The sequence below is a fragment of the Rana temporaria genome, chromosome 10 (assembly GCF_905171775.1).
Source record: "Rana temporaria chromosome 10, aRanTem1.1, whole genome shotgun sequence".
Classification (NCBI taxonomy): domain Eukaryota; kingdom Metazoa; phylum Chordata; class Amphibia; order Anura; family Ranidae; genus Rana; species Rana temporaria.
Window position 1 is genome coordinate 12,231,223 of NC_053498.1, and position 72,089 is coordinate 12,303,311.

At 44.7% G+C, this 72,089-nt stretch overlaps 3 protein-coding genes across 4 annotated transcripts in view; all 3 read right to left on the minus strand.

The window, feature by feature from the left end:
* Positions 1–7,135: 7,135 nt before the first annotated feature.
* Positions 7,136–31,321, minus strand: LOC120915992. 2 transcript variants are annotated; one of them, XM_040326835.1, is made up of 5 exons: positions 31,229–31,321; positions 22,001–22,117; positions 17,348–17,494; positions 13,493–13,630; positions 7,136–7,907 (listed from the first exon to the last, which is right to left on the minus strand). In XM_040326835.1, the coding sequence occupies exons 1-5, from the start codon at positions 31,275–31,277 to the stop codon at positions 7,723–7,725; spliced, it is 636 nt and encodes a 211-aa protein (XP_040182769.1). In that variant the 5' UTR covers positions 31,278–31,321; the 3' UTR covers positions 7,136–7,722. The 2 variants fall into 2 exon arrangements, with proteins under 2 accessions (XP_040182769.1, XP_040182768.1); XM_040326834.1 differs by lacking the exon at positions 31,229–31,321 and adding an exon at positions 25,666–25,770.
* Positions 31,322–40,216: 8,895 nt separating this feature from the next.
* On the minus strand, positions 40,217–54,880 carry LOC120915993 (phospholipase A2 inhibitor subunit gamma B-like). The gene is made up of 5 exons (XM_040326836.1): positions 54,695–54,880; positions 51,842–51,961; positions 47,354–47,500; positions 42,796–42,936; positions 40,217–40,445 (listed from the first exon to the last, which is right to left on the minus strand). The coding sequence occupies exons 1-5, from the start codon at positions 54,741–54,743 to the stop codon at positions 40,246–40,248; spliced, it is 657 nt and encodes a 218-aa protein (XP_040182770.1). The 5' UTR covers positions 54,744–54,880; the 3' UTR covers positions 40,217–40,245.
* Positions 54,881–71,845: 16,965 nt separating this feature from the next.
* Positions 71,846–72,089, minus strand: part of LOC120916330 — a 19,708-nt gene continuing 19,464 nt past the window's right edge. Inside the window, exon 5 of the mRNA XM_040327237.1 lies at positions 71,846–72,089. This exon is cut by the window's right edge and continues 70 nt beyond it. Within this exon, the coding sequence (XP_040183171.1) occupies positions 71,900–72,089 (190 nt within the window). The 3' untranslated portion in view covers positions 71,846–71,899.

A 72,089-nucleotide genomic window follows, 5' to 3' on the forward strand; every position in this document is an offset into this window, starting at 1 on the left:
GCCCCGGGGGAGTGTCAGTTGGTGCGCTGAATGAGTGGTGTGCTGCGGATGTTCCGCGAGCGGAGGAAGGTGTTTCTGGTGCTGTGGAGAGCCTTAGTTAGCTGGAAGATACTAGCTAACTAAGGCTCTCCACAGCACCAGAAAGTTCAGACATCCGTAGCACACCCGGGAATGGCCGTAGCTCCTCCTCTCCTCCCCCTACCTTTCCAGGCTGCCTGCTGAGCCGCTCTATCCTCACTGCTCAATGTGCAGTGACAAGCGTTCGGGAGGTGTGGCTGTCCTAGAAGGGATCCCCCACGCTGCTCCGTCCCCTTCTCCCGCCCCTCTCTCCCTGCATGTCTGTGAAGGGGATGATTGGGCAGGAAGATTAAAGTCAAAGACTACAAGACTAAGAGAAGACACTGACTGAGAGCCCCCAGGGACCATTCAAGTAAGTGAGCACTGTGACCAGACCCCCCCTCCTTCTTCTCCCCCTCCTTCTTCTCCCCCCTCCCTTCTCCCCCCTTCCTTCTCCCTCGCCTTCCTTCTCTCCCCCACCTCCCCCTTCTCTCCCCCCTTCCTTCTCCCCTTTCCCCCCTTCCCTTCCTTCTCCCTCGCCTTCCCTCTCTCCCCCACCTCCCCCTTCTCTCCCCCATTCCTTCTCCCCCTTCCTTCTCCCTAGCCTTCCTTCTCTCACCCACCTCCCCCCTTCCTTCTCCCCTCCCTTCTCCCCCCTCCCTTCTCCCCCTCCCCTTCTTTTTCCCTCGCCTTCCCTCTCTCCCCCACCTCCCCCCTTCTCTCCCCCTTCCTTCTCTCCCCCTTCCTTCTCCCCCCTCCCCTTCCTTCACCCTCGCCCTCTTTCTCTCCCCTACCCCCCTTCTCTCCCCCTCCTTCTCCCCCCTTCTTTCTCTCCCCTCTTCCTTCTCCCTCCCTCACCTTCCTTCTCTCCCCTTCTTCCCCCCTTCCTCCCCCCGTTCCTTCCCCCCTCTCCCTCCCCTTCCTTCTCCCCCTTCCTTCTCCCTCGCCTTTCTTCTCTCCCCCACCTCCCCCTTCCCTCCCCCTCACCTTCCTTCTCCCCCTAATTCTCTCCCCCCTTTCTTTCCCCCTCCCCTTCCTTCTTCCCCTTTCCCCCACCTTCCTTCTCTCCCCTCTTCCTTCTCCCTCGCCTTCCTTCTCTCCCCCACCTCCCCCTTCCTTCTCCCCCTCCCCTTCCTTCTCCCCCTCTTCCTTCTCTCCCCTCCTTCTCCCCCTCCCCTTCCTTCTCCCCCTCCTTCTCCCCCTTCCTTCTCCCCCTCCTTTTCCCCCCTTCCTTCTGCCCCTTCCTTCTCCCCCCTTCCTTCTCCCTCGCCTTCCCTCTCTCCCCCACCTCCCCCTTCCTTCTCCCCCCTCCCCTTCCTTCTCCCTCGCCTTCTTTCTCTCCCCCACCCCCCCTTCTCTCCCCCTCCTTCTCCCCCCCATTCTTTCTCTCCCCTCTTCCTTCTCCCTCACCTTTCTTCTCTCCCCCTTCTTCCCCCGTTCCTTCCCTCCCCTTCCTTCTCCCGCTTCCTTCTCTCCCCTCTTTCTTCTCCCTTGCCGTCCTTCTCTCCCCCACCTCCCCCCTTCTCTCCCCCTCACCTTCCTTCTCCCCCTCATTCTCTCCCCCCTTTCTTTCCCCCTCCCCTTCCTTCTCCCCCTTTCTCCCCCCTTTCCTTCTCTCCCCTCTTCCTTCTCCCTCGCCTTCCTTCTCTTCCCTTCCTTCTCCCCCTTCCTTCTCCCCCTTCCTTATATTATACATACACACACACAAAGGAGTAGGACTTTAACTGGGTGTACTTGCAATCCATTACCGATTGTTTGCTGAAGTAGGTGTGCTGCAATATCGACATGACCGTCATGGCCTGCTAGCGTGTGAATGTCCTTTCATGTTCAGCTTTTTGAAGCCCTCAAGAAATTTCTCTTGTAAATATCCTTTTAGTTGATCATAATCTTAATAATGGCATGCAATGTCAAGCTGCGGTTTCCAAAGCGAGCAAAGTCCTTTCTTGTATTGAGAGAGGTATGGACTCCAGAGAGAGAGATATCATTTTGCCCCCCCTGTAAAATCATTAGTAAGACTTCATCTGGAATATGCAGTTCAGTTTTGGGCCCCAAAAAGGATATCGGAGAACTGGAGAAAGTGCAGAGAAGGGCAGCCAAACTGATAAGAGGCATGAAGGAGCTCAGCCATGAGGAAAGATTAGGAGAACTAAATCGATTCTCTCTTGAGAAGAGGAGATTAAGAGGGGATATGATCAACATGTACAAATATATAAGGGGTCCATATTGGTGTTGAGTTATTCACTTTACGGCCAACACTGAGGACAAGGGGGCACTCTTTACGTCTAGAGGAAAAGAGATTTCATCTCCAAATACGCAAAGGTTTCTCCACAGTAAAAGCTGTGAAAATGTGGAACAGACTCCCTCCAGACGTGGTTCTGGCCAGCTCAGTAGATTGCTTTAAGAAAGGCCTGGATACTTTCCTAAATGTACATAAAATAACTGAGTACTAAGATTTGTAGGTAAAGTTGATCCGGGGAAAATCCGATTGCCTCTCGGGGGATCAGAAAGGAATTTTTTCCCCTGCTGTAGCAAATTGGATCATGCTCTGCTGGGGTTTTTGGCCTTCCTCTGGATCAACTGTGGGTATGGAGTTGGGTGTATGGGATTGTACTGTGTTTTTTATTTTGTTTGTTTATTTTTTGTGGTTGAACTGGATGGACTTGTGTCTTTTTTCAACCTGACTGACTATGTAACTATGTAATCCCATACGTTTTTTGTCTCTGATTCAGTAGGATTAGAACCCTTCAGATTTGTAATTTTTCAGTCTGCGTTCCTATTGGAGACACTTTCATTCACTTCCTGTTCCCAGTGGTGCCAGCAGCTGGGAGATGTCCTTCATGAGGTTTCCAAACTTCTAGACATTTTAAATAAAAACTTGTAACCTATAACTCTGGCAAGGAAATTAGAAAAATCACCAATTCCTCATGTACAAAATACACATTTTTATTATTATTAAGTAATTACAAAGTCTTGCAATGGTCAGTTTTTTTTTTAACAAGAAATGCAATGGTCAGTTTTTACAAAATATTTTAAGCATATTTAAATTCCAAAAGTAGAAATGTCATAAATTGCAACTCATCAATTCTGGGAATTTGTAGCAGTGAGCAAGTACCAGGAGGGAAGGTAGAGAAGGAGGTCCAAGTATTCTAACCTCAGTATATGAAGCCAGTGTACCTATCAGTGATAGTAAGGTATACAAAAGGGTAATGCCCTGTACACACGATCGGATATCTGATGGAATCTAATCCGATGGATTTTTTAATCGGATATCCGATGAAGCTGACTTTCATCAGTCTTGCCTACACACCATCGGTTAAAAATCTGATCGTGCCCAACGCGGTGACGTAAAACACTATGACGTGCTGAGAAAAATTAAGTTCAGCGCTTCCGAGCATGCGTCGACTTGATTCTGAGCATGCGTGGATTTTTGACCAATGGTTTTTCCCACAGACGATCGTTTTTTCTATTGTTTTTTTAACCATATGAGAATTTTAAAACAGGTTCTATTTTTTTTCACCGATGGATTAAAAACCGATGGGTCCCACACACGATCGGTTTGTCCGATGAAAACGGTCCATCGGTCCGTTTTCATCAGACGAACCAATCGTGTATACAGGGCTTTAATGTCTGTCTACATGAAAATGATGGGAAAACAAGCAACTCTGTGAACTTACACAACAAGTCACCCTATTTGATGACTTTTTTGGGCTGATATTTCACAATTTTCATTGGGAAAGGGATATTTGAGCATGCACATACATACATTTTACTAATGTTCATTAGGGTAATAAAATCTTACAAACAATGTTAAACAATTTTATTAATTGCTGGTAGAATTTAAATAGTTTCATTATAAATTGGGTAAACTATTTAAATGTATATGGATATAGAAACACTTTATTTTGCATATATTACAGGTGAAAGAACTGAATGGAATGCTACATATGTACTGTATATTGAACTGTACCTAGAGTTGACACATTAGGGAGTACTGGGGAGCTTTGTTCTGGAGGGCAGATACAACCAAGTGGCCCTTTTATAACAGCTGCATTCTCAACCATGGTTCTGTGGAACATTAGGGTTCCTCCAGATATTAATAGGAGTTAATTGATCTGTGGCCCATTGTATTGGAGCCTGCTTAGTTCCAGGATCAGTGGGCCAGATCCACAGCCAGCCGCCGTAACTTAAAAATTCCCATTTAAGTTACACTGCCGGAAAATTTCTACCTAAGTGCCCGATCCACAAAGCACTTACCTAGAAATTTTCAGCTGTGTAACTTAAATCCGGCCGGCGCAAGGCGTTCCTATTCAAATGGGGCGACAGAATTCCATCGGAGTAAAAGAGAACATGTTCTCTATGTAAACTCCAACGGGATTCCTCTGAATATCCAATGGAAAATCTCCGATGGACATACACACGGTCGGAATTTCCGATGGAAAAAGTCAGTAGGACTTTTTCCATCGGAAATTCCGATCATGTGTATGGGGCATCAGAAGCAAAAATACACATTTTTGCCTTAGGGCTCTTTAACATGAGTGGCCAGAAGGCAGTAAAAACAGGCAGATGAGTTGTGGATTTTTAACCACCTGACCACCCAGGTAAATTCTACCATCTACCTTCATAGCCATGGCAATGGTTTTAAATTGGCTTGCAGAGATTGACAGGCAGCACACCCTGCCAAATGCACGCATTCCGATCATGTGAACGAGTGTAACTATGAGCCTAACACTTGGCCAGTGAATATGGCACAGTATTTTAACACAAAATCCTCCCTTGGATTTAGAAAAAAAAGCATACCACCTGGAGGTGGTGTGATCGCCACCCAAACACTTGGCAGCTGATGCTCTACTGCTCTCTGAAAAGTCCTAGGCTGAAATGTCATCACGATTACACCAAATTTCACCATGTCGACTGTTTGGGTAAAATTTATTTTAACATTTTTGTTGTGAGGATGGACATCAATCAAGAGGATGTGCCCCTTAAAAGGCAGCTAGAGGTTAAAAGGTTAGTCAGCAGTAGTTATAAGATTAAAGTTTGGGTCGATGTAGTGTTTAACCCAACATTCACCTGTTCACAGTTTGCCACAGTTCGGACAACCTATATGGCCAGACTTAAACTGTGTGTTTGCCCTCCAAACCTCCACCTGGTGCTGCTGGAAGTCATTAATTTAGTGGTGTAAGTACTACTGCTACTAAATGAAAACTTCTCAGGCCTCGTACACACGATCGAGTTTCTCGGCAAAAACCAGCAAGGAACTTGCTGTTTTGTTTTTTTTTGCAGAGGAAACCGGTCGTGTGTACACTTTTCGACGAGGAAACTGTCGAGGATCTCATCGAGCCAAAAAGAGAGCATGTCTTCTTTTTCCTCGATGGCAATGGAGAAATTTGGCTCGCCGAGATCATCGACAGCCTAACAAGGAACTCGACGAGCAAAACGATGTGTTTCGCCCGTTGAGTTTCTCGGTCGTGTGTACGAGGCCTCACTTTTTGGCTCCTAGGACACTGTTGGCCCCCAAGGATGCTGTGTGTCCCAGCTATCTGCATCCCAGAAAAATTATGTTGGTCTTTCTAAAATCCATACCAGACCCCTATCCTAGATAGGGATCTAGTAATAATTTTAGGGGAGATACCACACAAACAAAAAACATGGCTCATGATTCCCCCTAGAAATGAATGACAGGTACTCATCAAGGATGATTATGGTATGGGTTTTAAGGGGACTGTTGGGAGTCCCCTCAAAATCCATACCAAACTTTTATATGAGCATTCAGCCTGACTGGCAAGGATAGGGAGGGGCAGGGAGCATAAACCACCCTCCTGAACCTACCGTAATCATAGGGAAGGTGCATTGCCAGGGGCGCCCTGACTCAGTATTCCCATGTTGTAAATGCACTCTGTTAAGAAGTGTATTGCATGACCAGAGGTTTGAGAACTTACTGTATATTGACATTTGATAGTTGGACTATTTGTTTATAGCGTGTCACAGGACTGAACACGTAGATTGAAGTTTACTGTTCATTTGCACATAAAAAGACACATACAGCACTATATTTATAACACAATAGGAAGTTTATTGTGGAAGCAATTCTCAAAGCACTTTATATAGCACAAGCAATTTTATGCATGTATTAATTGATATACCAGTGGAATGTGGGTAATTGTACATTTTTATATTTTGAACTTTATATATATATATATATAATAAATAAGTATTTTTTATTATATAACTGTCCATGGGCGGTTGAGATTTCTGTGTAGAAAGCACACTAATGCCGCGTACAGACGATCGGACATTCCGACAACAAATGTTCGATGGGAGCTTGTTGTCGGAAATCCCAATCATGTGTAGGCTCCATCGGACATTTTCCAAAATTTGAGAGCTTGTTCAACAAAAATCCGTTCTCGTAAATTCCGATCGTGTGTAGACAATTCCAACGCACAAAATTCCACACATGCTCTGAATCAAGTACGAGATGAAAGCGCTCGGTGGAACTAGCGTTCATAATGGAGATAGCCCATTCGTCACGCTGTAACAGACTGAAAAGCACAAGGCTGAAAAGCGCAAATCGTCTCTCACCAAACTTCTACTAAGACGACTGGTATTGAACTTCCCTTTAATAGTGCCGTCGTACTTCTTGTACGTCACCGCGTTCTTGGCGTTCGGAATCTCACACAACATTTGTGTGACCGTGTGTATGCAAGACAAGTTTAAGCCAACATACGTCGGAAAGAATTCCACGGCTTTGTTGTCGGAATGTCCGATCGTCTGTACGCGGCAGAACTGTGCACTCCCAGCACAGTGAAAGACAGGTCTTGGTCTCTAGTAATTATAGGGAATCGGTAGGATGGTATCACAATCATGTCACCAGGCTGTGAAGCCTCGTACACACGACCGAGGAACTCGACGGGCGAAACACATCGTTTTCCTCGTCGAGTTCCTTGTTAGGCTGTCGAGGAAATCGACAAGGCAAGTTTCTCCATTCCCATCGAGGAAAAAGAAGACATGCTCGCTTTTTGGCTCGACGGGATCCTCGACAGTTTCCTCGTCGAAAAATGTACACACGACCGGTTTCCTTGGGCAAAAAAAAAATCCCAGCAAGTTTCTTGCTGGTTTTTGCCGAGAAACTCGGTCGTGTGTACGAGGCCTGACAGACATTCACATGTGATCAAGCAGTCCTTTCTGCCTCCTGGGCATAAAGATCCTGTAAAAGAGGCACTGGGGCTAAGAAGGGGGTTAAGCCTGCATTTACACTTGAGCAGCGCGTAAGTAGAGCGCATTTTTTCAGGATTTTTTTTTGTAGGTGTTTTAAAGGTGTATTAAATTAGATTTACAAGTGTTTTTGCAAGTGTATCAAGCTTCAGACTTTTGTTTCCTGGCTTTGGCAAGGGGAGGAGAATAGTTTGATTGCATGACGTGCATCCTATTGAAGTCTACGGGGACCAGAAGACCTAAATATGCTAAAAACAAGCTTACTTACTTTTTTGGGTGGAGGTTGTAGAGCATAGGGTGATTGAGTGTAAAAGTGTGAAAAGAGACAATTAAAAAGAATGGGATTCTAAATTTTGAGTGCAGTCAGGCGTAGGGAAACCAAAACACTCAATGGGCGAATGGTCGCTTTTACTCCAGAATATAAAACAAAAAGATCAACTTTATTTTTATCTCAGATCAATAGAATGCCAAAAACAATGCAAGTGGCTGTATGAGTAGTAGTGGCATCACTGGCAGCCCACCACCCGAGCAGATGTATGTTTTTTCTTCACGCACACCACCTGTGTCGGTAGTCATGTTACTTTTGTAGCAGAAACCTTTAGAGGCACAACCTCGTTTTGACCTATAAACAGTATGGGATCCTGTAAGGAAAAAGGAGAATTAAAAAAATGTTGTCATTGCCTGCATTTACTCCTTAATTTGCATACACCGATCAGCAGGGCCGCCATCAGGGTTTTTTTTTTTTTTTTTTTTAGGGGTCCGGAGGTTCCCAGGGGCCCGGAGGCCCACAGGGCCCCATATGGCAACCCCCCATTTTTTTATTTATTTTTTATAAAAAAATATATTTTTTATAAAAAAAATATATTTTTTTTTATATATTTCTATTTTATTTTTCATTAAAATGGACAATTAAATGTTTTATTTTTTAGAAGTCCGGAGGTCCTTTTTTATAAAAATATATATATATTTTTTTAATATATTCTTATTTTATTTTTTATTAAAGGGACAATTTTTTTTTTAGGGGTCCGGAGGTCCCCAGAGGCCCGGAGATTTCCAGGGCCCCGGATGACAACCCCCTTTTTTTATAAAAACATATTTTTTTTATATATTTATTTTATTTATATATATATATATATATATATATATATATATATATATATATATATATATATATATATATACAGGGCTTTTTTTCAGGGGGAACTTGGAGGAACTCAGTTCCACCACCTTTGACTCAGACCCTTTGGTGCCTGCTCACCACAATCACTTGTAAACAGAGAAGTCTGGTTTTTGTTTTTGTTTACAAGTGACAGCTCTGCACTCTGTGTGTAACCCCCCCCCCCCCTGAACTCTGCACTCTGTGTGTAACCCCCCCCTGAACTCTGCACTCTGTGTGTAACCCCCCCCCCTGAACTCTGCATTCTGTGTGTAACCCCCCCCTGAACTCTGCATTCTGTGTGTAAACCCCCCCCCTGAACTCTGCATTCTGTATGTAATGCAATCCTGGTATTTAATGCCCCTTTAAGACCCTTCTACTGTTTGTGAAATCTGAACAGGGTCGTGGTTGAGTTCCCGCACCTATTTTCTGAGAAAAAAAGCTCTGTATATATATATATATATATATATATATATTTTTTTTTTTTTTATAAATGTTTCTTTTTTTTATATTTTTTATTAAAGGGCCCAGAGGTTTCCTTTTTTTATTAAAGGGCCCCAGATTGCAACCCCCCTTTTAAAAAAAAAATATATATATTTTTTTATATATTTATTTTTATTAAAGGGCCCAGATGGCTGGCTACCCCCCTTTTTTTTGTAAAGGGCCCACCCCCTGCTTCTCAAATCGCGAGAGCCCCCCCCCCCCCCCGCTTCTCAATTTCAGGTGGCAGCACCCCCCCTGGTTCTGCTCCAGGAGGGCCCATGCCTGAAGCTGTGTAAGGGGCCCCATAATTCCTGATGGTGGCCCTGCTGATCAGCAATACTATTAAATTCTCCAGATCTCAATCAAATCAAACATCTTTGGGATGTTGGAAGTACGGTCCATGGAGACCCCCACCTCACAACTTACAGGACTTAAAGAATCGACTACTGATGGCTTGGTGTAAAACAAACACAAGAAGGTTCCTCCATCTTGGTTTAGAGATTTATTAAAAAGAATACAAGACAACAAAAAAAGGCATTCACTAGTTAAAAAGTAGGTTAAGGCTTGTCATAAACCCACATCTGCCTCCATAGGATCACTGCAGGCATGTGACTGGCTGAAGCAAAGTGCTTGGTTTGATAATGGGGCACCCCTGTCTGCCCTGAAACATGTAGCCACATCCCCTCCACTTCCTGTCATCACCCAGCTGAAAGAGGTGCTGTTTGGAGCCGCAGCCATCTTGCTACTTCCGGAAGCCACTGTTGCTTTTTTTAAGATTGAAGCATGGCAGCTGTACAGCCATCAATAACTTTGCTTCAGACAGCCACATGTCTGCAGAGCTCTGCAGCCTCAAGGTGATCCCATGGAGGTCTTTATGGGTTTATGACAAGCCTTCATACACTTTTAACTAGTGAGTGCTTTTTTATTGTTGTAGCGCCCCCTTGCTTTCAGCATGGGCACTACGCTAAAGTTAATGGGGAATGGGAGTTATTTTGCTCCCATTCATAATTTGTTTGAAATTTGGGACTTCTGTCATTCCAGAAATGTCCACTGGGTCAATCTGTGGTCCAGGGATGCAATACCATCCCTGGCCAGCAGTTGGCGCCAGAGGGGTTCTGGCAGAGTAAGTTTCTCCACATTCCAATTAGAGGAGCTTTTTCCCTCGTGGGGCATGCTGGAGGGCTATATCTGTGACAGGTGTCACGTGTCGGGTAGCTCTTCTTCGCAGGGTCCCCGTTCCAGGTGCGGCATCCACCTTCAGGGTGTGCGCATCCATGGACCCCGACGACGTGGCCTACCTGGCCAAAGCTGCAGACCACATCGAACCTCGTCTGGAGGTGAGAGGGGACCCCAGTGTTTCACTGGGTTCCGAGACCTATTGAGAACATCCCAAGCTGGGATCGGGTGACCAGACCACTGACAGGTATGCTTGCTGTCATCCAGGGGCCCTTACAGAAAAGTCTACTGGGAGGATTCGCTCTGTCTTTATTCACCTAAGTCCTTTATTGAAATTGGCCTGTGGCAGAGGCCCTAGAGCCGGGTCTGTGAGGGAGGCCTGTTCCTCCCAGAAATCTAAGTGACGCCTCGGCTGCCAGGCTTGTGGCAGAGGTCTGTCCGGGGGCACTTTACCCACTCCAAGCAGAGTGTTACAAATTGGTACTCTACAGAGCAGTACTGACTGCTCCATTTAATATCCAGGCCTGATACTGCATGGTTCCTCTCTTCCTTCATCAACCTTGACCTTCCCAATTTATGTTGATGTTGGCCGTTTTTGGCCTTGAAAATAAAGCATTGGAAAACCCTTTATTCACTGCCTGGACCTTCGCTCATTGCTTCTTTTCTCACAACTACACCCCTAGACACCGCCAAGGTAACTCAGCAGGCCGATCCCAAATTCAACCAGCAGCTCCTTCGGGGGTAGCGCTACATTGTCTTTTATTCTTTTTAATAATTCGCTACACCCAGGTGGAGGTGCCCTGTTGTGTTTATTTTATATATGTGCATTAGGATCTCAAGATCTAATCTGCACCCACTTCACCTGGTGTTCCCTACCACTCTCCTGGCCCTCTTATGTGCCCCGTTAAATGCTGGTTGGGTTTTGGACAGCGCAATAGCTTATTCATTTACTGATGGCTTGGTGCCAGCTACCACAGCATACCTTCAGAGTCCTAGTGGAGCCCATGCCTTGACAGGTCAGGGCTCTTTTGGTGGCAAAACAGGGACCAGCTCAGTATTGTGGGTGGGTCATCATCATGTTATGGCTCATAAGTGTCTTTATTCTGGAAAGGAGGTTGTTATGTTTAACTTAAAAAACATTTTTTTTTTTAATGGAGTGAGGTGGGGTTACTCCCGATAGGTCTTGCTTTATAACAAATCTATTCAGCACCAAACCCTTATTTCCACTTTCTTGCTGTCAAGGGTGCACAGCTAATGATTAAACCGCAAAGTAATCAAAAAGAGATCTAGCACTCACCCCAAAGACCTTTGGAAAATGTGAGGTCTATCAGTTGATTCCTGGATCTTTCCTTCTTTAGGTCTTTATTGCTGTCCTATCTGTGTGGGTGATCACTCTCTCTAAATGACCTGCATCCCAGACCAGCAGCTAACAGGAGGAGGAGCAGCTGCTCTTCCTTGACTTTCACTTGGGACTTTTACACAGACACAGCGTAGGAGGTTACTACAATTGTGAAACTATGCAGCCAGTGTTCAGCCTTCCCTCTACCCAATGGGATGCATACAGGATATAAACTGCTAGGACTGTGGGAGGTGTAGTCCCACACAGACTGCACTTGATTGAGAGGATAGAAATAAAGGATTGCAGATCCCAGGAGACTCTGGGACAAATAGAGAGTTGTTGTTCCTCCTTTTTTTCCTGGACTGGGGAGAAATGCAGAGGTCATTAAGGGAGGACTGAGTGCACTGTCAGCTGCCGGCCGACTGCTCCCCACTGCAGCTGATAGGCAGATAAGAACAGCAACAGACAGTTTAGGACCTAGGAGAGATACACGGATGTTGGCGGAGTCTGCTGCCTTACCAAGAACAAGGATGCTGTGGGCACTCACTGGCTGCACTTCACACAGTGAGAAAAGGGAGATCATCTGCTGACACAGGAGTTAGTGAGAGGCCACTCATCAAAAGCATATTTTGACCAGATTTATTTACAAGAAACATAGCGTCAGTGTCTGTATCAGCTGTTAAAGGGACAAAGTTACCTGCAAGTAACAGATTGTTATCACCTGCATCAGTACTTAAAGAGACACTAACCTGAACACTCCAGAGTACAAGTTTGGGCCCCAAAGAGCTGGCCAGCAAAAGAAAGGGGTCAGGATTATATTACAGACTGCTGAACTGTTGTGGTGGTGTAGTACTCCCTAGATAGGATTCCCCCAGTGTAGAGTTTATTGGAATCTATATGCTTTCTATTAGGGTTGTCCCGATACCACTTTTTTAGGACCGAGTACAAGTACCGATACTTTTTTTCAAGTACTCGCCGATACCGAATACCGATACTTTTTTTTAAATGTGTACCCAAATGCAGCCATGTCCCCCCACAAATGCAGCCATGTCTCCCCACATATGCAGCCATGTCCCCCCACAAATGCAGCCATGTCCCCCCACAAATGCAGCCATGTCCCCCCATACATAGATGCCGCCGCCGCATGGGTTAAACAGCGTACAGGGAACATCACAGCTTTCATTTGAATAGCTGTAGTTTTCCCCGCTGCGCCGCGTATAGACACTCCCCCTTGCTCGGGATTGGCCAGATCCCGAGCAAGGGGGAGTGTCTATGCGCGGCGGGAAATACTACAGCTATTCAAATGAAAGCTGTGATATTCCCCGCACGCTGTTTAACCCATGCGGCGGCGGCGTTGTTGCGGTATGCGGCGGGGTCGGCGGCGGCATTCGTTGCGGCGGCGGGGTGGGTGGGGCAAGTATTCTATTTAGGTATCGGGGGTATTTGCGGGAGTACAAGTACTCCCGCAAATACTCGGTATCGGTCCCGATACCGATACTGGTATCGGTATCGGGACAACCCTACTTTCTATACCAATTGAGTATATCCAGTATATACCTATGCATCCATATTACATATTCCCCACCCAGTCGGTTGTGTCATGTTGTTGTGTTGTTATTTGCAGAGTCATAGACCCAGACACAGGGGACCTGAGAAACAATGGCTTCTTCAGGGGTAAGTGCTACAGATCTGGCCTGTGCCATCAGGAATAGCATTTTGAGTTGACACTAGAACGGGATTAGAGAGCAAAATTTCCATTGCAGACACCTGTTGTGATGACACCTGTTTGATGTCACTCTCACATTGGAAAGATACCCTATTTATTCCTTTTGAGCTTGCAGAGGCAATCAAAGTCAGGCCAAGAAGGAAACAACACCACTGACTTTGCAGGAGCAAGAATAGTGCATCCTGCTCTCCTAGCGCAAAGGCTGTAACATAGCAGTGGTGGCTCTGTGTTTTTAAGCAATACAAGATGAAAAACAAAAGCCCCAGAAGGGTAGACTATGTCCCAGTATGCACAGTATATTTTTGTAATTTATTCCCCAATTTGTTTGGAAAGTGCAATTTTTTACCTGTAGTCGTCTTCTGAGTTTCCAAAAGACACATGGTATCCTCGCCCGTACACTCCACACGTGAGCCAGTACAGGAGGCTATGTCTTCTTGACACTGCTGACACCACACTCCGTTAGGTTGGGAACTGCCATCTGGTACTTTAATAAAAATAAGAAAAAAACAATCAATGTGTCTTTGAATGCCCCCCCCCCAAAAAAAAATAACGGATTACTTGACTTCAATTGATGACCTGTTTTTAAACAGAATTTTAAAACCTGGTGATCCTACCAGTTCAACACACTTTCTTGGTGAGCATTGCGTGCTCCAGCATTGTCAGCTGGAGCATGTATTATGTTAGCCTTAGATATATATATATATTTTTTAGACATTTTGTAGATGGACGGCTCTGAGCGACTTGGTAATTCTTTTGTAAATATATCATCCTGATGCACTTTCGAATTTTTCCACAAGATGGCGAAAGCCCTCATTTTTAAATGTATTGTTTCGATGCATTTTCTATTTTGCCCACAAGATGGCAATAGCCGTGTTTTGATCTGGCGCGTGTGAACAATAAAGTTGCACACGCTTGAATATCACGTCGGACGCTCTGACGTCGTTTGCATCATTTCCTGAACGATCAGCTGTTCAGGATTTGACGCCGGGCTCCCCGTACGCTATGTTAGTGAATGTCCCTATGACAACGAGCACTTATTTAAAGGTAGGAAGGCGACGTAACAGGCCCCGCCCCGCTGAGGAAGTTGACATAACGCAACGCGTCCGGCGGATTAGGAGCCTGCACACCACGTCGCTCATCTGCCGTCCTCATTTATGATTGTACTTCATGCCGTTTTTAGTCTGGCCGAATGTGAGTAGCCTGACTTTTACATTTTTTGTGATTAAATCTACCTATTGCAACAGAGAGCACTTAGTCTGTGATTATCTTTTTTCATGCACCTGTCTTATGCGGTATGGTTGCCTAATGAGGATCTGATACATCAGCCTGGTTCCTGTTTATTGTAATACCTGCCTAATTGACCATTTGTTAACTCAGTGGTCCACGCATGAAGGTGAGAGTAGCCATCTCTAACGGTGGAGGGATCACTTTAAGTGTGGTGGTTTATCGCGCGGTGGAGATTTATTTAATCTACTTCATTTTTTCGACACTTATGGACTTTGGATTGTTATTCTGAGTTTTATTTTTATTATTTGGACTGTTTTATTATATATACACATATATAAGCTTGCTGGCTATATACCAGCATCATATTTGTTTAAGTTTTGCGCTGCACTAATTTCACTTATTATTGTCAGCCCTTTGTCTCATATTTCTTGTCAATATAAAGTCTATGCATGGCATGCTATCTGTTTCCTCTACTAAGCCAAACATGTCACAGGCAGTGTGGGGCCAGGGCTCAAGTCCTGCGGGAATGCGTGGGAACGGAGTTCCTGCACTTTTTTCACAGCAGGAACTCAGTTCCCTTTGCAGGACTAGAGCAGCCGAGAGCAGCCGAGCCGCCGGAGACAATCCTTCACTAAGCGGCGATGCCCAGCTCGAGAACTTGTTCTTTCTAAATCCCGCGATAACTCGCGGCAGACCTCCGCAATGTCTCCTGGGAACAATGACAAAAGCTCGCAGGAGACATTGCGGCATCGAGGAAGTGACGGAATACCCGCACACTACCCGATGAATCCATATACAAGAAGTGGCCAGTAACATAAAGGATTTCTAAGCTACAGTGGATCGAAAAAAAAAAATGCATATGAGCGTATCATTTTTTATTTTTTTGGTGGGGGAGTGGATCTTGGGTGGGCGTTCCCACACTTTTTTCCCCAGGACTTGACCCCTGTGTGGGGCGGATGAACATTGGCTGTTCGCCAATTCGACGAACACCTGAATTATCGGGGCGTTTGACCATTTTTTGGGTCCACCAAATGCTCCACAATGCATTGGAAACCTGGATTGGCTGAAGCAATGAAGGCTTTGCCCAATCAGGGCACAGAACACTGTCAGAGCCATAACTGGAGAAAGTAATAATGAATGTGCCCAATCATGGCTCATTGCTCATAGACCCACCCCCATCTACAAAAGGATCCTTCCCACAGCAGCCATTTGCAGTGTGATACTGGAGTGAAGATAGATAGAACATGGTACATTACTACTAGCTAGATAGTGTGCTATTGTGATTCTATTGTGAGCAGGGCTTTTTTTCTCAAACAATAGGTGCTGGCACTCAACCACCACCCCCCAAAAACTCTCCACCCCCACACACCCTTCAAATCACATCAAATAGTGGGTATGGTCAGTCAAGTTTCACGAACAGTAGGAGGGTCTTAAAGGGGCATTAATTACCAAGATTGTTATGTGTACTCTTTTTTTTTTTGTATGCCATTTTGCTTTTTGTACCACCATTTTGTACCAAATAAAAAAGTTTGTAAACAAAAAAATAAAAAATAATTACCAAGATTGTATTACGTGCAGAGTTCAGGGGGTTACAGAGCTGGCGTAGCGTAAATCGGCCGGCGTAAGCCCGCCTAATTAAAATTTGGATCAGGGGGGCGTGTTTTATGTAAATGTACTGTGGCCCGACGTGATTGACGTTTTTCCCGAAAGGGCGCATGCGCAGTCCGTGGAATTTCCCAGTGTGCATTGCTCCAAAGTACGCTGCAAGGACATTGGTTTCGACGTGAACGTAAATGACGTCCAGCCCCATTCACGGACGACTTACGCAAACTATGTAACTGTTTCAAATTTTGACGCGGGAACGACGGCCATACTTAACATTGTTGCGCCGCACTTATGCCACCATATAGCACGGGCAACTATACCCCGGGAAAAGCCTAACGTAAACGGCGTAACTTTACTGCGTCGGCCGGGCGTACGTTCGGGAATTTGCGTATCTAGCTAATTTGCATGCTCAAATGCAGAATTCGACGGAAGCGCCACCTAGCGACCAGCGTAAATATGCAGTTACAATCTGACGGTGTAACACAGTTACGCCAGGCTGATCTACGGGAAATCTATGCGTAACTGATTCTAAGAATCAGGCGCATAGATACGACCGCACAACGCAGAGATACAACGGCGTATCTGGAGATACGCCGTCGTATCTCTTCTGAGAATCTGGGCCTGTAACTTTAACTGACTAGCCTACCTGCCTGCTCTATCTACCTGCAAAAAATGACACTCTCTCTGTCTTCTCTCTCTTAACCACCGCAACACACTACACAAGGCCGACCTGCATGCCGCCTTTTATAGTGTGGGGCGTGTACAAAACCCCCTGAGCCATAATTGGCCAAAGCCACCCTGGCTTTGGCCAATTATGGCTCTCCGTTTTTTGCAAGCTGTGATTGGCCAAGCATGCGGGTCATAGTGCATGCTTGGCCAATCATCAGCCAGCGATGCCGCAGTGAATTATGGTCTGTAACTCGAATTTGGCGCGAACGACCCGTATTGTTCGTATTTCGACGAACGATCGAACATACGATGTTCGAGTCGAACATGAGTTCGACTTCAATACGAAGCTCATCCCTAGAGGTAAGTGAAGGAGGACTGCACTAAGGTAAAGGAAGCTATTTAGGAAAAAATAATTGTACCTTTACACCCCCTTTAACCATTTACCTTTTCAAAACCCCCCCGGTGAAGCTTCAATAACAATTGCACTCCATCCCCCGAACCCCCCCCCCCCCTTAATGTTTAGCATCTCCATTTCTTACCCTTTAATAGTAAGTTTTGGACCCCAAATTCACAAAATTGACAGCACAGTGAATTAGAAATGACTGGCGCAGCCCTGGCCTGCACACCCCTATATATTACTAAGTTGTTATCTAGATGAGTGTTTTTTGTTTATAGAACCACCAAAAACAACATGGCTTACCTTTGGGTGTTTCTGGAGAGCAGTTGTCAGTAAAACAACATGTTGTGGCTATTTTCCCTACTAGACTACTCAACGTGAATGATCCGGTGACATTACATTCATTTTGTGGGACACATAATCTCTGAAAATCCTTCATTACCACACCACCTGCAAAATATATGGAAATGTGTTATTTTTTTATTTATTTTTAAGCAATTCATTGTTATTATTTTTTTATAGCATAAGAAAGAACTGCAGGGAGTTGGTTCAAAACTTGACAGGGGTCTTCTTGTATACAACGCATACAACACATTTTGTTGCCGTAATGCCGTGTGAGCGGTGCGCAACCATTTATATAGGCATGGGGCGTGGTCACACCTGGCGACCCCGCCCATATGACGTCACAGTCCTGGGGCATGATGGGACTGTGACGTCATATGGGCTGGGTCACCGGGTGTGACCACGCCCCATGCCTATATAAATGGTTGCGCACCGCTCACACGGCATTACAGCAGGAGAGCTTGTCGAGTCAACATCGGGACAGAAGAAAGAGGGAAGAAGAAGACAGCGGAGAAGACGGCGGTTAAGACTGGGCCCCCAATAGTAAAAGCTGCAAGAAGATAGTGGAGGGGCACAGCAGAAAGCATCGGGGAGCGCGGAGAAGAGAGCGGAGAGTCAGAAGAGATCCCCCGGATTCGGAAGAAGACCCCCGAAGTTGGTAGAAGACCTCCGGTGCTGCCTAATAAATTACTTTTAAACCTGTGTAGTGTTTTTTTTTTCTTGACACTTTTCCCCCAGGTGAATGGGTAGGGGTACGATGTACCCCATACTCATTCACATAAGGGGGGGGGCCGGTATCTGGGGGCCAGATTCAGATAAGCCCCCCACCCGCAGACCCTGACAACCAACAGGCAGGGTTGTCGGGAAGAGGCCCTGTCCTCATCAACATGGGGACAGGGTGCTTTGGGGTGGGGGGCCGCAGGGCGCCCCAAAGCACCCACCCCTCATGTTGAGGGCATGCGGCCTGGTACGGCTCAGGAGGAGGGGCGCTTGCTCGTCCCCACCCCCTTTCCTGACTGGCCGGGCTGCGTGCTCGGATAAGGGTCTGGTGTGGAATTTGGGGGGACCCCAACGCCGTTTTTTCAGCGTAGGGGGTTCCCCTTTAAATCCGTACCAGACCCAAGGGCCTAGTATGCTCTTGGAGGGGGGACATATGCCGTTTTTTTATTTAAAATTTGGCGTGGAGTTCCCCCTCAAGATCAGCAAAGCACAAGTCGCATGACAAAGTCGGATCATGCAAGACGACTTTACGGTTTGATCCGACTTCAATGATATTCAATGGCGTGAAATAGGATCAAAGTCGGACCAAAGTAGTACAGGGGGCATTTTCAAAGTCGGTCTGACTTGTGTAGGACCAGTTAAGATGGCTCTCATAGGGAAACATTGATTTTCACACGTCTTGCGACATGGGCTCCCAATGTCAGAGCGTTTGTGGGAACAAGTGTGAACCCGGCCTAAAACATGAAAGCTGATTGGTTACTGTGCACAGCTGCACCAGATTTTGTGAGCAACACTTTTAGTAAATCTCCCCCAATGTATTTTGTATTGATCTTATAGTGCATTATTGTTACCAGTGGGGCAGAGGGTTTAAGGCCAGCGGCTATACTGGTACCATTCCTAGGCTTTATATCCCCCAGGTGGTTGCTCCAAAATAGAGGTCCTAAAAATCTTGTGTTCCTTTCTTTTGGGGCCCATTCACTCCTAAGCAATCTGATGCAAGTCACCACATGAACATAAAAGCTAATGAAAAAATAAAAATAGCCTTTGCTGCAATGCTCACCTTCAGTCTGGAGCGGTTTTCTGCAGTAGTTGCATTTCACCACAAGATGTCCTTTGACTTCTAGGTAAATGATGACTGACATCCCTCAATCAACATTTACTATTTTCTCAGGCTATTATGGACCCATATATCTGTCAGTCTACTCTACTACTCTTAGCATGTTCCTTGTTAGCCAATGAGCACTGCTGTACACCTGATTGTCTCCTTGTGTTGCTTCTCCCTCTCCCAATCTAAGCTCTGCTGTACTGAGATTGCAAGAGGCAGATTCAGGTACTGTATTTGCTGGCGTATAAGAAGACCTTTTAAAAAATATTGCCAAAAAGCTGGGGTCGTCTTATACGCCGGGTCAGCTGCTCGGATGCTCGCTTGATGTGCTGTAGTACTGTATGTAGCTTTGGATACTTACAGTATATACCGCTTAGCCAATCCCAGTGAGCAATGTATTCAAATGAATACAGAGCCTGCTTGGATTGGAGTAACAACCTCTGCCAATCTGAGCAGGCTACATACAGTAGGCTGCTCGGATTGGCTTTGAGAGTCAGAGAGGCGTGGGCTGATGATGTTACAGCTTCTGCCAATCCAAGCAGGCTTTGTATTCATTAATAGAATACATCGCTCGCCGTGATTGGCTTCAGCAAGGAGGAAAAAGAATATGGCTCCAGAAGGAAGAAATATGAAGGGTCGGAAGCCTCAGAAGGGGGGGGTCGTCTTATAGGGTGAGTACAGGCAAAAAAATGTAAAAATTAGGGGGTCGTCTTATACGCCCGGTGGCCTTATACACCGGCAAATACGGGTAGGTTAAAAAATAAATAAATAATTTTAAGGATGTTTAACCACTTCCCGACGGCCATACGAATATGTGCGGCCGCAGGGTGGTTCTAAATCTCTAACAGGACGCATATGTCCTCCGCTCTTCCAGGCCACTAGAGGGCGCGCGAGCGCCGCCGCATTCCTGAGATACCGATGCGCGTGCCTGGCAGCCGTGATGTCCGCCAGGGACTCGCGATCGGCAGCTACAGGGACAAGACGTGGAGCTCTGTGTGTAAACACAGAGATTCACGTCCTGTCAGGGAGAGAGGAGACTGATCTGTGTCCCTTGTACATAGGGACACAGCATCGGTCACCTCCCCCAGTCACCCCCCTCCCCCACACAGTTAGAACACACCCAGGGAATACATTTAACCCCTTCCATGCCCCCTAGTGTTAACCCCTTCACTGCTAGTCACATTTATACAATAATCGGTGCATTTTTATAGCACTGATCGCAGTATAAATGTGAATGGCGCCAAAAATGTGTCAAAAGTGTCCGATGTGTCCGCCATAACGTTGCAGTCCCAATAAAAATCGCAGATCGCCGCCATTACTAGTAAAAAAAAAAAATAATAAAAATTTATAATAATTATGTCCCCTATTTTGTAAGCGCTATAACTTTTGCGCAAACCAGTCACTTATTGCGATTTTTTTTATTTTTTACCAAAAATATGTAGAAGAATACGTATCGGCCTAAACTGAGAAAAAAAATGTTTTTAAAAAAAAAAAAAATGGGCTATTTATTATAGTAACAAGTAAAAAATATTGACTTTTTTTTCAAAATTGTCGCTCTTTTTTTGTTTATGGCGCAAAAAAAAAAAAACGCAGAGGTGATCAAATACCACCAAAAGAAAGCTCTATTTGTGGGGAAAAAAGGGTGCCAATTTTGTTTGGGAGCCACGTCGCACGAGCGCGCAATTGTCAGTTAAAGCGACGCAGTGCCAGAAGCTGAAATTTCACCTGGTCAGGAAGGGGGTATACATGCCCAGTAAGGAAGTGGTTAAAGAGGAACTGCAGTCTGCTCACATAATTTGTAATAAAAACATCTTTGCCATTCTGAAGCTTCCCTCTAACCACTTTGCATATTATTTTATATATATTGTGATTCTGTACTTGCCAAATATGCTGCAGAAATTTCCCTCCACTGAGTCTGGCTGCAGCCATTTTAACTGTGGGCAGCTGAAACTGTTGCCTGTTCACATCCTGTATTTACACAGAGGCACACCTCCAGCTCTGCAGCTCTCTTTGGTACTCTTATGACTCATCCCCCCTCCCTCCCTCCCTGGCAAACTCACGAGAGTGAGAGAGAGCTGTGCATGATGTCATAAGCCTAGGCCAATAACCAGACAAGAAACAGGAAGTGGGCTGTATAAGGGATTTACTGGTAGAAAAAAAAATGTTTTACTATCCAAAGTTAAAACAACAAGGGCAGAAGATTTAATGGATGAAAAGTTGAAAAAAATGACTGAAGGTCCGCTTTAACTACAGTAGTACCAGTCCGGGTAAATTCTGACATTTCTCCCATACACAGAAAAATTGAATTATTTTTGCTAGAAATAGACTTTCATCATATTCTCACTAATCTTTTTATAGACCCTTTTCAATATTTTTTTCTATTATTGTTTATACACACAAGCACTTTTTGTTATATTAATGTGGAAATATCACTTGACTTAGTTGGCTTAGTTACATACAGTAGTTGCATAGTCTGGTTGAAAAAAGAGTCCATCTAGAGTCCAACCAATAAAAGGGAAAAAAAAAATACAACCCCATATAAACAATCCTATACCCACAGTTGATCCAGAGGAAGGCGAAAATCCCAGCAGAGCCATGATCCAATTGGCTACAGCAGAGGAAAAAATCCTTCCTGACCCCCCGAGAGGCAATCGTATCAACTGTACCTATGAATGTTAGTACCCAGTTATATTACGTACATTTAGGAAAGAATCTAGGCCTTTTTTAAAGCAATTATTTTTTTTTCTGTTAAGCGCAGTACATGTTGGTACAGTATGTTAGTTGCTTACCTATTATAGAGATGGTATACTGAGAGGCACAAACATAGGAAGGTGGGCAGGTTATAGGAAATCCAGTGCAGGAGTCCTCGTTGGGTGAAAAGCATCCAGTACAAATCAAAGAATGACCTGAGGAGGAACAAAGATATCCACGTTACACTAACATCAGTGTATTGGTCTTTCTGTGATCATTCATTTAGAAACCATGCTTTTGCTACATGTCTGATATGCAGGGCCGGTGCTACCGCTAGGCAAACTAGGCAGCCACCTAGGGTGCAGGCGCAGCCAACCCTTGCCTCACCTATTTCTCCCCCAGGCTGTTAGTGTTTATTTTGGGGTCCCAGGGCACAGGACTGGTGTAGGACTGTTGGCTAGAAAGTCTCCCTGAGATCCTTTTTTAATCGCTCTGGCTTGAGAGAGGGGAGGGCATGCTGGAGTACTGATCGCTGCTGCTCAGGGCCGCCGATAGACGGCTAGCACAGGTCCTCCTGTAGGGGAACCCGGCACACAGGGAGCCCGAACAGTAGGGAAAACCAGTTGTGAGCAAGACAGGGAGAGGGGAGCAATCACAGGAAAGATGCCCTGTGTCTCCTCTCCTGCCAGCTTTTAGCTGCTGCAGGGAGGGAGAGACACAGGGCATCTTTTGTGTGATTGCCCCCCCCCCACTGCACCTAGGGTTGCCACATTTTCCAGCCTGGACTGAGGAGTTCAGGGGTCTCTGTAGTGGGGGTCTCCTTAGGTGTCCTAATAGCCTGCACTAAACAGTGCTGCTCTTCCTGGTGTTCATACCGGCCACCCCAGTGACCTGCACCCCCCCTCACCTCTTCCTGGGCAGCAGCTGGCTGGGATCTTTGATGATCATGCCTCACTCCCAAAGGACAGGTTGCTGCTCTGCACATGGATATCACTCTCTTATTCAGGGCCAGTGTGAGGGTGTCCCTCCCAGAGACAAATGTGCGGAGAAAGATCTGGCCCTGCGGGATCTTCAGTGACAAAGCCACTGTGGTAAGTGGAGGCTGGAGACCAGCTATGAGCTGCAAAGTGGACCTGTCACCTGCCAGCTGTTGTGGAAACAGAACTCCCAGTGTACCCTGACAGCTTCTGCTTGACTTCTAGCCTGTCCATATACTACCCTAGGCTGTCCATATACTACCCTAGCCTGTCCATATACTACCCTAGGCTGTCCATATACTACCCTAGCCTGTCCATATACTAGATCGTTTTCTACTGTTTTTAAACATTTTGAAGTGTTCTTTTTTTTGGGCAGGGGGTGGTTCGAGTAGCTGGTCTTGCCTAGGGTGCAGAATAGTCCAGCACCGGCCCTACTGATATGTCTGATATACACAAAATAAAACATTTGCTGAAGAGAATGTTCAGTGGTTTTGTACATTTATGATCAGGACGAGAAGATTTTAGATAAATAGAAAAATATCACATATATCAAGAACAACATACACAAAGACGCACTGCAAACTTTTAGACACACATGTGTAGTCAGATGAAGGAAAACTTCAAACAATCACAACAGCTCAGACAAAGTGGCTCCCACACAGTAAGGCATAATGGACCAAAGCCAGATGAAAGCCTCCATGACTGTTGGTTAAAAAAAGTCATAAAAACAGCCTACGCATTTCAAAGGCAACATCACGTACCCTTCATCAGGGCTCAACACAGGATAAAACTTGGATGTACTCTACATATGGAGTGACATTACAGATTCTACATTAACCCCAGTATTGGTCTCTCCACATGGAGTAATATGACCGCATTTGTTAAGCAGCAATGGAGGATGGTATACTATATTCACTCCCAAGTTTTCTCCCAGATATCCCTTCTTTGTTGAGCCCTGATGAGTGGTGTCACCCCTGAAACATGTTTTCTGTTGTTAAATGACTTTTTTTTTTACCAACAAAATGATCTTGGACTCTTTCATCTTTTTTGGTCTTTTTTGTATTGCTGAAGTCTGAGGATTCAATCAGACACTGACCCTGCCTCAAAGCATGCTGCTTCCACTTTGTTGTCTCTTTAGATAGACATCACTGCCTGCCTCCCCAGCTTGTACAATCAGAGAATACCTTATAAAAAAAAAAAAAAAAAAAACTCAAGGCATTTTGTGAATGGTGGCAGTGTCCCCATGGTCACTATGCAGAATGGCAGCTGTTTGGCACAGAACTGGGAAGACCATGATGGTCACTGTAACAGCGCAGTTTACTACAGCGATCATCAGCTTTCAAAACAAACCTACAGGTATGGAATATGTATATTTATATTGATCTGAGCCAAACCAATGTTACTTGGGCAACAAAAACCATAACTAAAGTTTGGCTTTAAGAAAAAAAGTTTTGCCTGCATATGCACCTGAATAATCCAGCAATATGAATTGCAGTACTGTCACTAACACACCAGGCTGCCATAATAATCTCTTGAAAAGTTGCTTAGAACATCTTATTTTGGTTACAACAGTTAGGCAAGACTCAAAGCTGCTGTTTCATTTTAGCTACACTTTTAGAGTCGGTTCACACAGGGGCAACACGACTTCTAGCACGACTTTGGGAGGCAACTTGGACACGACTTGAGTATGAATCATCAGGCAACTTACAAGGCAACTTCAAGTTGCCTCCAGGACAATACAAGACAACTTCAAGTCACCTCCAGTACAGTACAAGACAACTTCAAGTTGCCTCCAGGACAGGAGGCTTTCCAGTGACCAATCAAACAACAATCAGCTCTGTGGGAGGGAGGGGTTTGCCTGATAAATGTATGTTATCTTCCTGGAAAGTTGCTTCAGTTAAGACAGGGATCTAACTTCTGAGGCAACTTCCAGTGAAATCAATGGGTACAAGTTGCCTACAAGTCAGATTGAAGTAGTACAGGAACCTTTTCTGAAGTCGGAGCAACTTCAGTAGTGTACATTAAGACGGCTCCATTCACTCCCATTGATTTTCTCAACCGCGCGACTTGGGACGACTTGGGGAGACTTTGAGTCGGATCCCAGGTCGCCCCAGTGTGAACCCGGCTCTTAGAAGGTTCCCACAAATACAAAGGTTCTGTTTTCAAGAAGGAAATGCACATACACTGGTGCATCAGACGTGACAACCAAATACATACCACCCAGCTGTCCCTCATTTTTTCTCAGTTATCCCTCCTTTTAGCCTGATTTAAGGATCTCAATAAATTGTATCATTTAACTATTTAACTAAACTAAACCTTTTATCTGACCTGTATTTTTATTTTATTTTTTTGTAATTCCTTTATTTATTTACCCAAAAAGTGCACAGTACAACATAAGCAAGAGTAAGCAGAAAAGGGTACTAAAATAACCAGATATTGGTTTTCGCCACTGTGGGAGGTGACTGATCGCGCCTCCAACATATGCATTCAAACATGGAAATATGAAGGCAACCAGATAAAGTGAGTAAAGATAAAAAATACTTGGGTCACTTTTATCTAACCTTTAAATTATTATACATGTTATTTTAAAAAGCTGAAGTAAAAGAAAAGTAATGATTAACAAAATTTGGGTTAAACCAATAATTTTTTATGTAATAATTCTCATAGATCCCCATCTTATAAAGTTGGGAGGTATGCAAAAAGTATCCTCATGGTTTTATACTATGCATATGTATGCACAGGCTACTATGTATATACATTGATATCCTGTGTTTACTTCCACTTACCTGTTGCTGCAAAGGTTGAGAAAATAAAAATAAATTCCAAAGGAAACATAATTAGGATATGTTGAAGCCTAGGTAGGTAGTTGCAGGCTTGTTTAGATAAAATACCCTACCTGGTTACTTTAATGTATAAAGTATCTATATCAAAAAGCTACAGGAAGGATGGGGAGGGGCACAGGATAGACAAGAGGAAATAATAAAAAGATCAAACTTTGGGAGGAAATGAACCTCAAGGTGTGAAATACCTTTTGTTATAAAAGATATAGAAAAGGATCATACATTATGCAGTAATTATCAACCAATTTCCCTTACAAATATAGATATACGATTATATTCTAAAATTATCTCTTATAGATTGACACCTATTCTACCTAGACATATAAACTTGGATCAAACTGGATTTACTAAAGGAAGAGAAACTAGGGATAATATAATAAAAACGTGCACACTGGTAAAATATGCCCAGAAAGCCGCCATCCCCGCATGTCTTTTTATCAATAGATGCTAAGAAAGCTTTTGATAGGGTGGGATGGCGGTTTTTGGAAGAAACGTTAATCCAACTAGAGGGGGACCCCAGGATGCTTGGTAGGATTCCAACCCTAGGGCAAAAATAAGAACAATTGGAATGCTCTCTGAATATATAGAAATATCAAACGGTACTCGTCAGGGATGTCCCCTGTCCCCATTGTTATATATAATGGTGATGGAATATCTTATTACAGCAATACGGGAAAACAAAGATATCCAAGGGATAGATATCAAAAGTAAAGAATATAAAATAGCAGTATACTGTATGTGATGATTTACTAATTTACATCACTAACCCTATTATAACAATACCAAATTTAATACAATAATTCAACTGATTTGGGGGACTAAGTAACTTTAAAGTTAATTACGATAAATCAGAAATGTTAATCGTATCATTAATAGAAAAGGTACAGACACTTCTTCAAAAAAGACTTTCCCTTTAAGTGGCAAAAAGAGGCAATCAAATATTTGGGAATATATATCACAAATAACTTAAATAACCTGCAGGATTTGAACTACTCCATAATAATTTCGAAAAATTATAAAATCACTTCAAAAATATAATAAAAAAAACGTACTCATGGTTGGGAAGAATTAACATAGTGAAAATGGATATATTACCAAAATTATTATACATATTTCAAGCAATACCCCTGATTCCCCCCAAAAAATGTATGATGCAACTCCGAAAAGCTATAGGAGGGTTTATTTGGGGTAACAAAAAAAACTTGAATAAAAAGATACATTTTAACTAGAACAAAAAAAAATGGAGGCCTTGCTCTACCCGATTTTTCTAGATATCTCCAAGCTGCATCATTGGTTAGAATAATAGACTGGCACCATAATACAGAAATCAAGCAATGGGTTAATCTAGAAGAAGATATCATAGGAATACAACTTAAATCCCTTCCTTGGGTAAAACCCCATTTTCAACCTGAGAAAATGTACTTAACGCTCTTTGTATCAGCTACATTACAAATATGGGATGCAGCTTAAAAAAAGGGGAAGCTTTCCACAATGATTGGACCTATGACCCCGCTGATCTCCAATCCTGAATTCCCACCAGCTTTGGGAGCTACTCATTTTTTTTAATGGAATAAATTGGAGAACTCAAGGTACAAATCCTAGTGGAAGGTAAACTCCCAAAACTGCAGGATATAGGGCCCGAATATAAAAAACAAATGGACACAATATCATCAATTAAACACATACATTGAATCAAAAATACAAATAACTTTAATAAATAGACCAATAACTAAGTTTGAAAACATTTTAATAGAGGAACAAAAATCAACTAAAAATCTGTCTGAAGCCCTGACACACGACCGAGTTTCTCAGCAAAAACCAGCAAGAAACTTGCTGGGAGATATTTTTGCAGAGGAAACCGGTCGTGTGTACATTTTCGTTGAGGAGACTGTTGAGAAACTCGACGAGCCAAAAAGAGAGCATGTTCTCTATTTCCTCGACGGGAAAGGAGAAACTTGCCTTGTCGAGTTCCTAGACAGCCTAACAAGGAACTCGATGAGGAAAACGATGTGTTTCGCCCGTCGAGTTCCTCAGTCGTGTGTACGAGGCTTCAGATATAAAACCTGCTACTCCCCTCTGGATCTCTTAATGAGTTAGCAGGCATGAAAAAATGGGAAGAGGAAATATAAAGCCCGATCTCAGAGATGGAATGGGAGAAGACATTTTCAACAATACATTAAGCATCTGTAGCGGTTAAACATCAGGAAAGAAATTATAAAATTGTGATGAGATGGTTTGGAGTCCAGTAGCCCTAAATAAAATAAAAAAAGATAATTTAGAGACTTGTTGGAGATGGAAAGGGGGACCATGGCTCATATCTGGTATGGGTGGCCTGTGGTAAGGGACTTCTGCAATAAGATATTTGAGATATATCAGAAGGTGTCTTGATCTGAGATAAACCCAAATATAAACGACTCAATATTATCTATAATACCAGGGTCAACAAAAGCTATAAAGAAGGACATTCTTCACCACATGGCAACCGCAGTCAGAAAAATAATAGCCCGCAGATGGCGGAATAAAAAAAGTCCTACAATAACAGAATGGATATGTGAAATGAACAAAATCCAATCCAATACATGGAAAAACAGATAAGGGGTTTATAGACAATCAAATGCTAGAAATATGGTAACAATGGGAAAAATTTCGGTCCTCAACAAACTTAATAAAATATTTATGAATATGAGCAAATAACCCCAAGAGGGTGGGAGGGTGGAAGAGAGGGGACATGTTAATATGGATTTGTTCTCTTCTTCGTATGAGGCCGCGTACACACGGTCGTTCCAAACCGATGAGAATGGTCCGACGGGCCATTTCCATCGGTTCACCGAAGAAGTGGCCTGATGGTCTGAAGTGCGTACACACCATCGTTCCAAAAACCGATCGGGTCAGAACGCGGTGACGTCAAACACACACCGTGCTGAATAAAACAAAGTTTAATGCTTCCAAGCATGCGTCGACTTGATTCTGAGCATGTGCGGGTTTTGAACCGATGCTTTCTGTACTAACCATCGGTTTGGACCGATTGGGGCAGCGGGCCATCGGTTCGATTTTGAAGCATGTTTTAAAATTTTGGACCAAAGGACAACAGACCGATGGGCTATACACACGGTCGGTTCGGACCGATGAAACTGAACCTCGGTCCATTCCCATCGGTTTGGAACGACCGTGTGTACGCGGCCTGAGTGTACAAGAGAACGAATGGGAAATATTGATGAAATCCTGGAAAATAAAAGGGGAATGAAAGAAGGAAATAATTAAGGTAAATAGACCCTTAGGGCCAGATTCACAAAGGAGATACGACGGAGTATCTCAGATACTCCGTCGTATCTCTCAGAGTATCTATGCGACTGATTCATAGAATCAGTTTCGCATAGATATCCCTTAGATCCGACAGGTGTAATGGACTTACACTGTCGGATCTTAGGATGCAATACCACGGCCGCCGCTGGGGGGAGTTCGCGTCGTAAACCAGCGTCGGGTAAGTGCTTTGTGGATCGGGCACTAAATCTGAAAACTTGCGGCAGTGTAACGTAAACGGGTTACGTTACGCTGCGCCGCAGCTACGTGAATCTGGCCCTTAGACCCTATATTATAAACCAGCCTTTCTCAACCAGTGTGCCGTGGCACACTGGTGTGCCGTCAGAGGTTCTCAGGTGTGCCGCGGGGGTCAGTGGAGAGAAGGCTGTCGGATGAGCCTGCTCTCCTGCCGAACTGTGAGAAGCTCTATCGGCTTCAAAAGTGAAAGTAAAGTGCAGAGGAGTATGCTGTGCTCTCTGCTTCCCCCTAGAGTGCAGTACCCAGCTGAATGAGGAATCTGAAAAGGTACCGAGCTAGAAGCTATATTAATTTTAAAATGTCTTTATACATGTGTCTGTGTGTCTGTCTGCACATGTGAGTGTCTGTCTGTATGTGTGTGTGTGTGTGCATGCGTGTGTAAGCATGTGTCTGTATGTATGTGTGTATGTTACTTTTAATTCTGCCCCCCCCCCCATTCCTGTACCATCAGAATGGCTTTTGTAGGGCTTGTTTGATAGCAGCAATGACTGCTGCTCCTCTGAAAAGCAATCCATGCACAGATCTCTTTTCAGATGCATTTGACCAGCGGTAAAGAGGCATTTTGTTGCCTCTTTACCACCTGTTTTAAGCCTGTAAATGCAGCATCACTACACCGTAACCGTGCAATGCATACAGTTGCAGGGTAGTTGCAGTGCAGCCCCATTCACCCTCGGTATACCTCCAGTTGCAGCCACAGCATGTGAACACCCTCAGCTGCTGCCTCTGCAGCTAAAGGTGGAGAAGTTGGGGGTGGTAAAAACAGCTCAACCATGTGGTTTTACCGCCACTATGACATGTGAACAAGCCCTTAGTTCACATCTGTGTAGCTGCATGTAGGGCAGTCCATTAATTTCCGTACCCACAAAATGCAGGGAAACAAGTCCCCAAACGTTTTTTTTTTTTAATTGCACTGCAGCAAAAGCACCCCACGTTTTCCAATGTGTGGGGGTGACATTAAGAATTAATGGTACCCCTAAAGAGCAGAGCATCTGTGTGTCAGGAATGAGCATGACTTTGCGCATGTTCTCCGACACACCGTAATGTGAACCAAGCCTTGGACTGGGGTGCCTCAAGACTGAAAATACTTTTTAAGGGCCCCCCGACTAGAAAAAGGTTGAGAAACACTGTTATAAACCATAGACCTCAGCCAGACATACAGGATAATAAGTATTTGCATATTGCATACAAATGTATTTGTAATGTATAATTTGTGTAAATTGTTTATAAAACTAATACAAAGGGAGATTGAAAACAAATACATACCACCTAGCTGTCCCTCATTTTGGGAGACTGTCCATCTTTTGGAACAAAATTCCTCTGTCCCTTATTCCTTCTCAGTTATCCCTTCTTTTAGCCTGATGTAAGGATCTCAATAAATTGTATCATTTAACTATTTTACTGCACTAAACATTTTATCTGACCTGTATTTTTATTTTAGTTGTAATTTATTTATTTATTTACCCAAAAAGTGCACAGTACAACATAGGCAAGAGAAAGCAGAAAAGGGTGCAAAAATAACCAGATATTGATTTTAGTGGGTAGATGTTAGAGTCTGCGTAGCAATAATGTGCATACAAAAAATAAACTTTAAATCGGTTATCAGCCGACAACTCTCTGTGGGAGGCCACTGATCTCGCCTCCAACACAGGGATTTAAACATGGAAATATGAAGGCAACCAGATAAAGTGAGTAAAGATAAAAAATACTGGGTTCACTTATATCTAACCTTTAAATTATTATATATGTTATTTTAAAAAGCTGAAATATAAGAAAAGTAGTAAATAACAAAATTGGGGTTAAACCAAAACATTTTCATGCAATAATCCTCATGGATCCCCATCTCATAAAGTTGGGAGGTATGCAAATAGTATCCTCATGGTTTTATACTATTCATATGTATGCACAGGCTACCATGTATATACATTGATCTCATGTATTTACTTCCACTTACCTGTTGCTGCAAGGGTTGAGAAAATAACAAAAAGTTCCAAAGGCAACATAATTAGGATATGTTGTAGCCTACTGTTGGTAGGTAGTTGCAGGCTTGTTTAGATAAAATACTAGCTGGTTTCTTTAATTTATAAAGTATCTATATCAAAAAGCTACAGGAAGGATAAGGAGGGGCACAGGATAGAAAAGAGGAAATTATTGGAACTTGAAAGAAACGAAACTAAAATCATAAAATACTACTTCAGGCCTCGTACACACGACCGAGGAACTCGGCGGGCGAAACACATCGTTTTCCTCGTCGAGTTCTTGTAAGGCTTGTCGAGGAACTCGACAAGCCAATTTTCTCCATTCCCGTTGAGGAAAAGAGAACATGCTCTCTTTTTGGCTCCTCGAGTTCCTCGACAGTTTCTTCGCTGAAAAATGTACACACGACCGGTTTCCTCTGCAAAAAAAATCTCCCACCAAGTTTCTTGATGGATTCTGCCGAGGAAACCGGTCGTGTGTACGAGGCCTCGTTGTCCTTTCTGTGTTGGCCCACGCTACTGTGCCATTTGCACATTGGCTACAGTAAACAGTAAAATATTTAAAATATTAAAAAAAGCTAGGTGTGGAGTTTTTCTGTCCTCTAATAGTGAGAATGTATACAATATGATCACACCAAAGGGCAAGGTTACTAACCAAGATCTGCTTTCTGCAAACTGAACCCAATGGGTTACCACCACTAGGGATGAGCTTCGAGTTCGAGTCGAACTCATGTTCGACCGTTTGCCAATTTTTGAACATTATGGGCCGTTCGTGCCAAATTCGAGTGGCGCGTCCCGGCCCATAATTCACTGCGGCATCACAGTGCATTGCTGGCTGATGATTGGCCAAGCATTCACTATGAAAAAGTGATTAAAGTGTAGCGCTAAGTGTAAGGCCCCGTACACACGGTCGGTTTGGTCCGATGAGAATGAACCGAAGTTCATTTTCACAATAAACAATGCAATTTAAATGCATTTTTTGCTGTGAAAATGACAATGGTCCCAAAAATGTGTCAAAATTGTCCGAAGTGTCCGCCATAATGTCGCAGTCACGAAAAAAAACGCTGATCGCCGCAATTAGTAGTAAAAAAAAAAAAAATTATAGAAATGCAAATGCAAAATGCAAATGCAATGCAAATGCAAAATTATATATGTTTTTTGGGGATATTTATTATAGCAAAAAGTAAAAAATATTGCATTTTTTTCAAAATTGTCGCTCTATTTTTGCTTATAGCGCAAAAAATAAAAACCGCAGAGGTGATCAAATACCACCAAAAGAAAGCTCTATTTGTGGGAAAAAAGGACGCCAATTTTGTTTGGGAGCCACGTCACACGACCGCGCAATTGTCAGTTAAAGCGACGCAGTGCCGAATCGCAAAACCTGGCCTGGGCATTTAGCTGCCTAAAGGTCCGGGGCTTAAGTGGTTAAAGTATTCTATATGCCAAGAAAATGTTACTGCGCCAATCCAGTCAAAAAAAGTTTAAATTAAAATTAAAACTTAAATTAGATTCAACATTAGAACCAGTGAAAAATCTGTGCAAAAGTATGCAAATAAGTCCCTAGTGAATACTAGGTTATGTGCAAAGTATGAAAATGAACATGCTATGTGAGAAAAACTTGTGCAAAAAATATCTATATAATAAAAAATGTGTGAGAAAACCATATATGTATAAATATTCCTTCAAATACCATATAATATATCCAAATAACATATAAATGTTAACATGCAATGTGCAAAGGACACCTAAAAATTTCAATATGAAACAGCAAAGAAAAGTCCAATTCACAATGCGTCCCAACAGGGCCGCCATCAGGGAGGTACAGGCAGTACACCTGTAAGGGGCCCAGAGGTCCCCAGGGGCCCTGATGGCAATCCCCCTTAAAAAAAAAAATGTTTTATATTATTTTATTTCATATTTTTTTTATATATATTTTTATTAAAGGGCTCAGAGGTCCCCAGGGCCCCATGTGACAAACCCCCCCCCCTTTTTTTTATAAATGTTATTTTTTTATTTATGTTTATATATATATATATATTTTTATATTTATATTTTATTTCTTTCTTTCTTTTTATTAAAGGGCCCAGAGGTCCCCAGGGCCCTGAATGGCTACCCCCCCCTTTTTTTTTATATATATTTTTCTTAATTTCATCTTTTTTTTGTAAAGGCTTCTCAATTTGCGGCAGCCCCCCCCCCCCCCCTCCGCTTCTCATTCAGGCCCTGATGGCGGCCCTGCGTCCCAATAAGAAAACCTCACTGCTTATGGTGCTCCTTGTGGTAAATATATTATAAAAGTGCAACTTTTTCTTCCACCCGATGAACACGTGCCACCATCACCAACTGCTGGATTGAACACTCACCAGACCAAGAAAAACAGAAGGCCTTAAATTATTGCTTTTCTGATAGCCACTGTGTCTGTACTCCTCCTCCCTCTCTTTAAGGTTCCTTAACTCCCCTGGCGGTATTCCCGAGTCTGACTCTGACTGCGATCGGTAACCCCGAATCAGACTCAGGCTCGCCTTGCTGAATCCACAGGCATGGTTTACTTACCTTGTTCCTGGATCCAGCGATGCCACCCCGCTGTGTGAGCGAGCGGGACCTCCTCGCTCGATTCACAGTCCCCGTGTGCCGCCGATCTCCGTTCCCTGCGACGTTACGACGCACGGGAGCGGAGAACGGCGCCAAATTCAAAAAAGTAAACAAACACTTTACATACAGTATACTGTAATCTTATAGATTACAGTACTGTATGTAAAAAATACACACCCCCCTTGTCCCTAGTGGTCTGCCCAGTGTCCTACATGTACTTTTATATAATAAAAAATGTCATTTCTGCCTAAAAACTGTAGATTGTCCAAAAGTGTCCCTTTATGTCAAAAATGGTTTTAGATCAGCTAGAAAACAGCGATAATAAATTATAATCATTTGCAGAATTGTGCGATAGCGATTTGTGGGGAAATTCGTCATAAAAAAATAAAAGTAATGACAGCGACAATTCTGCAACTGAGCAAATTTCAGTGATTTTGATTTGATTACATTATTGAATAATGTTTATTATAATTACATTATTATTTGTTATAATTATTTATAATTATTTATTATATTATAATTTATCATTTTGTTTTTAAAAAAAATGCCATACCCGGGATGCCTATTAGACTCTTGTTTGGTCAGATTTAAGTGAGTTATTCCTAAGAATTACAGACCTACAATATAAAACGCCAAATTTCCTTGCAAATAATGGTACCGCTTTCAGCACCTAAAATCTGAAATAATCATACCGCCAGGGAGGTTAAAGGAGTTGTAAAGGAAAATGTTTTTTCACCTTAATGCAATCTATGCATTAAGGTGAAAAAACATCTGATACTGCCGCCCCCCCCCCCGAGCCCCCGTTATACTTACCTGACCCCTCGAAAGTCCCGCGATCCTCTTCGCCGCTCAGCCTGGCCGCTGATTGGCTGGAGTGGATGAATTGAGAGCAGCGAAGCCATTGGCTGGCGCTGCTGTCAATCACATCCATGACGCGGTGCGCCGAGGGGCGGGGACGAGTGATACAGCAAACGGCTATGGGCGCTCGCTGTATCACGGGAGCGCACCCGCAATTAGTGACCACCATGACTGTGGTGACTAATTGCGGGGAGGACCAGAGACAGCCGTCGAGGGACCCCCAGAAGACGTGGATCGGGGGCAAAACGAACTGCACAGTGGAGGTAAGTATAACATGTTTGTAATTAAAAAAAAAAAAAAATCCTTTACTAACGCTTTAATATCTCAAAAACAAGGGACTCATCATGGTGTAGTATGTCAAAAAGCGTTTTAATAAAAGATAATAAAAACAGTGGTACAATCACAAGAAAGGTGCCGTATTTATCGGCGTATATCGCGCACTTTTTTGCCCTGAAAATCAGGGCAAAATCGTGGGTGCGCGATATACGCCGATACCGCTTTCCCGCGCCGAGTTTTGAATACTGCGCCGACATATACCGAAGCGCAGTACACTCGGGTATAGTCGGCCAGTCTCGGCTTCTTCCGCGGTCAGGACGTACAGGACGTGAGCGCGACAGTTGCCGAGCCTGCCCGAGTGTACTGAGCTCGGTATATGCTGGCGCAGTATTCAAAACTCGGCGCGGGAAACGAGCGGGAAGGACGCGAGGACGCCGGACCCGACGAAGAGGACACCCATCGCCGGATTCGCCGATGGACGCCGCGCAAGACACCAAAACTAAGTACAAAAAACTCTTTTTTTCCACAGGAATGGGGGCAACTTTAGGGGTGCGCGCTATACGCGGGAGGGCACTATACCCCGATAAATACGGTACGTACACTTGTCGGTTACTCTGATGATCGTGTAATTTTGTCTTTCTTTATGACCAATAAAAACTTTTGACAAGAAAAAAAAGCTGCAGGAAGGATGGGGAGGGAGGGGCATAAGAAGAAAAGGAGAGGTTATAATGATAACATCATTCGGGGGAAATGAAACTTAAAAGTGTGAAATGCTTTTTAATATAAAGAGATGAAAACTTAGAAGAAACGAAACTAAAGTCATGAAAGACGTTCTCAGTTCTAATCCTCTCTTGGCTCACACTATTGTGCAATTTGGACGTTAGCCACGGCAAACACAATATAAAGAAATGGCAGCTCAGAGCTCTTCTGTTATGTGCACAATGTAATGACACCCATAGTCAATGGTATTACCCAATCCAAAATATTCTTCCAGTGACCTTCCTTTGGCAAACTCGACCCAATGAGTTAAAACACGTTACATTTTAGTTTTTCCATTGCATAAACCCTAAAAATTGATCATGCCTTTAATTGATGGGTGGATACATTGTTTAAAAGATGTACTTCACCAGAAAACTCCAAATGTAAAGAAGAAAATCAACATAGAGTGAGAAATCATTGAACAAATTGCTTACTTGCCCCGGCGTAACGAGTGCTCCTGATTCAGGAACCTCGTTACGCCGACTGCAGCCTAAGATCTGTGCGGCATAAGGCTCTTATGCCCGCATATCTTAGGCTGCATTCTTGCGATGGCCGCTAGGTGGCGTTCCCGTTGTGCTCAGCGTATAGTATGCAAATTGCATACTAACGCCGATTCACAACGTTGCGCGAGCCCTGCGTACGCAATTTACGTTTCTTCCGTACAGCGGTTTTTGCGTAAGGCTGCCCCTGCTATTAGCAGGGGCAGCCAATGTTACGTATACCCGTTTGAATTTTATGTACTTTGCGTAAGTGATTCGTGAATGGCGCTGGACACCATTCACGTTCACTTTGAAGCAAATTACGTCCTTGAGACGTCATTTGCCGCAAAGCACGTTGGGAAAGTTTCCCGACGGAGCATGCGCTCTACGATCGGCGCGGGAAGGCGCCTAATTTAAATGATTCCCGCCCCCTACGGGATCATTTAAATTGCGCGCGCTTGCGCCGGGCATTTTGCCGGCGCGCCCACGCAATTTACGGAGCTTCTGCTCCATGAATCGAGGGAAGCGCAAGAAAATTGCGGGGGCGCAGGGCAAAATCGTTGCCCTGCGCCTCCGTAATAAATGCGCAAATGTAGCTGAATCCGGGCCTTTGTTATTTTCATCCAAAGTCTGCCAAAGAGACCCCAAAATGTATCCAAAAAATCGCGAATCTTGTTCCGAGTGCACTTAAAGCGGAGGTTCACCCTCAAAATGAAGTTTTCAGCATTGCTAGCTTTAACCCTATTTACGGATGATAGCGTTGAAATTTTTTTCTTTAAATGCTCCCTTACCTCTTATCTCCTCTACTTCCTGGTTTTCAGCCCAGCGGGGAGTGGGCGTGTCGCTATATTCCCTGATGGCTCTTTGCATTCTGGGAGCTGACTGTGTGTTCTCCTGTGAGTGACGCGCTAGCTAGGCTGTCATGTGACGCGGGAAGCGGGTCACATGACTCGCAAAGCGCGTCATATGATGAGGGAGGGCGGACACATCTTCCCCTATTATAATTATCACAGCGGGGCGTGTCCTTTTCAGGACGCCGCCGGTCGTTGTGATAGCAACTCTCCAGTGTTGACGGCGAGGCTCGCCGTCGACACTGCGCATGCGCGGGATTACGCGGTGAATGCTGGGAGATCAGCATTCACCGCATCCCGGAAGAAAGAACAGGAGGGCTTCAGAGTGCCCAAAATTAAGATGGCAATGTCCATCACTATATTTTATAAAATATTCTTTTATGGGAAAAGAGGATCCTGGCGGCTGCTAAAACGGGACATGTGAGTAAAAGAAATACTATAGTAAAAGCAGCAGATTAGTGTTTAAAAAAAAAACGTTTTCCCACAGAACCTCCGCTTTAATTGTGGCCTCATCGTACAGACTGGCTCCCCAAGCCGTTGTTTACAATTTACAAAATAAAGAAAAGCTTGAAGGAAAAATGTATTTAAATGTCATATGTTTTCTTTATATATGTCAGTTTTGCTGCAGCATGTTCTATACAGGCCACAGATGTGCCACTTTGAAGGTAGACTAAGGAGACCACCCAGACACTATATTTAAAGGAATTTTTCATTTTTATTATTTCACTTTAAGAATCAGTAAATCGCTGCTCATTTAAAAATTATGTTTTTTACAAACCTTTTTTTTCATTGATACATGTGCCACAGGGCAGTAACCGGGCCCCCATACTTTTTTATTGCCAATCAATTGTATCAAAGCCCTCAAATTGAAACTTTCAATTTTTCCAGTTCGGGTTCCATAGACTTCAATGGGGTTCGTTGTTTGGCTCCAACATTTGCGACGGTCGAAATTCCTGGCGCAAACTGAACAGCAGACCCATACCAGAGATAGGAAACACTGTCAGGGGGATTTATTTTCCAGCATCCACCAAACTCTGATATATTTAAACTATCAGTAATATCAGCTATCATACAGGGGCAGATCCAGGATCCAGGGGGGCAACGGGGAAATTGCCCCCCCTAGAAATTAGTTGTCGGCGGGCGGGTGAGAGAGCAGACGGGCTGTACTGCCTGGTGGCTCGGTGTGTGAGTGGGCAGGCTAGTGAGAGAGCTGGCCGGCCGGGCTGCTTGGTGTGTGAGCGGGTGGGTGGCTCGGCAGCAGGTTAAAGAGCTGGCGGCCAGCTGCGCGCCTCAGTGTGTGAGCGGGAGCAGCTGGCCAATCAGCGAGCCGGCGGGCGGGGGAGCAGAGAGATGACATCATATCTCACCACCCCATGCCCGCCCTGCATCCCTGCAATAACTTCCGCCCTCACTGTGCATCTCTCTGCTGCCTGACTCTGGGTGGGACACAGCAAGAGACAAGCAAAACACCACATTAGAAGGCAAGTGACAATCCACAAGGTGTGAGAGGTGACGTGGTACGTGACAATCCGCAACTTGTGGCAGGTGATGTGGCAAGTGGACAATCCGCAACTTGTGGCAGGTGATGTGGCAAGTGGACAATCCGCAACTTGTGGCAGTTGACGTGGCAAGTGACAATCCACAACTTGTGGCAGCTAACGTGGCAAGTGACAATCCGCAACGTGTGGCAGGTGACGTGGCAAGTGACAATCCGCAACGTGTGGCAGGTGACGTGGCAAGTGACAATCCGCAACATGTGGCAAGTGACAATCTGAAACATGTGACAGGTGACGTGGCAAGTGACAATCTGCATCTGGTGGCAGGCAAGTGAAAATCCGCAACTTGTGGCAAGTGACAATCTGAAACATGTGACAGGTGACGTGGCAAGTGACACTCCGCATCTGGTGGCAGGTGAAGGTGGCAAGTGACTAGGGTGACCACATTTCCAAACTACCATTCAGGGACACCCCCCTTCCCAAAAATCAGCTTTTGCTGTAACGAATCACAGCACAGTGATTGGACACAAGTGGCGGGATTTCTCCAATCACAAGCAGGGGGCGGGGATTGTGCTCCTCCAGGCATTCCCGGCCAGGGCAAGTACTGTCAGTGAGTAAAGCAGTGATGTGGCGGCCTTTTTTGGGGGCATAAAATTGGCCCGGGGGGGGGGGGGGTGGCTGTGTCAGTTTCATTCCAGGACACTGTATTGTCCTGGAATGAAGGTACCCGTGACAAACCTGCAAAATGCGGGACTGTCCCGGGCAATACGGGACACGTGGTCAAACTACAAGTGACACACTCGGGGCTCCCACTGATTCTGCATTATAGTGAGTTGAACCATTTCATTATGTATTACAATGTAATAATAGAAATAATGCACTTCAATCATCCTGACACCATAACAACCATGGTGCCAGGATGATTGAAGTGCCAACACCAGCCATTTCCCCGATAAATTGCCAGCAAAAAACATATTTTATGGTAGTGCCCCTCCCGAGACTAGACTCTGGATCTGAAGAAACAGCTGACGCTGTGAAACGCGTAATCCCATTGGCTGGCCTGGACTCCCACGTCACTTCCGGTGCGACGGCGGGACGCTGCGCTCCACGGTGAAAGCGCACGCCGAATCTCCGTGGCCTTTCTGGTGTTCCTATCCCCAGACATTGAATATCATCAGTCTGCTGCTGCCCGTGATTTGGACACCCGCTAGTTGAGATCACCGAATGACTCCAGGCACGCATCTGACCACCGATTATCTGCATCTCTCCATTCCGGTTCTGTGCCTACTATCTACTTCTGTTTGTGAGTAGGCATTGCACATGTATATTTATTTTATTTATATCCTTCATTAAATTTGGGCTTATTGCACTTAGATTGGCGCATCTTGTCCCTTCTTCTTTGAATCTTTCAGAGCATCGCTTCTGCTTTAGGTGCTGCCGCCAAGTGTCCCCTTACAGCCAGTTATATTACTTTAATCCAGGACTTTCATGGAAATTATCTTTGGACTTTTTTATTAGACTTTTTTATTAGACTTTCATATACCTCAGCCCATTGTGTTTGCTCTATTGGATCATGCGCCACATATCCTCTCTTTTCTTGCATATAGATTCTGGATCTGCCCCTGCTATCATATAGTAAAGTATAATCCCAAACACAGTTCCAAAAATGGCAATACCAACTTTATTTTTATCTCAGATAATTAGAGATGGTTAAACTAACAAACAAAAAGAATATGAAAGCGGCTGTAGTCGCTGTGCTAGGAGCACCATTGGTACAGGTATATGTGGTTTCTTGTTGTACAGCGCCAGAGACAGAAGATGTGTTCCTCATGTTGCAGTAACCTTTAGAGGCGCAACCTCGCTGGGATGAATAAAGAGTCTGCGATCCTGTAAAAAGCAGTGAGAAATGATGAGCATTGTAAATACTTCTGTAAATAACGACTACTTTTTACTGAAATCTAAACTGCAGGCAGAAATTAAAGACACACATTTAATGCATCTTTCTATTCATGAATACAGTGCCTTGAAAAAGTATTCACACCCTTTGAAATGTTCCACATTTTGTCATATTACAACCAAAAACGTAAATGTATTTTATTGGGATTTTATGTGATAGACCAACACAAAGTGGCACATAATTGTGAAGTGTAAGGAAAACAATAAATTGTTTTCAATTATTTTTACAAATAAATATGTGAAAAGTGTGTAGTGCATATTTTGAAATTACTAAATCAGGACGCCACAGGGAAACCGCAGGAAACTCCTGTTTTGTCAGAGGGGGTGGAGTCACCCGTGCACGTGATGACCTGAAGGGTCTGGTATGGATTTTGAGTGGGACCCCTATGACATTTTTTTTTTAAAAACATTGCCATAGGGTTCCCCTAAATATCCATACCAGACCTGAAGGGTTTGTGGTGTCCCTTAAGACCCAAAGGGCCTAGTAATGGACTGGGGGGGAACCCATGCCGTTTTTTTCAATTACTTTTATCTGTATTGTGGGACCCAACAATTCATTATAGCTGCGAGTAGTTTTAAATTACTTTTTTCCTTTCGAAACATAGGAAAATGTGCCACTTTACAGGCATACTGTAGACACCCCCCAGGTACGAAATATAAAGGAATACTTTTATTGTTTCACTTTAAGCATTATTAAAATCACTGCTCCCGTGAAAAATACAGTTTAAAATAAAAAAATTGCATTGATACATGTCCCATGGGGCAGGACCCAGGTGCCCAAACACTTTTTATGACAATAACTTGCATATTAACCTTTTAAATTATCACTTTTGATTTCTCCCATAGACTTTTAAAGGGTGTTCCGCGGCTTTCGAATTTGCCGCAAACACCCCAAATTGTTCGCTATTCAGCAAACAGGCGAACAACCAATGTTCGAGTCGAACTTACGTTCGACTTGACCATTAGACTCATCCCTATTTACCAGTCACTGCAAAGAGACTACAAACTGACCACATACCTGGAGATGCTACAAGACCCCAAAGACAGACTCTGAGCCAGTACAGACTGATGCATTTCGTCACAATCACGTGACTTCCGCAAAGGGTTTAGACCTATTGATATCATCACAACCAACAGGAAGTTTTTGGCTTTTAATGCTGGAATGCTGATGTGGGAGTCTCAGGCTTAAAGGGACACATACCAGTATATACACTATTCTGTTCCACTTCTCTGGTGCATTTTTCATGTGGGTGTAACATATTATATGCTTTTTTGGTAAAGTTTTTTATTTGTTTTAAGAGTAATACACCATCAAAGTTACCTTTGTTTATACCTGAGCTGAGGAGTCCTGGAGAAATGTTCCACCGGCAAGTTAATATTTTCTAATCCTTACCAGGCCCTTTGGGTCTGGTATCGATTTTAAAGGGAACCCCATGCCAAAATAAAAAAAAACAGTGTGGGGCCCCCAAAATCCATACTAGACCCTCAGTTCTGGTATAATTTTGAGGGAAACCCCCACGCCAATAATTTTTTTCCATACATGACCCCAAGCCCTTAATATAAGGACAAGGGCCTCTTCTCCACAACCCTGGGCAGTGGTTGTGGGGGTCTGTGGGCAGGGGGCTTATCGGAATCTAAAAGCCCCCTTTAACAATATTCGCTATTGCCTTCCTCATTCTCCTCCCGGCCAATCAGGTCCTGAGACCGTCACCCGATTGGCCAAGAAGAGAAGCGAGGAGAGGGGGATGCAGGGGAAGCCGCCGCCCAGAGGAAGCGCTGCCTGTGACCTAGATGGGGTATATGTGGGGCTATTGACCGTCCAACTGAGTGGGGTGGCTGTAGGTGCCCCCCCCCCAAAATATATACCACCCCTATTTGTCCATTTGTATGAAAAGTTATAGTAAAATTTATTCTTTTGCTCAACATTTAACATTATGTTCCCTGCTCAAAGGAAGGGGATATTATTGGGCAAAAGAGCAGGTCCAGGGTAATTGAAATAATTGTCTATAACCCTCAAGAGTTATTTATAACTTACTAAAAATAAAAATTAAAAAAAACACCTTGAATTCACCCTCCATATTGATTCCTATGCATTTCGTTGAAATGTCTCAAAATTGTAACCACATTTTTGGTGAAGGGAAAACATTTAATTTCTTTCATTGCTAATGAAGATAAAGAACGAAACTCCAGGTAGTAACATTGTGTTATTGCATATATATATATTTTTTTATATATACATTTATATGTATTCCAGATTATCTGGAGAATGGCATTAACTTACCTGTGGACTTAATTTCAGATTTCTTAAGACACATGGTCTGCTCCCCGGTACACTGCACCAAGCCGCCAGTACAGGCGTATGTGTCTGTTGATAAACACTGCTGACACCACACTCCGTTAGGTTGGGAACTTGTGTTTGGTACTTATGAAATAGGAAAAAGGAGAAAGATCAGTTAACGCATAATAATTGCCTTTCTGTGGACAGCTTTCAGGTACAGTTTTTACTATACCATGGTTCTGGATGGTTCGAAAAACTGGTGTTGCCAACTGAAATGTACTAAGCAACGTATTACAGGAATAGCACAGTAAACAGATCAATTAAAGATGAATTCTAGGTATGGCAATTTTGACATATGCTATATTGTCAAAAGTTGTGGGACACTTGCCTTTACATGCACATGAAGTTTAATGGCATCCCAGTCTTAGTCCAGAAAAAAAAGAGCAACCTAAAGCAGTGCATAGCCTCTGGCCCTGGTCAACTGAGTCACAAAAGCCAATAGTCTGAAGGAATGAATAACCCAGCCCCCCTTACTATTAAAACAGGGGTGCCCAACCTTTTGAAGGCCGAGGGCCACTTAAGCGTCTTGGTAACCAGTCGCGGGGCACAATAAACGGAGCGGGTGGATGGCAGCCCACTCTATAGACCCCACTGAACTCTTTTTTTTTTTGAGGATTGGATTGGAGGTACAGTAGGCGTTTGTAAGTGGACACAAGACCATTTACATCTGTCACTCCTTAGAGGTGAATGGAAGGTCCGATTTGGGTTGGACTGAGTGTGTGAAAGGGGTCTAAGGCTGCTTTCACACTGATCCACTGTTGTTTAACCCTGTGGCTTTGCTGTAGTTTAGCTGCACTTTTCCATAGTCTATTATATCCTGTAGGTGTGGTGCACTTTCATGCCTTGTACACACGACCGGTTTTCCCATCAGGAAAACTGCCATGAGAGCTTTTGGCCGGGAATCCCGGCCGTGTATATGGATTCCCGGCGGACTTTTTCCCGTTGGGAAAACCGGTCGTGTGTATGCTTTTCCGAGGGGGAAAAAAACGCGCATTCTCAAAATCAAGTATGAGACGGGAGCGCTCGTTCTGGTAAAAAATAAAGTTCGGAATGGAGATAGCACATTCGTCACGCTGTAACGAACTGAAAAGCACGAAGACTGAAAGCGTGAATCGTCTCTCCCATAACTTTTACTAACATGAGGATCAGCAAAAGCAGCCCAAAGGGTGGTGCCGTTTGAATGGAACTTTCCTTTTATAGTCCCGTCGTACGTGGTGTACGTCACCGCGCTTTGGACTGGGTGGTATTTGGCCTGAACGTGTGTATGCAAGGCAGGCTTGAGAGGAATCCTTTCGTTTTTTTCCTGCTGGGAAAAACGGTTGTGTGTACAGGGCATCAGAAAGCACACCAAACGTGCAGGTAATAGAAGTCTGTGGCTCAGTGCAGGTAATCCGCAGGTGCGCAGGTGCGCTACAGTTCTGCGGTAACCACCACAGAACTGATATGCCCATATATACACTGTGATTTGAGTAATAAACTTACCTTTAATAACAGTATTCTATTCTGTTCCACTCCAGAGAAGGAGGTCGCGGGCCACGTAGCTCAGCGGGCCACTGGTTGGGCAACCCTGTATTAAAGGGTGGGCTCATTGCAGCCATTTTGTCAGCATGGGTTGGAGTTGCTATGGAGAGTTGACCATTCAGTGTATTTTTTTCAAAATATTTTTATTGAAATTTTTTACGATGCAAATAAGAAATGCGATACATGTACGGTAGTATTCAATACCAGTAGTATGCATAACATAACGGGAAAGAACATGGAGGTGCATAAAACATGGTGGTTGTTCACTAGGTTTAAATTCAATAAATTCAGCCACCAGTAACCGAATAAACCATAGTAGGGTAAATACTACCTTCGATCTTGAATATAAGTCTGGAGGTAGAATGGAAAGGTACAGGAAGAGGGGAGGGGGAAGAGAGGAAGGGGGGAGGAAAATGAAGAGGGGAGAGGAAGGAAGGGAGGGAAAGGGGGGTGAGAAAGGAGGGGAGAGGAGGGAAAAAGACAGAGGGCCATATTCTCAGAAGAGTTACGACGGAGTATCTCAGGAATAAACTCCATTGTATCTCAGGAATAAACTCCATCGTATCTCAGGAATAAACTCCATCGTATCTCTCTTTTTTGACCCGCGTATCTATGCGAGTGATTCCTAGAATCATTTTCGCATAGATACGCTGTAGATCCGACAGGTGTAAGTCACTTACACTGACGGATCTTAAATGTAATTCGCCGCCGGCCGCTAGGTGGCGTTTACGTTCAGGTCTCATTTGTTTATGCAAATGAGCCTGATACGCCGATTCCCGAACGAAATCGCGTCGCGTAACCGTCGCTTACGTCGTTTGCGTAAGCGTAAGGTTACCCCTGCTATATGAGGGGTAACCTTACGCCAGTCCCACGTATGCCATGTTAAGTATGGCGTCGGGTCCGCGTCGTCTTTTCCCGTCGGGTACGTCGTTTTCGTAAGTCGTTCTTGAATACGACTTTACGTCAATGACGCACACGTCGGCGTCATTGACGTTTTCCGCCGAGAACTGGAGCATGCGCACTGGGCTATTTTTAGCCCGGCGCATGCGCAGTTCGATCGGAACGGGGGCGCGCTTAATTTAAATATAAGCCGCCCCCTTTGAAATACGCGGGGATACGCCGGGCCTTTTACACTACGCCTCCGCAAACTACGGAGCAAGTGCTTGAGGAATATGGCACTTGCTCCAGTAAGTTGGGGCGGCGTAGTGTAAATGGCTTACGCTATGGCCGCGGGAAAAGTACGAGAATCTGGCCCAGAGCACTTTGTATGCCTATATTTTATACTTGACAAGTTAAGGTTTAGTCTTTACATACTGGCATTGAACCCATGGATGCCATAGATTTTGCAGTTTGGCGTGTGAGGCTTTGCCCCTGGAGAGTTATGCCGTGTACAATACACACAATCATTTTTCAGCATGAAAAAAAAACGTAGTTTTTCAGCATGTCCAAAAAACGACGTTTTCCCAACTTCATCATTAAAACGACGTTGTCTACACACCATCATTTTTAAAAAATGCTCTAGCAAAGCGCGGTGACGTACAACACGTACGACGGCACTCTAAAGGGGAAGTTCAATTCGCCTTTGGGCTGCTTTAGCTGATTCCGTGTTAGTAAAAGACGATTTGCGCTTTTCTGTCTGTTACAGCGTGATGAATGTGCTTACTCCATTACGAACGCTAGTTTTACCAGAACGAGCGCTCCCGTCTCATAACTTGCTTCTGAGCATGCGTGGGTTTTTTTACGTCGTTTTAGCCCACAGACGATCATTTTTGACATCCCGAAAAACAACATAGTTTAAAACGACGTTAAAAAATGCAGCATGTTCGAATTTTCTTTTTGTCGTTTTTCAGAACCTGAAAAAATGATGTGAAGCCCACACACGATCGTTTTAAATGACGTTTTTGAAAAACATCGTTTTTTTTCATGCCGAAAAATGATCGTGTGTACGCGGCATAAGGATTCATAAATGTAGTGGTTTCGCACTAGTGCCAGGATTTCTGTGGTGCTAGGGATTTCTGTTGTTTTCCATTTTATGGTTATCAGGAGCTTGGTTGATTGATTGATTGATTGATTTTTGAGCTTAATTAGGCGCCAAATGGATTTATTTTTAATGGCATTGGTAGATGTCTCCTATATTAGTGTCTGACTTTCAATGCCTTTTATTTAAAAATAGCGTGCCAAATCCTCAAAAATCCTGCCTAACTTAACTTTTCCCATTTAAGTTACACTGACTTAAAATTTCTACCTAAGTGCCCGATCCACAAAGCACTTACCTAGAAATTTCAGGCCGTGTAACTTAAATGTCTCCGGCGCAAGGTGGTCCTCTTCTGCAGGGGGCGATGACAATTTAAATGAGGCGCACTCCCGCGCCGGCCGTACTGCGCATGCTCGTGACGTCATTTTCTCGACGGGCAGTGCGCAAAATTACGTTACGTCGGGCTTTGTGGATTGCGACGGGACAATAAAGTTGCGTCGGGTAAAAAAAAGGTTACGTGCCGGGAAAAAAAATTCAAAATTTTAAAAAAATCGCGGCGATCGAAAAAAAGGTCTGTTTTTACAAGGTGTTACTAGTTTACACTTTGTAAAAGCAGAACTAATTTTACGTATGCAAACGTAAACTTACGCAGAAAACACAAAGCTGAAAAGCTTTGTGGATCTCCGTAAGTCCTCATTTGCATACGCAAATCGGCATTTCGACACAAAATGCCCCCAGCGGCGGATGCGGTACTGCATCCTAAGATCCGACAGTGTAAGTCTCTTACAGATGTCGGATCTTCTGCCTATCTTTGGAAAACTGCTTCTGAGGATCAGTTCCAAAGATAGGCACAGGGATACGACGGCTGAACAGCAGTTCCGCCTGCGTATCCCTTTTAAGGATTTGGCCCAGCTTGCTTATTAGTTAGGGAGTTTAATTAGCCAAGATGTTTAATTGTTGTCTACACAGTGTAATCATTTGGACAAACATTTTTCTTCGACTTACATTGGGGAGTTGCCGGAGTGCAGTCGTCCGTGTCACAACACGTGGTGGCTATCCTGATTGTACCAGTTCCACTCGTATGAGATCCAGTGACACTACATTCTGCTTTTGGTGCACAAAGTCTGTTAAATCTTTGGAAGATAAGAGATCCTGCAAAAAAGTATATGAAAATAAATTCTTCTTAAGCCCCGTACACACGATCAGGATTTCCATCGGGAAAAGTCAGTCGGAAATTCCCACGGGAAAATTGAGAACATGCTCTCAATCTATTTCTGTCGGAATTTCAGACGGAAAAAGTCAGATGGAGCGTACACACGGAGCTCCCATCTGACTTTTTCTGTCGGAAATTCCGACCGTGTGTACGGGGCTTTACAGTGATTGTTCTTCAGAGGTATAAAGTGCAAGACCTGAGCAAGTCCCTCATAGCCACTACATGAAGATTTTCAAAGCTGCACTAAGCCCTATAAAAATTTAGGGCCAGATTCACGTAGAATCGGGCAAATCTGCGGCGGCGTAACGTATGACATTTACGTTACGCCGCCGCAAATTTTTTACGGGCAAGTGCATGATTCACAAAGCACTTGCCTGTAAAGTTGCGGCGGCGTAGCGTAAATCCCCCGGGGCAAGCCCGCCTAGTTCAAATGATCCGGGTAGGGGGTGTGGATCATTTAAATTAGGCGCGTTCCCGCGCCGAACGTACTGCGCATGCACCGTCCCTAAAAAATTTCGACGTGCATTGCGCTAAATGACGTCGCAAGGACGTCATTGGTTTCGACGTGAACGTAAATGGCATCCAGCCCCATTCACGGACGAGTTACGCAAATAACGTAAAAATTTCAAATTTCGACGCGGGAACGATGGCCATACTTAACATTGGATACGCCACCTAGGGGGCATGTTTATCTTTACGCCGCGTATCTCTTACGGAAACTGCGTAAATTTACTGCGACGGGCAAGCGTACGTTCGTGAATCAGCGTAACGACTCATTTGCATATTTTACGCCACCTAGCGGCCAGCGTAAATATTGCACCCTAAGATACGACGGCGCAGGCCGTCGTATCTTAGGCATGTTTAAGTGTATCTCAGTTTGAGAATACACTTAAACATACGACGGGCTTAGATTCGGAGTTACGTCGGCGTATCTACTGATACGCCGGTGTAACTCTTTGAGAATCTGGCCCATACATTGGAACCTTACACTAAGGCCTCATACACACGAGTGGACATGTCCGATGAAAACGGTCCGCGGACCGTTTTCATCGGACATGTCCGCTCGGAGATTTCGGTCTGATGGTTGTACACACCATCAAACCGAAATCCGCGCGGACAGGATACGCGGTGACGTGGCCGCGCCGTCGCCGCGACGATGACGCGGCGACGTGCGCGACCCTGGAAGGTCAATGCTTCCACGCATGCGTCAAATCACTTTGACGCATGCAAGGGCTTTCGGCCGAGTGGACATGTCCGGTAAGTCGTACAGACGACCGAACATGTGCGACGGACAGGCTTCCAGCGGACATGTTTCTTAGCATGCTAAGAAACATTTGTCCGCTGGAAACCTGTCCGATCCGCCGGACAATTGTCCGGTCGGCCGTACACACGACTGAACGTGTCTGCTGAAACTGGTCCGCGGACCAGTTTCAGCAGACATGTTCGGTCGTGTGTACGAGGCCTCAAAGTAAAGAATTATAGAGGAACTGCAGTCTGCTCACATAATCTGTAATGAAAACATCTTTGCCATTCTGAAGCTTCCCTTCAACCAATTTATATATTATTTTATATACAGTGGAACCTCGGATTACAAGTATAATCCGTTCCAGGAGAATGCTCATAATCCAAAGTATTCGCATATCAAAGCGAGTTTCCCCATTGAAGTCAATAGTAATGAAAATAATTTGTTCCGCATTGACTATAATGGCATGCAATACCGCATGTGGCCAGAGGTGGGGGGGCACCGGAGAGCCTCGGAAACACACAGGAAAGGTCGGCTGACCTCGGCAAACCTCAGAAAGGCTCAGGAACGGACAAGTCTTTCCGTGCATTTTCGAACGGCTCCGAACAGTGCCGTTCGGCTCCGCTCGGCTCTGGCGCCCCCCCCCCATCTCAGGCCAAATGCGGTACTGCACACCACTCCACTGTTGCTTGAATCCTGCTCACTTTGTGAAGCAACACTCACTCAGGATTTTTTTAAATACAGTGCTCGTAATGCGAAAAGCTTGTTAACCGCGTTACTCGAAATCCAAGGTTCCACTGTACACTGTGATTCTGTACTTGCCAAATATTCTGCAGAAATCTCCCTCCACTGAGTCTGGCTGCATCCATTTTAACTGTGGGCAGCTGAAGCTGCTGCCTGTTCACTTCCTGGATTTACACAGACACACAGAGGCACACCTCCAGCTCTGCAGCCCAGCAGCTCTCATTGGCCCTCTTATGACTCACCCCAAACTCTCACGAGAGTGAGAGAGAGCTGTGCATGATGGCATAAGCCTAGGCTAATGACCAGACAGGAAACAGGAAGTGGGCTGTATAAGGGATTTTACTGTCGAAAGTTAAAACAACAACAAGGGCAGAAGATTTAATAGATGGAAAGACGAAAAAATGACTGAAGTTCCACTTTAAGTTCTAAAACATATAAGCACCTTCAGCAGCTGATTTAATCACTTACAGAGTATGCAGCTTCTGTATCATTTAATTCTTGCCTATGTTATTAATATTTCAGGTACTTATATAGCGCCGTCAATTTACACAGCACTTTACACATACATTGTACATTCACATCGGTCCCTACCCTCAAGGAGCTTACACTCTAATCTAACTCACATACATTCATATACTAGGGCCAATTTAGACAGAAGCCAATTAACTTACCAGCGTGTCTTTGGAGCGTGGGAGGAAACCGGAGCACCCGGAGGAAACCCACTCAGGCACATGGGGGACATGCAAACTCCAGGCAGGTAGTGTCGTGGTTGGGATTCGAACCAGCAACTAGACATGTGCACAGAAAATGTTTTCGTTTTTTTTTGTTCCTTTTCGTATCGTTCCGTAGGTTCGTTTCCGTTCGATTTTCGTAAGACGCCCATTTTCCTGTTCGTTCCCGTTCGTTTTTCGTACAACGCGATTTTTTCGTATTCCGATCGTTTCGTATTTTGGTTACCGTTTTATTTTCGTACATGCGGGATGGTTCGTTATTCTGTTTAATTCATGTTCGTTACTTGTTAGACAATCATTTTCGTGAATTTTCCTAATTTTGTACTTTCGTAAATATATTGCGGGATTCGCGGCACTTTCAACACGCGGCTCTTTCATATTAACTATTGTTAAGTCCCATACACTTGGTCAGACTTTTTTAACAACAAACATAAAAACGATCGTTTTACCGAACGTTTGTTCGTTTTTAAACTCCATCAGAAAACCATTTTTGGGTTCCAGGTTCAAAAGTCTAGCCAACTGATCTCCCTTCAGACGAAAATCCACAGAAAAGTTTATTTGGCTTTACTGTACTACTCAGCACAAAAGAGAAGCTGCTTCACTAACTAACTACACTCACTGCCCATTCAAAAAAACGAAAATTACATCTATAACAAAAGATTTGTATTCTGTATTTTGAAACCAAATTACGAACAGAAAAAAAGGAATTCAGAATACAGAATACAAATCTTTTGTTATAAGATGTCATATGAACATACAAACAGAAAAAGGATTCAAACAAAATACAGAATGAAAATCTTTTGTTAGATGTCATATGAACATACAAACAGAAAAAGGATTCAAACAAAATACAGAATGAAAATCTTTTGTTAGATGTCATATGAACATACGACTGAAAATCAAAATACGAACAGAACAAGGATTCAAACAAAATATAATTTTCGTTGTTTTGCTGTTTTTGTTTTGTCGTATTTTCGTCAGATCGTTCGTTCGTATTTGCGGTTGTTCGTTATGCGGCTCATTCGTAATCCCGTCGTTTTCGTATTTTGGTGCTTTCATTTTTTACGTATGTACACATTATTCTGCGGGTACGAAAATGAACATTTTTGTACGAAAATAACATTCGTACGAACGGGAATGCACATATCTACCAGCGACCCTTTTTACAGCTAGGCGAGAGTACTACCCACAACACCACTGTGCCGCCTAGTTTAAGTTGGGGCCACGAAGCGACTCTTTGCTGCCATTCAATGCAAAAAGATAGACTTTTTTTTTTCCCTTGGCCGATCAACTCAATTTGATCGAATCTGACCTAAATTCAGTCTAAATCAATCAAAAGAGAAGCTATGGCTATTTAATTGTTTGCTGATTTGAGGGTTTTGATTGAATCACCCATCATCGGTTGAATAGCGAATAGCGCTTATGACCATCCTACCATTACGTAATGAAGTGTACTGACCGTCTCTTTGCTCAAGCACAATTCTACATATTTTATATTACAATAAAGTGTGAAATCTGCTGAAATCAAACACATTCATATTAAACATAAATCATCTACGTACCTATGACAGAGACTGAATACTGAGATGCACACACATGGCCAGATGGACAGACACTACTGAAAAGTCCTGTGCAGGAATCTGAGTTGACTGAAAAGCAAGTAGCGCACTTTAAAGATTGACCTGGAAAAGAACAAATGTAATAACATTATCCACTTCAGCCCCGGACCATTTGGCTGGCCAAAGAACAGGCCACTTTTTGCGATTCGGCACTGCGTCGCTTTAACTGACAATTGCGCGGTGGTATTTGATCACCTCTGCAGTTTTTATTTTTTGCGCTATAAACCAAAAAATAGCGACAATTTTGAAAAAAATAAACAAAGGCCCGGATTCAGAGAGCAATTGCGCCTGCGTAACCATAGTTACGCTGCGCAATTGCTGGCTTGCTCCGGCGTTACGAATGCTCCTGATTCAGGAACATCGTAACGCCGACTGCAGCCTAAAATCTGCGTGGCATAAGGCTCTTATGCCACGCAGATTTTAGGCTGCATTCTTGCGATGACCGCTAGGGGGCGCTCCCATTGTGCTCAGTGTATAGTATGCAAATTACATACTAACACCGATTCACAATGTTGCGCGAGCCCTGCGTATGCAAGTTACGGAGTTTCCGTACGCGTCTTTAGCGTAAGGCTGCCCCTTCTAATAGTAGGGGCAGCCAATGCTAAAGTATACCCGCCGTTCCCGCGTCGTGAAATTTGAATTTCACGTCGTTTGCGTAAGTGATTCGTGAATGGCGCTGGACGCCATTCACGTTCACTTTGAAGCAAATGACGTCCTTGCGATGTCATTTGCCGCAATGCACGTCGGGAAAGTTTCCCGACCGCGCATGCGCTTTACCATCGGCGCGGGAACGCGCCTAATTTAAATGATTCCCGCCCCCTGCGGGATCATTTAAATTGCGCGCGCTTACGCCGGGCAATTTTGCCGGCGCGCCCTCGCAATTTACGGAGCTACTGCTCCGTGAATCGAGGGCAGCGGCGCAAATTTGCGGGGGCGCAGGGCAAAATCGTTGCCCTGTGCCTCCGTAATTTATGCGCAAATCTTACTGAATCCGGGCCAATATTTTTTACTTCTTGCTATAATAAATATCCCCAAAAATATATAAAAAAAATTAAAAAAATTCCCTCAGTTTAGGCCGATACGTATTATTCTATATATATATATTTTTTTAAATCGCAATAAGCGTTTATTGATTGGTTTGCGCAAAAGTTATAGCGTCTACAAAATAGGGGATAGTTTTATGGTATTTTTATTAATATTTTTTTTTTCTAGTAATGACGGTGATCAGCGATTTTTATCATGACTGCGACATTATGGCGGAACACATCGGACATTTTTTACACCATTTTGGGACCATTGTCATTTTCACAGCGATCAGTGCTATAAAAATGCACTGATTACTATAAAAAAATGACACTGGCAGTGAAGGGGTTAACCTGTAGGGGGCACTGAAGGGGTTAAGTGTGATATAGGGAGTGCTTCTAACTGTTAGGGGGCGTGGCTTGCCGTGACACATCACTGATCGCTGCTGCTGCTGCTCATTCATGTCTTTATGGACCTTTGTGACTTGTGCTTTGTGCACTGGTCCAACTCATTTGGTGGAGGGGGGATTATGCCACCACATGCCTCCACTGTGCCACCACATGCCTCCACTGTGCCATCCACATGTCTCCACTGTGCCACCACATGCCTCAACTGTGCCGCCAAGACGATCTCCCTACCTTACTTTCTTTTCTGATTTTGGCTTCCAGGCTGCGGGCATCCATGATTCAAAAGCCGCGCCTCCTCCTCAGACTGTTCCGCGATTGGCGGAACACTCATTTTCCCAGCAGGGCCTCTGTTCAGTGTTCCGCCTATCATGGATGTCCTCTCGTCCGAGGATGAGAAGGCATCCGTGATTGGCGGAACACTGAACAGAGGCCCTGCTGGGAAAATGAGTGTTCCGCCAATCGCGGAACAGTCTGAGGAGGAGGCGCGGCTTTTAAATCATGGATGCCCGCAGCCTGACGGAGACAGGTACTGGCGTATAAGACGACCCCCGACTTTGGATGCAATTTTTACATTGCCGAGACTGAATCAAAGCCGTTTACAGCTTCGTTCCAGTCTGGGGCGAGACACTGGAGGCGGGTCTCTCGGTGGAACAGGAGGCCTGGTCAGAGTGGCAGGAGGGGGGGGGTGTCCCCTCCCGCTCCTCCGGCTTTTGCTGCAGGCATCGTCCCGGTATAACCCCCAAAAGCCGAGGCCGCATATATGCGTGCGCTCGTCGGGAAAGGGTTAAAGTAGGAATGCTTTTATAAATATATATCTATATATATATATATAGATATATATATATATATATATATATATACATATATATATATATATATATATATATATACACACACAGTGGGTACGGAAAGAATTCAGACCCCTTAAATTTTTCACTCTTTGTTCATTTTTTTTTCTCATTAATGTACACACAGCACCCCATATTGACAGAAAAACACAGAATTGTTGACATTTTTGGAGATTTATTAAGAAAGGAAAACCTGAAATATCACATGCTCCTAAGTATTCAGACCCTTTGCTCAGTATTTAGTAGAAGCCCCTTTCGATCTAATACAGCCATGAGTCTTTTTGGCAAAGATGCAACAAGTTTTTCACACCTGGATTTGGGGATCCTCTATCATTCCTCCTTGCAGATCCTCTCCAGTTCTGTCAGGTTGGATGGTAAACATTGGTGTACGCGGCATTAGTCCTCGTGTATCCCCATGTCACAAAGTTGGGAGATATGCAAATAGTATCCCTATGGTTTTTTACTATGCACAGGCTACTTTGTATATACATGGAATTCATGAGTTTACTTCCACTTACCTGTTGCTGCAAGGATTGGGAAAATAACAAAATATTCCAAAAGAAACATCGTTAGGAGATACGTTGTCACCGAGGTGGGTTGTTGAAGGCTGGTTACCTTTACTTATGCAGGATATATATATAAAAAACACAGGAGAAAGGATGGGGAGGGGCATAGAAAGAAAACGGGAGGTTTTAATGATATCAAAATTCGGGAGAAAATGAAACTGATGAGATTAAAACTTGAAAGAAATGAAACTAAAGTAATTAAATACACAATTCACTCTCCTTCCAGTCTTGGCTCACACTATTGTGCAATTTGGACTTTAGCCACAGTAAACAAAATAATAAAATATGCCAGATCAGAGCTCTTCTGTTATTTGCACAATATGATGACACCAAAGGGCAATGTTACAAATCAATCCACAATATTCTTCCAGTGCCCTTCCTTTAGCAAACTGAACCCAATGGTTTGCCACACTTTATACTTTACATTATCCATTGCATAAACCTAAACAAAAAAAAGCATCATGCCTTTAATTAATTGATGAATACATTGAAAAGCAGTTCCACCTTCAAAGTGGAAGCGCTGGTCATTGGCAGTAAATCGCAGTTCGTTTCAGTGGCGCTTTTGTATTTTTTCGGCTGCTAGCGGGGCCTTTTAACCGCAAAGAGGGGGTTAAAAATGCCTGTGTTGCGGTGCTTCCGAATCGCTTTTCAGGCCCAATCATTAATTTCAATGGCCAGGTTTTGTATACAGCGAAATTAATGCAAGGCGGTTTTCAGGCGCTATTTAGAGGCTATTTCTAGCGCTAAAACGCCTGAAAACCGCCTCAGTGTGAAAGGGGTCTAAGAGATATAATATGCAACCCCAAAGCACTCTGTATGTCCAGATAATGTGACGTTACTGTATGACCATGGAAGACGTCACGGAAGACTAAACATGTAGGGCGGTGCTATGCGCTGAGGTCATTAAGCCTCACGTGCCCCATGTACAGGTTTTTTCTTTTTAATCAAGCTTGCTAGCTGTTTTATATGTCCTAAGCAGTTGTATCCGCTAATTTTTTAGCAATAAAGGCTATCCATTTTTTAACGATACTACACTATTGGAGTGTCTTTGTCCTTCTGCACTGGTGACTCCTGTCATAGTTAGCCCCCCAGACCAGACATTCTATTTCCAGTTGGGATACCGCAGAGGATTTCCAGCTGCAACCGGAGGGCTCCAGGAAAAGGAGAATTGTTAAACCCTGCAGAGGCCTAAATCTGCTGGCACATATGACCTTGCTCTTTAGTGGGTCCACCAGTTCGGGGAAGGGTCCCCACATACCGAGTGGGTTTTTTTTTTATTCAAGAAACCCCCTCTTCATCTTTCTATTGGTGAAGGGGGAAGTAATCTGGATTGTATCACCACATTGGAATTACCATTTCTTACACTGTGGATTTTTTTCCAGTTATGTGGACTTAAAGCGGAGTTCCGCCTACTTTTAAAAGAAGGACACTTACCTCGGCTCTCGGGTGCTGCTGCCGCTATCTTCGGTAATGGAATCAGGAAGTGAAGCCTCCCTACTGCGCATGCGCGGCTCGCGCTGTGCGATCTTACTGGTCCCTGCTATCTTCTGGGACCTGTGTGTCTCCCAAAAGACAGCAGGGGGGGGGAGGCACTGGAAGTGGTGTAGATACCGGTGGGTGGCTCAGTATCTATGCACAGAAGTGGGAGAAAAATACCTGGATTACACAGGTATCTGCTCCGCCCTGAAAGGTGCCAAATGTGACACCGGAGGGGGGGAGGATTCCAAAAAACAGAAGTCCAATTTTTGGGTGGAACTCCGCTTTAACTCTTGCTGCTTTTTTCACTTTTACTGATGAAAAGTCTTTTCATATTTGTGATCACTCACGTTTAACGAGCGCAACTTATTTTGTATATATGACCATTCTATTTAACCCTATGTTATCCAAGTGGTCGAAAGGAGTGGACAGAGATCAGCACAAAATTAATTATAATATATATGGCACCGACATCCCTAAAATTAGAAAGCAATTTTGTTGGAGATTTGGAAATTTTAGAGGTGCAATCATATAGAAATTCACTCAGAGTTAGTGTAAAAATAAAGAACAATATTTATTAAGACAATGTAGTACCCCCTTGCTTTCAATGGGAGAGTTACTTTGCTCCCATTCGTGGTTTGTCTAAATTTGGGACTTCTGTCATCCCAGAAATGTCCACTGGGTCAGTCTGTGGTCAAGGGGTGCAATACCACCCCTTGCCGGCAGTTGGAGCCAGAGGGGTTCTGGCAGAGCAAGTTTTCCCCAGCAGCCATATAGAGGAGTTTTCCCTCACGGGACATGCTGGGGGAGAGTATATCTGTGACAGGGGTCATGTGTTGAAAAATCTTCGCGGGGTCCCGGTTCCAGGTGCGGTATCCACCTTCAGGGTACACGCATCCATGGACCCCGCCGGCGCGGCACACCTGGCCAAAGCTGAAAGCTGCATCGAACCTCATCCTGAGGAGAAAAGGGACCCCAGTGCTTCGCTGGGTTCCATGACCTGTTGAGAGAATCCCAGTCTGGGATCGGGGGCGTCCGGACCACTGATAGGTATGCTTGCTGTCATCTGGGGGCCTATATAGGAAAAGTCAACTGGGAGGATTCACTCTCTTTATTCACCTAAGTCCTTTATTGAAATTGGCCTGTGGCAGAGGCACTAGAGGGGGGTCTGTGAGAGAGACCTGTTCCTCCCAGATAGTTCAGAGCGACACTTCGGCTGTCAGGCCTATTATAGGGGGCCCTTCACCCACTTCAAGTAGAGTGGCGACAAGTTACAAAATTGGTACTATACAGAACAGTATTGACTGCTCCATTTAATATCCAGGCCTGATACCGCAATGTTCTCTTCTCTTTCCTTCATCAACCTTGATCTTCCCAATACATGTTGATGTTGGTCGTGTTTGGCCTGGACAATAAAGCATTGAAAACCTTTTATTGGCTGTCTGGACCTTCACTCACTACCGCTGTTCTCACAACTAAACCCCTAGACACCGCCAGGGTAACTTAGTAGGCCGATCCCAAAATCAACCAGCGGCTCCTTCGGGGGTGAGCGCTACAACAATATTATAAAAATAATGAATACAGTTTAATCAAAGCCATAGGTGTACACACACTGTCTATTGTTGACAATGAAATACTGTAGTCACATACATATTAATGTTGCGTCCAAATTTTTCATAATGTTTCGCCGTAGAGGCTTCTTCAGGAAAGGACGCTTTAGGCCAAAACGTATTCTACATACGGGAGGCCGTATATTGACAACCTCCCAGTGTTTTAGAGCCACCTTGTGGCCGTAAAAATTCGATCTGCGGATGGAAAGTGGTTAAGTATTGTTTGGGAGGGGGATTACTTCTTGGCAGACCTGCTTTGCAGACTGGCACACAATGGCACAAATTAAAAGGACTGCTCTCTGTGCCAAATACACAGTAAGCAAAAGCACTCAAAACTAACATACATCTCTTCCCGTACCATGCTGGCCAAATAAGCCTTTTTTGTAAATCAGGCTTTATTTATCAAAATGTGGCTCGCTTTGGACAAGGTCAAAACCAGGGGTGGCCAACCGGTGGTACTGTATAGCATCAGCTCCTGTCACAGGTGGAGCGATACCAAATGCACTCTGCCTGGGCCAACAACAGCTGGCAATACTGGAATGGAAGCCTGTTCTTAAAGGTAATTTTATTCCAAAAATCATTGGGGCTTATTTACAAAAGGCAAATCCACTTTGCACTACAAGTGCCATATCCGTGTACCGCTACCCCCGGAGGAGCCGCTGATTAGATTTGGGATCGGCGTGTTTAAGTTACCTCTATACTGTGTCTAGGGGTGATGGTAGTGCTGAGAGCAATGATAGAATGTCCAGGACAGTTGATTGCTTTTCAAATGCTTTATTTTCTTGGTCAAACACGACCAACATGTAACTTGAGGTAGACAGGATAGGTTGGTGAAGGAAGAGCAACTTCACAGTATCAGGCCATGTATAGTAAAGGCAGTCCTGCCCTTTAGCAATGGTATTTGTATGCGTCGCCACTCCAGCCGGAGTGGGTGAAGTGCTCCTAGACAGACCTCTCTCACAGGCCTGGCAGCCAGAGCGCCACTTAAAGCTTCTTGGAAAGGAAAGAAGTCTCTGCCACAGACTTGGCTCTGAATTAGATCTGGATGTCCAGATGAGACCTCTGCCACAGGCCTAGTGCATGGAAGTTAGGACAGTAGAGCAAATCCTCCCAGTATGTCTTTTGGGGTCACCGACTGACAGTTTAAATGTAACCTGTCAGTGTCTGGTGCCCAGATCCCCGGTGGTTCGTTCAAGCCCTGTTGGATCACCTGCCTCCGGGTTCTCCTCAGACCGATCCCCCACCGAACAGCACCCAGCTTGGGATCTTCTCAATAGAAGTGGAGACCCAGTAATTCACTGGGGCCCCTTTGCAGCATACGTTGCTCCGGGCTATGAGAGCCCAGAGTCAGGAACTCCGCGTAGCACGCGGCCCCGGCCAGGTAGGCCATAGTGGTGGGGCCCGTGACGTGCGCACACCCCAAAGGTGGGTGCCGAACCTGGAACCAGGAACCTGCGAAGAACCACAAACAACACCCTCCGCCACACAAATACCACTCCCCAGCATGCCCCGCGAGGGAAAACTCCTCCAATTGGCTGCTGGGAAGAAGCGGCTCCGCCTGGACCCCTCTGGTGCCACCTGCCGCCCAGAGATAAAACTGCATCTCTGGGGCACAGACTGACCCACAGAACAAATCCAGATTTGGCGACAGACAAATTTGTCAAATCACAGAATGAGAGCAACATAACTCTCTCATTCTCCCACTAAATTTGAATATAGCACCTGTACGAAAGTACACAGGTGCTACATCTGTAAATCTGAGGGGTAGATCTGAAATGAGGGGAAGTTCTGCTAAATTTAGCATCCAATCACAATATCGCAAAAGCGTTTGAACGGTTTGCGCAAAATTTATAGCGTTTACAAAATAGGGCATAGTTTTATTGCATTTTTATTAATATTTTTTTTTTTTTACTACTAATGGCGGCGATCAGCGATTTTTTTCGTGATTGCGACATTAAAGAGGTCACATCGGACAATTTTTACACATTTTTGGGACCATTGATAATTTTCACAGCAAAATGTGCTATAAAAATGCACTGTTTACTGTGAAAATTACAATTGCAGTTTTGGAGTTAACCACTAGGGGCACTGTAGGGGTTAAGTGTGACCTCATATGTGTTTCTAACTGTAGGGGGCGAATCAAACGCCGCCACTGTGCCCATGAAACGCCGCCACTGTGCCCATGAAACGCCGCCACTGTGCCATCAAACGCTGCCACTGTGCCAATCAAACGCTGCCACTGTGCCAATCAAACGCTGCCACTGTGCCCAGAAAATGCCGCCACTGTGCCCATAAATTGCCACTGAACTATGATGAAAAAGACCTACCTTGCCAGCCGGGCTCACTTCCCGCTCTCAGAGGTCGGGGGCTTTCAGCGGTATGAGGGGAGGATTTCGGCGGTAGGAGGCAGGGATTTTCAAAGTCCGAGAGAGGTGATCTCATCTAGCACATACAGTCAGATTGTATTGGGAGAGGCAGGGATGGATTAGAGCGTCAGTCGAGCTCCTGCTGACAGAGCCACCCCGACCCTCCCTCAGCCTAAGCCGAGCCTGACAGCTCGGCCAGGTAGCGGCTTTCTCATAGAGCACCGGCGCCGCGCTCCAGCAGGCTGGCCGCGGCGCTGGGAGCTATATTAATTCAGAAGGATGGGGGTTTCATGCGGGGCGGGGGCGGCTTTTTTGCCGATGCCCGCTGCAGAATGAGCCACTCACGGGGCCCCCACTGAGGTCGGTTTGTGCCCGAGTGCCCGAATGGTCAGTCCGCCCCTGGGTGAGACACTTCTGCCAGGCCTGCTGGAAGTATTACATTAATCCTTTAAGACTGGTCGTCTTCCGGCCTCTATGGGGGAAGCTCTGGTGGTGGTGCTTCCTAAGCCTGGCAAGGACCCCCTGCAGCCTGACTCTTACAGGCCCATATCGTTGCTGAATTCCGATGTAAAAATCTTGGCGAGGGTGTTGGCAATAGGCTGGCTCCGGTTATATCAAGATTGGTCCATGTGGATCAGTCTGGATTTATCCCTGCGAGGTCCACAGCGTTAAATATCAGGAGGCTTTTCTTGAACATTCAGCTCCCGGTTGAGAATCCGGGGAATAGGGCGATCCTTTCCCTCGACGCTGTCAAGGCATTTGACAGCGTGGAGTGGAAATATCTTTGGGCTGTGCTTCATACATTTGGACTGTGGGAGGATTTCATTACATGGATAAAACTTTTGTACGCAACCCCAACAGCGAGGATTAAAATAAATGATGTGTTGTCGGAGACCTTTCCTTTGTTTCGGGGAACTAGGCAGGGGTGTCCTTTGTCGCCCCTGCTTTTTGCCCTTGCATTGGAACCCTTGGCCTCTAGCATAAGGGAGTCACCTGACATAGTAGGTTTTAGACGGAAGCATAGAGAGGATGAATTGTCATTATACGCTGAAGACGCGTTGCTGTACCTGGGGTATACGGATGGATGGATCCCTGCTTGTGGCAATGCAACTGATCGAGCAGTTTGGAGAGTTATCTGGTTTTGCCATTAATTGGCATAAATCAGTGCTTCTCCCGCTGGATGATCTCCCTTCAGAATTGCCGGACAGTGTTTCCAGGATACAGTTGGTGGACTCTTTTAAATACTTAGGGATCGTTGTAACTAAAGACCCGACAGACTATGTGTCCCTCAACCTTAAACCTCTCCTACAAAAGTTTAAAATTAAATGCACTGCCTGGTGTAAATTACCCTTGTCTGTTACGGGTCGAGTGAATTTGACCAAGATGATTTGGGCCCCACAACTGTTGTATGTCTTACATAATGCCCCGGTGTGGATTCCTAGGTACTGGTTTCAACGTATTGACTCCCAATTTAGGTCCCTAATTTGGAACAATCGAGTGGCCAGAATAAAACTTGCTACCCTACAGTATCCTAAAGATCAGGGTGAGATGGCTGTCCCCCATGCCCAGACATATTTTTATGCAGCCCAAATGCAACATTTTACAGGGTGGAATCGGCCGACTGTGACCGACCCCTCTAGAGCTTTGCTCATAGACCCTGACACTTCGTATTCTGCATTATCTCATATGGAGATGGGTTTCCCTGCTGCCCCTGCAACGTGTCCTACAGTCAGTGCCGGCCCAAGACATTGTGCTGCCTGGGACCAAGAATTAAATGCTGCCCCCCCCCCCCCCAGAAAAAAAAAATCACGCCAACCAAAAGGCCCCCACATTCATTATTTTATATCATGATAACTAAAGGGGACCCGTCATGGCTCTATACATGTATAAAGGAGTATAAAGAGGACCTGTCATTGCTCTATACATGTATAGGAGTATAAAGAGGACCTGTCATGGCTCTATACATGTATATGGGACTATAAAGAGTACTTGACATGGCTCTATACATGTATAAAGGAGTATAACGTAGGCCTGTCATTGCTCTATAGATGTATAAAGAGAACCTGTCATGGCTCTATACATGTATAAAGAAGTATAAAGAGGACCTGTCATGGCTCTATACATGTATATAGAGGACCTGTCGAGACTCTTTACGTGTAAAGGAATATCAAGAGGGCCTGTCATGGCTCTATAAATATATATAGGACTATAAAGAGTACTTGACATGGCTCTATACATGTATATAGGAGTATAAAGAGGACCTGTCATGGCTCTATACATGTATATAGGAGTATAAAGAGGACCTGTCATGGCTCTATACATGTATAAAGGAGTATAACGAGGGCCTGTCATGGCTCTATAAATGTATATAGGAGTATAAAGAGGACCTGTCATGGCTCTATACATGTATAAAGGAGTATAACGAGGGCCTGTCATGGCTCTATAGATGTATAAAGAGGGCCTGTAATGGCTCTATACATGCATATAGGCATATAAAAGGACCTGCCATGGCTCTATACATGATTTGCTATATGAATTGCCGGCAGCCACATGTCTTTTGCGCAAACTAATCAATGTACGCTGATTGTGGTTTTTTTGGTAGCAAAAATATGTAGAAGAATACATATTGGCCTAAACTGAAGAAAATAGTTTATTTTTCTAAATCTTGGGGATATTTATTATAGCAAAAACTTAAAAAATATATATATTTATAGCACAAAAAATAAAAACCGCAGAGGTGATCCAATATCACCAAAAGAAAGCTCTATTTGTGGGAAAAAAAGGACATCAATTTTATTTGAGTAGCGGAGCTGGCGGACCGGGCTGGCGGGCATCAGTATGCTGCCCCCTTAAAAGTGCTGCCCCGTACCCATGGTACCACCCGGTCCCATCATAGGGCCGGCCCTGCCTACAGTCTGTCTTTTTAAGAAACTGTGGAGTAACATTAAACGGAGAATAGGACTCATAAGTTTTTTACCTAGTACACCCATTTGGCGTAACAGGTTTTATTCTGAGCTTGTCAAAATTTGTGGTTGCTCTCAATGGGAGGCAGCTGGAGTCAAATACTTGTTCCAAATCTTTGATGGGGCGGATCTTAAATCTTATGAGAATCTGAAAGAGGAGTTCCCTTTATTGGGTGATTCCCATTATCGATACATTAGGCCAGGGGAGCCCAACCAGTGGCCCGGAGGCCACATGTGGCCCGCGGAGCCCTCTGATTTGGCCCGCGAACCTTCTGCTCTGGGATGGCTGGTCTGCAAGCCCAGATCGCGAATCACCGATCCGTCATGCTAGAGCATCAGTGTTGTGAATGAAGCTGGCGGTAGAGAAAGCAAGCGGTTGCGGAGCAGAGCTGCATAAGTCGATGCTTCCTGTATAGCACCAGCTCCTGTCACAGGCGGAGTGATACCAAATATGGGCATATCTGTTCTGCAGTGGTTACTGGGCTGCTTTCAAATTGATCAGCCTCTGCACTGCCTACCTCCAATCTGATCCGTTAAACCAGAAGAGGATTCATCTCCTTCTGCCTGGGTGGATTGGATCGAAGGGCCCATAGAGAAGAGTGGGCTGTGTCTGTGTCTGCTCTCGATATGCAGAGTGGACACAGACCTGTCTTCTGCCCCTTCCACTCATTGTGGCCCACGACCAGTTACCAAGTCACCTAAGTGGCCCTCGCTCAAAAGGTTGGGCATACCTGCATTAGGCTGAAACATGCAGTTAGATCCCAGAGAAATTGTTCATCCCTGCATTTGGAGGACTCCAATTTCCTGGGTTCTGTCTTTGATGAAACGGTGAAAAGGGGTATCATCTTCAGAACCTACATACAGCTGCTAGCCCATATACAAGTGCCTGATGTTCTGCCCTGTAGGGAGAAGTGGGAGAGAGATATTGGGTCCATTGATGGGGAGAGATGGGAACAAATATTGCAAGCTGGTCCCTTAGTGTCCGTGTCTGCGGCACAGAGGTTGTCACACTTGTTCATTCTTCACAGAGTGTATAGGACTCCGGTACAGTTACATCGCTGGGGTAGGCGTGACACCCCCATATGCCCTAAGTGTCAGGCTCATCCGGGAGATTTTCTCCATATGCTATGGAGGTGCCCCAAACTTGTAAGATATTGGAATGCAGTAGTTGCGTTAATTAATTCTACATATCAAGTTCAGTTGCCTGTGAATCCACTGCTTGCTCGGGGGTTTGGACGAGGACTTCTTCTCCTAACTATATTGCCCTGCTCAGATTACTTTATTTGGCAAGGAAGCTCGTGGTGAGATATTGGCTGTCTACCCGAGTTCCGGTGAGCCGGCAGTGGATCCAGGCGGTGAATAAGATTCCTATACGGGAAAAGAATACATACGCTCATAGAAAATCTCCAAGAAAGTTTAAACAAATTTGGCAGTGCTGGTTGGGTTCCCCGGACGTAGCTCCTCCACAACTAGTTCTTAACCTCCCTGGCGGTATGATTCTGTCTGGAATTACGTACCAAAAGCGGTACAATTATTTTGCAAGGAAATTTGGTGATTTGTACTGTAGGCCTGTAATTCTTAGGAATAACTCACTTAAATCTGACCAAACAAGAGTCTTGTAGGCATCCCGGGTATGATTTTTTTTTTAAAAACAAAATTATAAATTATAATATAATAAATAATGATAAATAATTATAACAAATAATAATGTAATTATAATAAAAATTATTCAATAATGTAATCAACTCAAAATCACTGAAATTTGCTCAGTTGCAGAATTGTCGCTGTCATTACTTTTATTTTTTTATGATGTATTTCCCCACAAATCGCTATCGCACAATTCTGCAAGTGATTATAATTTATTATCGCTGTTTTCTAGCTGCTCTAAAACCATTTTTGACATAAAGGGACACTTTTGGACAATCTACAGTTTTCAGGCAGAAAGAACAGTTTTTATTATATAAAAGTACATGTAGGGCACTGGACAGACCACTAGGGACAAGGGGGGTGTGTATTTTTTACATACAGTACTGTAATCTATAAGATTACAGTATACTGTATGTAAAGTGTTTGTTTACTTTTTTGAATTTGGCGCCGTTCTCCGCCCCCGTGCGTCGTAACGTCGCAGGGAACGGAGATCGGCGGCACACGGGGACACTGTAAATCGAGCGAGCACCCGCTCGCTCACACAGCGGGGATGCATCGCAGGATCCAGGGACAAGGTGAGTAACTTGCCTGTGGATCCAGCGAGAAGGTAAGCCGCTGCACGCCGCTGCACACTCTGCACATCCACCCCGAGCGTGACTCGGGGATACCGATAATAGCATAAAAAATCCACCCCGAGTCACGCTCGGGTTTACCGCCAGGGAGGTTAGCAGACTGCTACAGTGCTAAGGACTTCGATAGCCGGATTATTAGGATCCGGTCAACTCCTAAGGTTAACGGACAAGGGGTTAACGGGTCGGGTGACTTGAGTAATATTAGCGGGTATCGTCAGGTTGAGCGGGTTTATGTTTTGCTTTTTTTTTGTTTGTTTTTTGTTTGCTTTTTCTGTTTTACTGTTCTGTATTTTTGTTCCTCCTTTTGGAAGGTATAGTGAAAGGCGAGGTGGAAGTTGTACATGGTACCTTTTTCAGTAATAATATAGTGGGTGTATTATCCTCCTTGTTTTTGTACAACTGTCAATGTATTGTACTTGGCCTTTTCTTTTGGATGCTTAATTGTAATGTCTGTGTCCTTTGGCCTCTTTATAATAAACATCTTTTTGATAAAAAAAAATAAAAAAAACATGTTATGCTTACCTGCTCTGTGTAATGGTTTTGCACAGAGCAGCCCCGTTCCTCCTCTTCTTTGATCCCCAGCCAGTGCTCTGGGCTCATCTTCTTCTCTGTGTGTCACCACTTTCTATGGTGGCACATGTCCGGGCTTGATCCCAAGCCATGCTGTCTGTGTCTATTGGCACACACATGGCCCCACCCCTTACTGGATTTTGATTGACAGCAGCAGGAGCCAATGGTCCCTGCTGCTCTTACTGAATCCAGTGAGGAGGAAGAGAGAGAGAGAGAGAGAGAGAGAGCAGTGCCTCTGGTCTTGGGCATAGAACTGGATGGAGATCAGGCTCAGATAAGTATTTAGGTGGGGCTGGGGTTGGAGGGAGCTGCACATACATTTTTTTTCTACATTAACACAAAGAATGTATTAAGGTAAAGAATCTGAAGCCTTTACAACCAATTTAAAGAGTAACTCCGCTCCGAATTTTGATAACATTCAATAACAATATGACTTGTGTTGCAATTGTATACGGTATATATTATATTTTCTTTATTTGCCATTTTTTTTCCCCACGAAAGTGGAGTTAACTTCCATTAACTTATGCTATACCTTCTTATTTGAAGGACATGCTTCACATATATACATATTATATATAGTTTATACATAAGGAGGAAACACAAACAATTTCCCATTTTATTATTATTATTATACAGCATTTATATAGCGGCAGTACAGTTACAATACAATAAAATACAAGAGGGTTTTAATTGTTTCTTCAGAGATTAGGATATATTCACATTTCCTATAAACTTTTGATCTCTACCATATGCATCCAACAGGTGGTGCAATCGAGTCAGTTGTTCAGCACATCCACTGAGACATTTCTGAATTGTGAATTAGACCCCCTGCTATTAAAGAACAAACACAAAGCTAAGTAAAAACAAAAAATAAAAAAGCCCCTTTCCCTTTATGTCATATAGCTCCAAATGGTGCTTCAGTTAGGGAGAGAAAACCCAAAAGCGAGAAGCTGCTGCTGTAACATTAAAGAGCAATATATAAACTTGTGAGGAACATTTGTGAAGATCGGTTACAGTAGAACCAGGGTTTTTTATTCTCAGAAAAAGGGTGCAGGAACTCCCCCCTTCTGATTCACTTCTGGTCCTTACCCCACTGCCCACCTCTGAGCATCATCCCTTGGTTCCAACCCCTACCCACCTCTGAGCAACATCCCTTAGTTCCACCCCTTACTCACCTCTGAGAAACATCCCTTGGTTCCACCCCCTACCCACCTCTGAGCAACATCCCTTGGTTCCACCCCCTACCCACCTCTGAGCAACATCCCTTGGTTCCACCCCCTACCCACCTCTGAGCAACATCCCTCGGTTCCACCGCCTACCCACCTCTGAGCAACATCCCTCGGTTCCACCGCCTACCCACCTCTGAGCAACATCCCTCAGTTCCACCCCCTACCCACCTCTGAGTAACATCCCTCGGTTCCACTGCCTACCCACCTCTGAGCAACATTCCTCGGTTCCACCCCCTACCCACCTCTGAGCAACATCCCTCGGTTCCACCGCCTACCCACCTCTGAGCAACATCCCTCGGTTCCACCGCCTACCCACCTCTGAGCAACATCCCTCAGTTCCACCCCCTACCCACCTCTGAGTAACATCCCTCGGTTCCACTGCCTACCCACCTCTGAGCAACATCCCTCAGTTCCACCCCCTACCCACCTCTGAGCAACATCCCTCAGTTCCACCCCCTACCCACCTCTGAGCAACATCCCTCGGTTCCACCGCCTACCCACCTCTGAGCAACATCCCTCGGTTCCACCGCCTACCCACCTCTGAGCAACATCCCTCAGTTCCACCCCCTACCCACCTCTGAGTAACATCCCTCGGTTCCACTGCCTACCCACCTCTGAGCAACATTCCTCGGTTCCACCCCCTACCCACCTCTGAGCAACATCCCTCGGTTCCACCGCCTACCCACCTCTGAGCAACATCCCTCGGTTCCACCGCCTACCCACCTCTGAGCAACATCCCTCAGTTCCACCCCCTACCCACCTCTGAGTAACATCCCTCGGTTCCACTGCCTACCCACCTCTGAGCAACATCCCTCAGTTCCACCCCCTACCCACCTCTGAGCAACATCCCTCTGTTTCACCCCTTACCCACCTCTGAGCAACATCCCTCGGTTCCACCCCTTACCCACCTCTGAGCAACATCCCTCAGTTCCACCCCCTACCCACCTCTGAGCAACATCCCTTGGTTCCACCCCATACCCACCTCTGAGCAACATCCCTTGGTTCCACCCCCTACCCACCTCTGAGCAACATCCCTTGGTTCCAACCCTTACCCACCTCTGAGCAACATCCCTCGGTTCCACCCCATAACCACCTCTGAGCAACATTCCTTGGATCCACCCCTACCCACCTCTGAGCAACATCCCTTGGTTCCACCTCTTACCCACCTCTAAGCATCACCCCTTGGTTCCACCCCCTACCCACCTCTGAGCAACATCTCCTGGTTCCACCCCTTACCCACCTCCCAGTACCACCCCTTTTAGACACTACAGAACCAAGTATCATTTTGTGGTGATAAGGAATTTGTATGGAATTTTATAACAAGCAAAGCAGTACAGTAGATCCCCAGCAGCAATAGACCCTTCCCAGAACAATAGATTCCCCCAGAAACAATGGCCTCCCCAGCAACAATAGACCCTGGTAGCAACAATAGATTTCCCAGCATACTTTCCAGCAACAATTGACTCCCCCTAGCAACAATTGACTGCCACACAAAAATAGATACGCTCCAGCAAAAATAGATCCCCCAACTGCCAGAAACAATAGACCCCTCCCTCCAAAGTAGATCCTTTTTAGGAGCAACTGACCCCCGTAGCAACATAAGCCCAACCAACAACAATAGTCCCCCCACCAGCAACAATAGACCTCCCCAGTAACAATAGACTGCCACACAAATATAAATGCCCTCCAGTAACAATAGACCTTTCCCTCAACAGTAGATTCCTTTCAGCAACAATTGAGCCCCCCTAGCAACATAAGCCCAACCAACAAGAATAGTCACCCCTACCAGCAACTATAGACCTCCCCAGCAACAATAGACTGACACACAAAAATAGATGCCCTCCAGCAACAATAGATCTCCCAATGGCCAGTAACAATAGACCCCCTTCCTCGACAGTAGATCCCTTTCAGCATCAAATTACCCCACCAGCAGCGTAAGCCCCCCTCAGCAACAAAATAGACCTACACCATGCAAAAATCGATTCACTTCAGAAATAATAGATCCCCAGAAGCCAACATCAATAGACTCTCCAGCACACTCCAGCACCCCTTGCCATTACATCCAGTTCCCCCGTGTAGAACTAACATTTAAAAAAAATAAAAATGGTGTTATTTTGGAAAGAATAAGAATAACTCCTGTTTTTATTTTTTCATCACCTGTGTCCCATTGGGGAGATTTATTTTCACTTCCTGTCCCATAGCCAAAAACAGGAAGTGAGAGGAAATCCCTCCAAAGTAGAGGAACCCCCGTGGGAATATTTTTTCTCTATTCCTGTTCTGGTGACAACCCAGGTGCGACTTGCACAGACATCTCTGCATGAAGTCACACAGACCTGCGGCTTTGAAATTGAAGTCGCAGGATTTCAGAGTCAGATTTGGCGTGAAGGGGGGAGGGGCTAACTGTCATTGATAACAATCACCAGGACAAATAGAGAGTCTGGTGTTCAGATTAAAACAAAATAGAGCCCCAGATGACCCCAGATCTCATATTTAAGAAGACCGTCATGCTTTTAAAAGTGATGTTTACAATTTTTTTAAACTCAATTTTCTTTCTAAACAGTGTAAAAAAAAAGTAAAAAAAAAATAAGAAAACATTTTTTTTTTAAAGCGCCCCGTCCCCACGAGCACGCGCACAGAAGCGAACGCATACGTGAGCAGCGCCCGCATATGAGGTGTCGCCGCGATCGTTAGAGCGAGAGTAATAATTCTAGCCCTGGACCGCCTCTATAACTCAAAACTAGTAACCTGTAGAATTTTTTAACCACTTCCATACCAGGCACTAACGCACCTTCCCGCCCATGCCAATTTTCAGCTTTCAGCGCTGTCGCATTTTGAATGGCAATTGCGCGGTCATGCTACACTGTACCCAAACAAAATTGGCGTCCTTTTTCCCCCACAAATAGAGCTTTCTTTTGGTGGTATTTGATCACCTCTGCGTTTTTTTTTTTTTTTTTGCGCAACGACTAAAAAAAGACTGAACATTTTGAAAAAAATTAAGTTTTTATTTTTTTCTGTTAATTTTTTTGTAAATAAGTAAGTTTTCTCTTTCAATTACGGACACTGATATGGCGGCACTGATGGGCACCGATGAGATGGCACTGATGGACATCGATGAGGTAGTACTGATGGGCACCGATCAGGTGGCACTGATGGGCACTGATTGGCGGCGCTGGTATGCGGCACTGATGGGCACTCATGGGTGACACTGATGGGCACTCATAGGCGGCACTGGGCACTCATAGGCGGCACAGATGGGCACTCATGGGCGGCACTTATGGGTGGCACTGACGGGTACTTATGGGTGGCACAGATGGGAACTGATAGGTGGCTACTGGGCATGGATGGGCACTGTGGGGTGGCACTGATGGACACTGTGGGGTGGCACTGATGGACACTGTGGGTTGGCACTGATAGATCCATGTTGCCAGTCAGTGCCCATTTGTGGGCACTGATTGGCATCTTTTTTTTTTACTGCCCTTTTTTTTTTTTACTGACTTTTTTCTATTTTTTATTTTTATTTTTATTTATTTTTTCCATCAACGGCTCTTCCTGTTTACATCGTGATCAGCCGTGATTGGACACGGCTGATCACGCGGTAAAGAGCCTCCGCCGGAGGCTCTGTACCGAGATCGGAGATGCAGGGTGTCAGACTGACACCCCGCATCACCGATCGCCGCGCTGCGTGCCCCCACGGGCACGCGCGGGCATGAAATCCTGCAGGAAGTCAATAGACGTCCAGTCAGGATTTCAGAACCACTTCCCGGACGTCAATCTGTTATTGACCGGGCGGGAAGTAGTTAAAGGGGAGTTCCAGCCTTTTTTAAGTTTATTAAAAGTCAGCAGCTACAAAAAGTGTAGCTGCTGGCTTTTAATAAACAGACACTTACCTGCTCCACGGCTCCAGCGACTTGCCAGCCGGGGATCCCGCTCCGCGCCCGCCCCCCCCGCCCGGCGTCTTCATTCCTAGTGTGGGCACCGGGCAGTGACAGCGTTGGGCTTCACGGCCGGGCACCCACTGCGCATGCGCGAGCGGCACTGTGCATGCGCGAGCGGCGCCGTCCGATTGGACAGGCGCTCGCCTACAGGGAGGGGCTGCAAGAAGGCGATTAAGCTAATCGCCTTTCCAGCCCCTCGGCGGAAGGAGGAAGTGGGACAGGAAGTCCCCTTCTCCTGAAGCCCCCACTCCCCCCCCAAAAAATTACATGCCAAATGTGGCATGTAAGGGGGCGAGGAGTGGGTTAAGCGGAAGTTCCACTTTTAGGTGGAACTCCGCTTTAAACATCGCCTATGGAGATTTTTAGGGGTAAAAGTTTGTCACCATTCCACGAGCGGGCGCAACTTTAAAGCGTGACGTGTTGGGTATCAATTTACTCGGCGTAACATTATCTTTAACAATATAAAAAAAAAATGGGCTACCTTTACTGGTATCTTATTTTTTTATTCAAAACCGTGTTGTTTTTTTCCCCTTTCTTTGCCTTTAAGACCTCTGCACAAATACGGAGGGACAGAAAGTATTGCAAGGACCGCCATTTTATTCTTTAGGGTGTTAGAAAAAAATATATATAATGTTTGGGGGTCTAAGTAATTTTTAGCAAAAAAATTGTAAACGCCGAATCTCAGAAAGAGGCTCGGGGGTTAAGTGGTTAAAAATATTTGTGCAATTTTTAAAAAATGAACAAATAGAGCAAAATTTGAGCAATACAACAAAAGATCAGAGTAGTGGGGAAGCCAGAACGTTCTTCAGCGCCATCGGTACAATTGTATATTGTTTCCATTCTGGAATGATCTCCCAACATCATTTCACTGCCAAAGTCACAAAACGAATCAGTGGCACAACCTCGAATGGAACTCTCC

What these genes read in the sequence shown, in the direction of transcription:
- LOC120915992 (XM_040326835.1), bottom strand. Translation starts at nt 31,277, where the DNA reads ATGTTGCCTTTGGAACTTTTTGTTATTTTCTCAACCCTTGCAGCAACA. An exon ending in CTCAACCCTTGCAGCAACAG is followed by an intron (nt 22,118 to 31,228) that starts GTAAGTGGAAGT and finishes GTTCCTCCTCAG; the next exon opens with GTCATTCTTTGATTTGTACT. An exon ending in CTCTCCAGAAACACCCAAAG is followed by an intron (nt 13,631 to 17,347) that starts GTAAGCCATGTT and finishes TTTTTATTAAAG; the next exon opens with TACCAGATGGCAGTTCCCAA.
- LOC120915993 (XM_040326836.1), bottom strand. Translation starts at nt 54,743, where the DNA reads ATGTTTCTTTTGGAATATTTTGTTATTTTCCCAATCCTTGCAGCAACA. An exon ending in CCCAATCCTTGCAGCAACAG is followed by an intron (nt 51,962 to 54,694) that starts GTAAGTGGAAGT and finishes GTTCTTTTCCAG; the next exon opens with GTCAATCTTTAAAGTGCGCT. An exon ending in GTATTCAGTCTCTGTCATAG is followed by an intron (nt 47,501 to 51,841) that starts GTACGTAGATGA and finishes ACTTTTTTGCAG; the next exon opens with GATCTCTTATCTTCCAAAGA.